The sequence below is a fragment of the Eubalaena glacialis genome, chromosome 9 (genome assembly GCF_028564815.1).
Source record: "Eubalaena glacialis isolate mEubGla1 chromosome 9, mEubGla1.1.hap2.+ XY, whole genome shotgun sequence".
Lineage (NCBI taxonomy): Eukaryota > Metazoa > Chordata > Mammalia > Artiodactyla > Balaenidae > Eubalaena > Eubalaena glacialis.
Genome location: NC_083724.1, coordinates 35,497,926 through 35,550,248, shown reverse-complemented (window position 1 = coordinate 35,550,248; position 52,323 = coordinate 35,497,926). Strand labels below are relative to the sequence as shown.

At 43.5% G+C, this 52,323-nt stretch overlaps 1 protein-coding gene across 1 annotated transcript; it reads left to right on the top strand.

The window, feature by feature from the left end:
• Positions 1-16,674: 16,674 nt before the first annotated feature.
• Positions 16,675-51,862, top strand: LOC133097300 (stimulated by retinoic acid gene 6 protein-like). Its single transcript, XM_061199191.1, has 18 exons — positions 16,675-16,880; positions 17,493-17,568; positions 19,346-19,446; positions 22,144-22,274; positions 25,807-25,927; positions 27,518-27,563; positions 29,990-30,118; positions 34,282-34,352; positions 35,759-35,870; positions 38,231-38,384; positions 43,645-43,720; positions 46,462-46,543; positions 46,862-46,910; positions 47,372-47,489; positions 48,581-48,700; positions 49,942-50,105; positions 50,834-50,980; positions 51,714-51,862. Exons 1-18 carry the CDS (start codon positions 16,675-16,677, stop codon positions 51,860-51,862), a joined length of 2,052 nt encoding a protein of 683 aa, XP_061055174.1.
• Positions 51,863-52,323: the final 461 nt, after the last annotated feature.

Here is a 52,323-nt window from a genome sequence, read left to right as displayed (position 1 = left end):
CGGTTCTGCCACATGGGTGGGGTTCAGTTTTGAACTTGTCTCCAGCCACTTCTCCCAGCAAATTGTCTTGTTTCCAAGGAGAATCTTGAAGCCAGTGGTGCTAGTTTCCTAGTTTATTGCCTTGAGGCAGAGTCCTGCTTTATTGCCTGTAATAATTCTTACAGCTAGCCGAAGAGGCCTCAGCTTCTGGGCAGAGCTCCAGTAGCTCAAGGAGCCAGTGCCCACAGCCAGTGAGGGCTAAAAGAGACAGCAAGAGTCTTGGAGAGAGGAACTAGGAGGGCAGTTCCTGCTTTTGCATGAAAAAGCATGGGAAGGGCGGTAGAGCAGAAGAATAGCCAGTAGTGTTCCCAAACAAGGAAGGAGGCCACCCACTTGCTGTCATTTCTCTGGTAAATATTTGACTGGATGTTTGCCTTTCGCCGAGGTTTTATTTTTGGGTTCTGTGAAGGGAACTGGGCAGAACGTCAGAACATCAGAAGCAGTCATCACCAAGAGGCAAGAGAAGCCCAAAGAACAATCCAGAGAAGCAGATTGCTCACCAACGCTGCAGGCAGTGCTTTTCTACCAAGATGCTTTCCTCAAACGCAAGGTGAGTTATCAGGGTCAGGCTTGAGACAAGTCATGCTGGACAACTGTATGTTCCTGGCAACTGTATTCTTCTTCTTCTTTTTTTTTTGGCCATGCCCTGACCAGGGATTGAACCTGGACCCCTGCCAGTGAGAGCACCGAGTCCTAACCACTGTACCGCCAGGGAGTTCCCCCTTTTTTTTAATTAAAATTTTAATTGATGTATAGTTGAGGTACAGTATTAGTTACAGGTGTACAATGATTCACAATTTTTAAGTGAACACCCTCCAAATCCATCCATGTTGTGGCAAATGGCAAAATTTCGTTCTTTTTATGGCTGAATAGTATTCCATTGTACATATGTTCCACATCTTCTTAATCCATTCATCTGTTGATGGACACTTAGGTTGCTTCCGTATCTTAGCTATTGTGAATGGTGCTGCTATGAACATTGGGGTGCATGTATCTTTTCAAATTAGTGTTTTTGTTTTTTTCAGATATATACCCAGGAGTGGAATTGCTGGGTCATATGGTAGTTCTATTTTTAGTTTTTTGTGAAACCTGGCAAATGTCTTCTTTGCTATGGTGATTCATGGAACTGGGAGGAAGGCATGGTTTACCTAATTTGTAGGCAGCTGGCACAGAGGAAGGAACGATGGGTCAGTGAATAGATTTCTGTTCGTCTTCAGTTTAGAGCCACAGAGTGGAGTGGGAAGAGCGCAGATATGGTGTTAGAGGACCTGGGCTTGAGTCCTGGCTCTGTAGTTTCTAGCAGATCTTAAAGCCTTGGTTTCCTCATCTATTAATCAGGTGTAATAACCCCTGTCCTACCTAACCCACAGCTTTGTGAAGATCATCTGAGAAAAGAATGTGAAAGGACTTTGAGAGCTGTACAGTCCCATCTAGAAGCGTTCTCACTCAAACATATAAACTTAAACACTTCATTTTAAATGATCCCAGAACTAAAAAGGCTACTCAAAAATAGAACAAAAATTAGAGCCATCACTTTCTGGTGTCATAGTGTTCTCTGTTTAGATTGTCAAGGGATGTTATTGTGGGGAAGGAAAAATAATTTTCCCTCTACCCTTCTAGGTTCTTGACTGAGACACCCCTGTAATAAAAAGATTAACAGGAGAAAAACAAACAAATTTAATAACGTGTATGACTCCTGTATACATGGGAGATACCCAGGAAAATAGAGTAACTCCCCCAAATGGCTGAAGCTGTCACCCTAAATACCATCTTCAGCTAAAGACAAAAGAAAATGTTGGAGTTGAGGAGTTAGTTATAGGAGGTTATCAGGAAAAGCACAGTAAACAAGGGTAAGGTCATTATGCAGATTTAAATAATTGTTTTCTACATTGATAAGAGTTTCTAGAGATAAGGTCATCTTACCTTGTCTACCTTATCTACCATTCCTGGTACAGTGAGGAAGACACCCTTACAAACAAGAGATTTCCCCCATACATGTAAATGTCTCCTATAAAAACTGCATTTTCAGCGCTTCCCCTATGTCTGCAGTTTCTTAAAAATAACCATCTTAAAATAATCCTTATGCTGAAGAGGCATATCTTGGGGTGACAAATTCTGCCCCCCTTATCCCACTTTTGAAACTTCAAACAAGTTTCACAGTCCAGAAGCTGAGTTGACAAATTGCTCCGTATCTCATTGAACCTGTCTCAGTAGTGAGAATAGATCAGTTTAGTTAAACAGTTGTGTCTCATTTCAGGAGGTGGTCTTGCAGGTGTGCTCCCAGAGTTAGGCCTAGATAGTGCCAGTGGTCAGGTATTTATTAAGAGGCATTTCTATGGAAACAGAAGAAAACCGAAGCTTAATGGTTGGAGAAGACTCTAAACCACTTTCTGAGCCCAGGAGGCAGCCAGTCAAGAAGATTTTCTATATGTTAGGGTTGAAACATCTTTTGCAGTTTGAGTGTCTCTGATGATGTCATCAGGTGTTCAGTTACACTTTCTGAGTGGCCCACAAAGCAACAGGCACAAACGATGTCTAAACATGAGCTGTTATGGTGATTTCTCTGAAGTTTATATCAAGCCATTCACATTCAGTTTGCAGGGTTTCAGGGAAAAGGGCAGCTTTTGTTTTTAGTGATTCCAAGTCAAAAAGGTGGGAGAAAATTGGAAACATTAGTTTGGAGATATGTAGCCAGATATTTGAGGAAACTAGAATTCAGGATCCAGTCCAGTTTACGGGTAGAAAACAAAACCTCAGAGACAATTAACAGAACTAGAATCTTATCTACAAGTGTGTATTATAGTTTCTACTGAAACATAATTTTTCTAAAATCACCCTTATTTCTATGAAAGATAGCCAAATGAAGACTAATTTGTTCACAAAATAGGTCTAGTTTCAATAAACTTGACCCGATTATTTGTACAAGCGCAGCAAGAATAGCAATTGACCATGTAGGGTCTTTTAAATATTCTTTGCTGGCTTTTCATAAAGAATTTCAGATTGAACTTTTAAAAGCATCTAGAGGTCAGGAAGCCAAGCCAAAGACTTTCCATCAGACTTTGCCTTAATGCTTATAGATTTGGGTTGATTCCTCTCTTCTTGAGGTCCCCCAAGTATCCTGTACCTGCCTGGAAGGGACTTTCCTTACTAACCTGGTAAGACTGTCAGGAACCCTGAAAGCAAGGTACCAGGCTCTTTTTCCAAGGGGATTTATTGACTCTATAAACTCAGCCTTAATTATTTAAAACTGTCTTGTCATATCTGATTCTATGAATCTTCTCAAATCTGACATTCCAATCAAAGCTTTGATAATATAACAAATGTTTCCAATTGTGTCCTGTTACAAGAAGAATAGAGTCTTATTAACTTAGGCAAATAAATATTTTGTCATAAAGAACATTCACTAAGTTTCCAAATTCTGGAGGGATCAGGTAGGGAGAAAAAGTAATTGTTTCATCCTTATTCACGAAGGTACACTTTATCAAATTGCTCTAAGTCATAGGTAGCTTAAGAGAAAAAGTTTCCTTAATATTAAAGAACTTAATCTGGAAAAACAAAACATTAAAGAACCAACAATGTTTCAGACAATAAGTCATAAAAATTATAATCATCCTCATCAGTTCGTTCAGTCTGTTATTAATTCTTGTTCTGCTTGAATCCAGTTTTTTCATCAGTTCTGGAGATTCTTACTCAGTTCAGTTTTATGATCTTAAAGTTATCAGAAATCTGTGCTTGCCAGAGTCCTTTCCATGAATCTCCTTGAAGATGAAGCACACTTGCAAACACCTCTGCAAAAGCATCAGAGTAAAACAGTAACTTCTGTAAATGACAAAGACTTAAAAATGGCCATGGTTAAAGATCTGATTAGAGTTCATTACAATGCGATTGACAAATAAATTTGGTTATCTCTGTAACAGACAACATTCTAGTTATTATTAAGGTAATTACTAGAATTATGACTGATTAACATTATACCAGACATTTCAGAATTTTAGGAATTTCATACAATTTCTGGAATGCTTATATACCTATACAAATACAACATAAAGAAGGCTTAGTATTACGTCTTATTTGACAATGCTTCCCATGTAATTTAACATATCAGTAAGCCTCTATCTCTCTGTTTTTAAGGAGAAAAAATCTTTTGAGTTGTTCCAGGGGCCCTCTGGAAAATCCCAATATTACTTCCATGTCAAAAAGACTTTAGTTAGAGTTTGATTTGGCGAAGTTTGTCAAAAATATCAAAGTTTGGACACTTGACTAAATAAGGATCACACTATGAAACAATACATAGTTGTCTATTTAACCAAAGCGACAATAAAAGATTTTAAAGGCAAATAGAGATTGTTACACAGTTGTGAGCAAAACTTATCTCTTTTAATATTGAGATGATTCAGTTCTCTTAAATAATCAAAGACCTGATTAAGACAACATGAAGCACAGGAAATTATTTTGATAAAACACCGAATCTTTGCTTTCTAGGCAGATAACTTAAGAGGTAAAGAAAAACCTTTCACAACTTCTTATCAGGAGAAGACCAATAGTCCAATAGAACTTTGTCCTTTTAACAGATGAAAGAAAATCAAGTTCCAGTTTTATATAAGTACACTATTGATATTAAGGCTTATTTTAAATACCCTTATAATAACAATTCAATTTTAGCCAGCTTGATTACACAACGTAAAATTCTCTTTCTCTCCCCCTTCAACTTTCTATATACATTTAGTTTATCCTTTATTTTCCATCTTCCCATTCTGAAATAACCAGCTTTACTTTAGGACAAAATCACTTTCATTTCCTTCAACAGAAATGCATCTCCATACATCATATCTTTTCTTAGGTAAAAATATATCTTACTTTTCTTACATACAGAGTTGTTTCCCATATTATTTCTGGTAGCTTTAATTACATATATTAATTAGAATTCTTAACCCTTAGCAACCTTAACTTCTAGTGAAAAATAAGAAGTGAGCAATTGTGAACTGTTACACCAGAATTCCGTAGACTGGCAAATTTATGAATACATTTCATAATTTTGAAGCATACACCTTTTCATAGTACAATCTTTCAATGTGGCACAAAATACATTTACTAATAAACCCAAATATCTTTAGTTTCTTTGTAATAAGATAAGAGTCAGTAAACCTATGTTCAGTAGTTAATGTTTCACTGTTTCATCTTATTTGGAAATGATCTAGATATTCAGTGAGATTCCATTATTTAACTTAGCTTAGCAAAACTTTAAGGTTTCAAGTTACCAAAAAGATTTTAGTAGCTATTTTTAATTAGAATACCATACACATATTTATTGCTGGAAAGTTCACCTAAAAACTCTTATCCCACTTACATCTATCTACATCACTTCCTCCCAACAATTATGTTTAGACTATTCACAAAAACCTAACGAGACATTAGACAAAGTCAGGCATCATCCCAAGCTATTTTCCTTGCTGACCAATTTTGCAACAGAGATAATGTTATCTATGTATTTATGAGAGTTTTAGAATACCCAATCCTTACAAACACGTGTCCTTCAACCCAAATAAATAGAGCTCTTTATACATTAATTTCGACAATACCATCTGGAGGTAGAGAACTATCACATCTCTACAACATACATGTATAAACATACATAAACATACAGACAGATGCAAACAAGACCTTATAACTATTGTTCTAAAATTTTAGCCATGAGACACATACAATAATACAAAACTCACTAGCTTATGAAAGAACAGTTGGATTCAAACTTTGTTTTGGCAGTTGTCACCTGCTCAGATGGCTAAAGCTTTTTACTAACATTTGTGGGAGGACATTTAAGAGTTTTCATTAGTCCGATTTCCACATAGTTCCTTCTCTTCTGCTTCTGATGAGAAACTTCTCCCTAAAGTTTGCTTTTCAAAGAATGGTTCTTAGGTCCCAGAGAAGATGAATGTAGAAAATCTACATCAAGAAGGCACAGAGAAAGTACTCAAGTTTTCTCCAAGGAGTTTTGGGGTATATTTGCCTATTATTAGAGGTCTAGAGTAATTACTATTTAAAATTGTCCTTCTTTTTCTTAAGTGCAGTACAACTCTGTTTCTGAAATCCCAATATCTACAAGCATTTTAAGATGAAAAGGGGAGATTTGGGGATTAATAAGGCTAGGTGGACTTTGAATTGTTTCTAGAGCCACATTTCTGGTTTTGTAGAGATTTGCAAGACAAAGACAATTGTTTTCTGTTTCAGAGAATTGGGCTGTAACCTGAATATCAAGAGACTGACCCACCCATCCAACTAAACTTGCTGCTTTGTATAAGGGTGATTTCCTACTAAGATGGAGATCAAAAGATTTCTACATTAGAGAGCTTCAGGGTTTAATAGACTGAAAAAGTCTAAGGTGTTTTAAACAAAGGCCTTATTTCTGAGTGCATATTCAACCTTGGACCAATTCACCTTAGGGGGGAAAGCCTCTACAATTGCTCTATCAGCCTCTGAATATCAGCCTCTATTGAACCATTTCTGAGTCACTTGTAGGAGGGCCTGGGAGAAATTCTGGCTGTCTGATTCCTCTGTGAGGGGGTTTTTTCCCCAGGGGCCCGCCTGGCTTGTCTGATAACTACGGTATAATCATGGGTGAGAAGAATACCCCTTAACAGCCAATCTAGGTCCCTGTGAGTGGGGCTGTGAATGGTCACTGATCTTTCCAACTCCTCTCTTAGTTTGGTAGGATCTTCTGAAAGTAGAGGTAAAAGGGCTTTGTAATTGAGAAGATCTGCATTTACTTCACCTCTCTAAAGCTTTATCCTTGAAGTTGGAATAATAGTCCATGCTGCATAGGTTGTGAAAAGACTGAGATAATAACTGTAAAGACCATACATAGCCCAATGTCCAGCATGTGATAAACCTTCAATGAACGATAGCTATTATTATTGTTATTTTATTAAGTGAGAAGAAATGAAAATGAATTTTGCTTTATTGGACAGTTAAGAATGGTAGGGAGCAGAAAATGGGCTTTTGCCTTCTTCAGTCACCAGTTTTTTGCATGGTAACTCTGTCTGAAGTTGTCAGATAGGCGTGAAAACACTCCCATACACTCCCTCCGAAAGGAGGGTACCTACCAGGTGCAGACCATTCCTCTCAGTACAGTAAGCTCAAAATGAATGGGCAAGGTCAAGGCAAAGGAAAATAAACAGAGATCTGGACACACAGAGGAGAAAACAGAGAGGCCCTGGGAGAAGATGGAATAAAGACAGGCCAGACACAAAAGGTCAATCAATATCTCACCTTAAAATTAGCACCCGTGGGGACTTCCCTGGCGGTCCAGTGGTTAAGACTCCACCCTTCCAATGCAGGGGGCGCGGGTTGGATCCCTGGTCTGGGAACTAAGATCCCACATGCCGAGCGGTGCAAAAAAAAAAAAAAAAATTAGCACCTGTGTTTGAGTCCCACTGTGGACAAGTGACAGGCTCCCTCTGACCTGGGCTCTCCGAGGATCCAGTGAGACCTTGGGGATGAGAGTGCTTTATAAACTGTAAAGCACTGGTATTTCCCTCAGTGCCCTGCTCAGAACAGGGGAAGGTCTCGCAGCCCCTGTGCCCTGGGGGAGAGCTCTGTTCCCAACTTGACTGAGCTGATTCTGTCTCTCTGAGTCAGTTAACCAGGTGGTGGTGGAGCCAAGGCACCCAGCCAGGGTCTCCAGCTCTTTGGTACTGTGGCTCCTGTGTCTCTCCGTAACGCCAGTGTCTGCCCCCCCTCCCCCGGGAGGGGCCCCAGGGTCTGCTGGGGGCCAGGCTGCTGCTTGGAATCCTCCACTCCCACCTCGTGGAATAACGTCTGTGGGAGGGAGTTGTAGGGAAGGTGGAAGCAGGCCTGAGAACCAGCAAGCATGGTGCTTCCCAGTTAACAAAGTACCATTCATACCCATTCTCTAATGATCTAGGGAAGTAGATCACACCCATTCTACAGATGAAGCAACCAAGACTTCAGGAGGAGAAATGATTCACCCCAGGTCGCAAGGTCTCTGACTCCAAATCCCAGGCTTTTCCTCTGGGCAGATCTGAGGACCCACATAGGCATGAAAACCCACCTAAACACACTGTCTGGTGGAGGTTACCAACCAGAGCCGAGAATTCCTACCTCTAAAGCAAGGTCCAAATGGATGGGAGTAGTCAAGGCAAAGAAGCAGAAAACAGATTTGGACACACAGAGAAGACAGAGGCCCTGGGAAAAAAATGGAATCAAAAAAGGGTATCAATGTGTGTTTCATTATAGAACTTCCCCTGATTCTCAGAGAGTCACTGAAAGTGACAGACAGGGACAAACCAATAGGCAATAAGAGAGAGAAGCACAGAAAGACACATGGAACTTTCTGGGAAGGCTGTCAGAGGCAAGCCTGAGGGGGATGGAGGAGCTGGGAAGAAAACAGAAGGGACCGTCAGAAAGGTGGCAGCGTATGTGGGTTTTGTGATAGTCGTGGACTTTATTTTATTTTAAACTTTTTATTATGGATGTGTACATATTTATACAAGAGAAGAGAGAATAATATAAAGAACCCCCTATTCCCATCACCCAGCTCCAACAATTGTCAACACATGGGCAGTCCCCTGGACACCCCTGCCCACTCCCCTCCTCAGACAGCCTGTCATTTCCTCATGGATTTCATCTTGAGAGGGAGTTTGCTTTCCCCCACACCATTCTTAAAGCTGTGCGTGCACCAATGACCTGCACACACATCCACTCTCAAATCTTCACAAGCCCCCGCAATTCTCATGTCTTTGTGCCGAAAGAACTCACGCTGCCCTGGCCGTAGGAACAGGAAAATTCATTGAGGTGTCATGGAGGGTGACAGCTGGCAATTACTTACGTGGTCATCCACACTGCCAGGGTTCAAGTCCTGGCTCCACTGCTCACTGGCTGGGTGAGCTTGGACGAGTTTCTTCATCTTCTGGAGCCTCAGTTTTCTCATCTGTGAAATGGGATGATGATAGTACCTCTCACAGGCCTGTTGTGAAGCTGAAATTAGTTAATAAAAGCATAACCCTTAAGGTATAGCTTGGTGCACAGTAGGCCCTTGAGAAACATTAGCTTTCCATCCATCCATTTAGGAAATGTTAGTGGGCACCTGCTGTTGCCACATGTTGGGCCAGGAGCTGTGCACATGAGAAGAATGAGGAAGGCCCCTGCCCCCTAGGATCTCCCCATCCAGTGGGGGACACAGACGCATGAAAAGACTTTTCCACACAGTGGGCTGGCTGCTGTGACTGTGGGCTGAGTCCCAAGCAGTCCAACCTTCTCAGTTTACAAGTGACCAAACTGACACCACGGGCCCCCCTAAGCCTAAGGAGCCACAGCACTTAGCAGCAGAGCTGGGTGGCCTCAAAATGGTTTTTCCTGGCCAGGCACCTTTATGTGAGAGCCTCAGAGGAAGCTGGTGGCTCTGGAGGACAGCGGGGCCAATCTGGGCAAGGGTGCTCTGGGGCCCCCTGCCTGCAGTGTGGAACAGGACACTGGTCACAGGGCCAGGTATGTGCAGCGCTCTGGCTACTGGTTAACCAGGTGAAGGACTTCAGTCCACTGTGTGGTCAGGGGCCCAGGGCAGGAGGGGCCCAGGGCAGGGGAGTCCCGGACACCCCCTCACCTAGCAGGAGGCCAGGGATGCCAGGCCAGCTGCCCATGACGTGCACTGGATTGGGGCTGGGGAGGCGCTCAGTCTGGAGAGGGCTGACCCCAGATGCTCCAGGGACAGAGGAGCAGATGGGGTCTGGCATCTGAGGAGGTAGAAACAGCCAGTGAGAGTCCCCTTTCAACCCAATGAAAGAAAATCCTTTTCTTTGGTCCAAAAGCAGGGAATGGATGGGAAAGATCAATACTGACTGAGCACTGGACTCTCATTGTATCTAATCCTCACGGCAGCCTGTAAGGGAGTATTAGATCCATTTTCAGGATGAGAAGAGGAAGGCCCAGAGAGGGGCAGGGCCCCTCTACGGGCACACAGCTAATGATTGGTGGAGTGGGGCTCACTCCCAGGTCCAGCACTTTTCCCTCTGGCCCCCCTTACTCGGTGAGATGGAAGGGGCAACTTGGAGGATTCCCACCACTGGAGGTGCCCAGATGAGGCTTCGTGGCTGCCCATGTGTGGAGGGCTGGAGGCAAGTCCTGGGGGCATTCAAACCGCCCATGGCCTTGGGTTCCAGAGCCTTTGAGTGACCAGGCAGGAGTCTGTGAGTCCGTGGCCAGGGGTGGACCGGAGTGTCTCACATCACGGGTGTGGACAGGGTGCAGCTCAGCCGTGTGCTTGCCCAGCACGCAGAGTACACAGATGTTTCCCTCTCTCCCGCCCACCTTCCTCCCCTTCCTTCTCCCCTCTTCACTCATTCATTCAGCACGTGCTTGGATTTGTTATGTACCTTGTCCCTAGTCAGAAGCTGGGGGTGGGGTGGAGTGGGGGATGGTAGGAGTTCAAAGTGGAATGAAGCATGTTTCTTGCTTATGAAAAGCCCAGTCTGAACATGAGAGATTAAGCATGAAAAATGCACCTGTAGCAGGAAGCAGAAGTGATGAGCACCAGAGAGCACCGCAGGCTAAGTCTGGGGGAGGGTGGAGTGTCCTTTCCAGGTGACTCCGGCCTTAGGGGGATGAGCAAAGAGGCTGGTGCAACAGTTCCAGACAAGTGATAGGGCCTGAGCTAAAGAGTTTCCAAATGACCTTACCTGCTGTCTATCCATCAGAACAAGGCCTGGTGTTCGGGAACCCTGCAGTGCGAAGACCAATACTTGCTGAAGGTGTCAGGCGTCAGAGGCCTTCAGGGGTGCACAGCCCCTACCCTAGCAGTCACCTCATAGTCAAGTCTTTTTTTTCCAAGCAGCTGGTTGACACCCATTAGTGGGTTGTAAAATTAATTTCGTGTTTACGGCCAGCATTTTACAAAATGGAATGGAAAAGAACAAAATGAATAGAATTGAATTGAATTAAAGTTACCAGAGATCATATTAATGGTATTGTTTTATGAAAATTTGTTTTGCATACATGTATCTGAACTGGGTCATGGCTATAATGTATATTTGACTTGTAGTCAAAAAACTTAAAAACACTGATCTGGTCCAATCTCCTCATTTTGCAGAGCTTTGGGAGAAGAGGGTAGGGTGGGGCACTGGCCCCCTCCTGTGTTCTCTCTACTAAACTTGTCTTTCCCCTAAAGCATAGTTTATATTGACCTAGGTCTCCAAACTCAGCCATCCTCATTATTCCTGACCACTCCCAGAACTAGTGTCCCATCTGCCCAGTGGTGTGCCAGGAAATGTGTAGTAACTGGCTCCCTGAAAAAGGTATGCATATACGTACATAAGTTTAATATAAATTGTACTGTTAGAATAGATTATCACACAAAATTTACAGATAATAAAATATACAATGATCTTTCTTGCAGATTGCACAGAGCCAATTAGATCTCAAAGAATGCTTTCATTGATTTTTGCCAAATTCTTGTGTCTGTAGCCAACCTGCCATTGACCCGTGAGGATATTTTTGACATGAATGTTGGTTGATATTTTTATTGACATTAATGAGTAACACAAATGTGAAACAATGGAGACAAGGTATAAGTCAGAACTTCACTCATTTGTCAATGTCAGTTGCCAGAAACTATTTTTTGGATGAATGGGATAAGAGTTTTAAATTCTAGAAGAATATTTCCTCTTTTTTTTTTTTTTTTTTGCTATTCACAATGTAATGGCTACAAACATATGTTTAAATTTAATCTGCCTTGTTAACATTTTCTCTGTCACTTTCTAGACAGTCTGCAGAACAGTAAATCAAAGCCTGATTTGTAGTGTTCACCCATTTCCCTGGTATAAATATTCCCAGCATGGCTAATTTCAAGCTAACAACATGATGTTGCTGACATGGAGATGTGAAGAGAGGCACGGTAGTGGCACAGACCATAACATAGAGTTTTCATGGTGCAGATATAACAGATGTAAATAACCTCTAGAGAATAAATCATAGCAAAACGTAGCAAAATAATTAGGAAGTGATGGGTTTTGAGGCTTTACTACCTTCCTTTTAAATAACTTATTTAATTATACATTTATATAATTTAATTTTTACCAATGGTGGTGTTTAACAACCGGCTTGCAAAATTCCTGATAATGTGATAGTCCCAAGCTGGTACAAGCCAGCCTGAGCACACTGTTAAATCTACCTCCGACCCCAAGGCAGGACTGTGGGGAGGCTGTGTGTTAGAGGATTGATGGGATTCACAAAGGCGGGCCAGGGCTGGCCCAGAATCAGACACCCCAGCACACAGGCTACTGCATTGCTGGAGGCATCACATGGAGGGGCACGTGTGCACATACACACACACACACACACACACACACTGCACACACCTCTTCCTCCTTCCCAACCCTTCTCTGCACTCAGAAGTGGGAACCAGGTCAGGGTCCCGCTCACTGAGCCCCTTGAGCTGGACCTGAAGTAGTCCTGGGCTTCGTGACGTTTTCTGCTCACTGGCCCTCTCTGGGCCTCAGCTTCCTGAGGGAAGTTCCCATGGAATTTAACAGACATGCCCTTATCCTGTCTGTGCCAGGTGCTGGGCTGGACTTGGGATCAGAGATGAGTCAGCCATAGCCTGGAAGGTCAGCGAATGCTAGGAGCTCCAAGGGGCCACGTGAGCCAGCAGCGGAGGCTGGGAGGATGGTGACATGCAGGGGTGCCTGGCTCCCAGCCTCACCTCCTCCTGGGCAGGTTAGGTAACCTCTCGTGGCTTCAGTTCCTCATTATGAAAAGGAGGTAATACAATCTACCTCACAAGATTCCTGTAAAGATTAAATAAGGTAATATAAAATAGCAGGATTCCTAGGACATAGTGACACACAATAAAGTGACATTAATCAATAAAAGCTATTATCATATGTTTAACTTACGACTATAATTTATTTATTTTATTTATTTATTTTTGGCTGAGTTGGGTCTTTGTTGCTGTGCGCGGGCTTTCTCTAGTTGTGGTGAGCAGGGGCTACTCTTCATTGCGGTGCGCGGGTTTCTCATTGCGGTGGCTTCTCTTGTTGCGGAGCACAGGCTCTGGCACGCGGGCTTCAGGAGTTGTGGCTCACGGGCTCTGGAGCGCATGCTCAGTAGTTGTGGCGCACGGGCGTAGTTGCTCCGCGGCATGTGGGATCTTCCCGGACCAGAGCTCAAACCCGTGTCCCCTGCGTTGGCAGGCAGATTCTTAACCACTGCGCCACCAGGGAAGCCCTAACTTGTGACTATAGAGTGATAATGTTAGGACCAAAGGAATCAGGACTGCGGGAGCACAGAGACACCCCACCAAGGCCATGAGGCAGTCAGCGTGGGGATATTGGAGAAAGGAGTTGGGAACGCAGACGACCCTTGCTCTAGATGCACCAGCTGTGTGTCCTTGCTTGTTTCGCCCTCATAGCTTTTTATTTTCAATATTTTTTAAATAATGAAATATTTGTAATTTATACCCTATCACAGAACAAATCTTGCATGTTTTCACTTTATGCTGATTCCTGGGTAACTTCCCTTCAGAATGGTGTTTTATTGCTTTGGCATAAAATCCAGTCTTTTCCCTGATTACAAAAGCAAGCCATTCATTCATTCGACACGTGTTTATTGCTGTCTACTTTGTGTCAAACACTGTTCTGAGCAGCTATCAAGTAATACATCTGTGTACTACCCTTGGGAAATTCAAGAAAATCATTAAAAAAAAGTAGAATGAATGCAAATCTTACAACCCAGAGATGACCACTCTTCACAACTTGGGATCATATTGTTTTATAATTTTTTTTTTCACTTAACAGTGTATCATAAACACAGTTCCAAGCTATCATCAGTGGAAATCGGATTTTCTACATTTGGGGGTGCTGTTTTGCTGCTGCCCTGCAAAAGCTGTTCACCCCTCGACAGATCTGCCCCTCCACCCCTGGACCCACTAGGAAGCAGTATGAGTCTCAGAGACCAAGAAGGGGGTCTCAGTGGCCTTCTAACTTGGATTGACTCCAGTGCCTGCTTCATCTACTCACTGCTGGAGTGAAAGCATAGCTATGGACCCCTTATTTAGAGAGCTACACTCTCTACTCTCCCTGAGCTCACCTGTTTCTAGCTGCTGCCAGACTAACTCTCAGCTCTGCCCTCCAAGCAAAAGACCGGCTCAGCAGTGAATCTGTGTAGACAGAGTCACCCTGATGAAAGAGTTCTGTGGGTCTGTGTATCCTAACATTAGAAATTGCCTTTCTTTATTAAATGAATTCCGTTTCCTTTATTGATTAAATGAAGAAATCAAGTTTAGTCCGATCCCATTTTTGCTTGAAACTACAGGTTATAAACACACGTAATTATGGAAGGAGAAAGGGCTTTTAGTTACTACTTTATACATTTGTAAGTATTTTGAATGTTTTACGATGAACCTATATTACATTTAAAATGTTATACACACATATGAGGGAGGGAGGGAGGCAGGAAGAGTGAGAATCTTAGCATTCTAGTACCTGAATTCAGGCACCTCTCTGATTATTTCCGTAGTGTATATTTTTTAGAAGTAGAATTCCTAGAAATGGAATTGCTGTATTTAAAGGTTCTTGGTATATATTGCAAAGTTAATCCTCAGAATGGTTATACCTCCTTACACTTCTGATTACCAGCAAATGAATACCAACTTGTCTTAACCTTCACTAATGCTGGGTAGCAGCAGTCCCCAACCTTTTTTGGCACCAGGGACCGGTTTCATGGAAGACAGTTTTTCCACGGAAGCGGTGGGGAGCGGCAGATGAAGCTTTGCCCGCTTGCCCGCTGCTCACCTCCTGCTGTGCGGCCCGGGTTTGTAACAGGCTGTGGACCAGCACTGGTCCATGCCCAGGGCTTGGGAACCCCTGCTGGGTGGTATTGTTAATAATTCCCACTTTAATAGATAAGACAGCATTTCATCTTAATTTCTCCTTTCATTACTAGTTGAAATTTTAAGAATTTATTGAATATTTGTATTTCTTCTTTGTTGGTGGCTTAATATTCTTTGGACAGTTTTGTTCTTGTGGTGTTTCAATTGTAGTCTTTATTTCATTTTTTTCTCTTCCTGTATTTGCTGGAGTGATTGAATTTTCATTCCTTCATATACACTTCTTAATACATTGATTTACTTTCTATTTATATCCTTCTAGTAGCTAACTGTGGATTTTTAACATACTTACTTAGAATTATATTTTACTTATGAAGCCCAGAAAGAGAAAGCAGGTTTCTACATCATCTTTCTAAACATGACAAGAAATTGGTCATCATTTCACTTCCCTTTGTATCTGCACCTGTTCCTACCCACCTCTCCCTTCTTCCATGTGGGGTATCATCTGGTATTTCAACTCCAAATTGGCATTTCAAACATTTTATTTCACAATAATTACCAAGATATTTAACAATACATTTTCCTAATTTCTCTGTTATTCCTCTTAAATTCTTCCCCTTCCTCCTAGATTTACTTGAGAATTTCCTCCAATATTTCTTTCAATGAAGGTCTTTTTGAGTCTTTGTGTTTCTAAAAATGTTTGTATATATGTGTATATATTTAAAGTCCTGTGCTCAGGAACAATGGGAAGTTTTGCTAATTACTTTCTGTGGCTTTTTGCACCCTTCTACTTCCTCCTAGGTTCATTCTTCTTGTAGAGAATTTCCTCTACTCCTTATCTCAGAGAGGTTCTGTATTAACTTCATTTCCTTAGGAGTAAGCTCCTCTATCTGTTGAATTTTTGGCTCCCTTTGGTGGTGTAATCTTTCCTCATGTTTGATGTTTCTGGGTTGGGTGCTTGTCTTTGTGCTGGAGCTTCCACTGGGATATTTGTTTGGGGGTGGGTGGCAGCTGCTGCCACAGCTAGTACTAAGGCGTGCTTTCAGTGCAGCGGGATGGAGGTAAGATGTACCACTCGATGGGGTACCTCAGCAGCTGATCTACATCCAAAGCACCCGGTCCTTCCCAGGTGCCACCTGTGATCTGGAGCACTGCCTTTCTCTCTGTGACCCATGTATACTACTCCCAGAGAGGTTAACCCCATTGTCCCTGGTCGGTCAGCAGGGTGGGAGGACTCTTGGGTCTCTGTGAGACCCCAACTCATCATTCTGTGGTCTGTCGGCAGCCCCCGCCTGCATCAGCCTCTTGCATATGAGTGTAGAGCACTTTTCTGTGGTCACAGCCTGTAGCCATGCTGGCTGATGCTTTTTCTCTTTGATCTAGTCCTAACTGCTCTCCATCATTCAGCATCTTCTAGTAGTTTCTGTGTCCCTGATAGATTCCCTTCTTGTTTTCAAATATGGCTATTTTTTTTCTTTCTTAAAAAAAAAATCTTTTCTGCTATTTTGAGGGTTTTTGTAGAACGAGGAGACTGATGTATGTGCTCAGTTTACTTTCCTAAAAACAGAATTCTAAATTTTATAGTTCTGTCACATTTCTGACAGCATGAGTCACCCTCATCTCCCCCCACCACTTCTAGGTTGTCTCATTCCTATGTTTAGACATCACCGTGGAGTACTGGAATTTTAAAAAATTTCAGGGAAGTATGCCATGCTCATGGATTCCCAGAGGAATGCTCTTCCCTGAGACTTCTGGGAAAAGTGGGAGCTGACCGGGAAGGAAGCCCGAGGGATGGCCAGATGGATGCTGCAGGAGTGATGCACAGAGTGAGCAAGGATCTGGAGGGTGAGCGTGTGCTGAGGTGGTGCAGTGCAAGTCAGAGCAGAGATAGCAAAGTGTGGCGGGAGCCCAGAAGGGAGCAGGTCCCTTTCAAAGAGAGGCCAGGAAACTGCTGTCATGTGTTTCAGACACGAGATCCTAGCAGCCTTGTCCTGCAGACTCTGAGGTCTGGAGAGGACAGAGTCCACAGTCTGTCATCCAGCTGACCGCTGTCCTGCCCCAATAGCCCAGCAGTGAATCAGAGTGAGCAGATGCTTCTTGACCTCTGGCTATGAAAAACCATGTCCAAAGGCTGGTTTCCCGTGAAGTTACTGAAGCTTAAGTCTCAGGGGCCCTCACTTGCACAGGACCCTACCAAGGCTCTAGGAGGGTGGGAGGCACCTTGGTTAAGTGTTTACATGGTGATATGTTTTCCTTAAAATATGAAAAGATAAGATATTTTTGTAGTTTTATTTGAAAAGGACATCCAAATAATATAAGCTTTGGCGCCAAGGAACCTGAATCTGTCCATGACTATGTCATCAAGAAAAGGAGTTAGATCCAGTTAGTAGGGCTGTTGTATAGATAATTAAGCTGGATAAAGAGATATGAAAGAAGATAATCCACTTAGGGAAGACACATCACAGGTGAGTGGCACTGACTCAGAAACTGAAGTTAAAAAAGATCAGATGATCTCAGTGGGCTACAAGCCAGATTCCTGACAGTGATGCTCAGGCTGAAGGGTCAATGACTGCAGCAGTGACTGATGATGTGAATGTGTGTTTCGGTTGTTTTTCAGGACCAGGCAGCTAAATGGCACTTGTGCCAGCTCGGTGGACATGGAGCTCTTCCTCCATTACTCCCTCATCCCGTCAGTAAGTGAAGGCAGGGGAGGATGGAGGAGGGAAGAGAAGGGGAGCTGGGCTGCTCCCATACACAGTCTCCCAAAGGGATCTGAATAGGTCGGCAGAGACTTGCTCTCTTACATTATGCACTAAAAACATAGGCAGAAGAAGGCTTTGAAGGTCCCAAGAGTCAGGGGCGCTGACTTTTACGGAAGTCAAAAAAGGCTTTTCTGAGGAAGCAGTGCTGGAGCTGAGGTCTGTTGGAAGACGTAATGAAGAACATTTCAGGCAGAGGGGAGAGCACGTGCAAAGGCTCCGTGGCGGGCGGGAGCATGGAGAGTGTGAGGAGCTGAGAAGGCTGGCGTGGCTGGAGTGGGGAATTGAGGTGGAGGTGTCTGGGGAGGTGGGCAGGGCCAGGCCGTGTATGAAGGAGTTTTGTCTTTGTTCTAAATACAATGGGAAGTAGTGGAGTGTTTCTGGCCCGAGGATGGTGTGATCAGATTTATGTGTTGAAATGATCACTCTGTTTGCAAGTGGGGATCAGGTTGGAGGCAGGTAAGAGAGGAGGCAGGTAAGAGAGGAGGCAGGAAGACCAGTTAGGAGATGGTTGCAGGGGCCCAGGTGAGGTGATTTTACATCATCCTAGATGATGGTGGTCACCTCCAGATGTTCAAGGGGTAAAAGCAGTAGAACCTGGTAATGGGTTGGATAGAGAGATGAGGGAGAGGGAGAGGTTGAGGATGATTCTTGGGTTTGTAATTTGCACAGCTGGATGGATGGTGGTATCTGCCATTCACTTGTTAAGGAAAATTAGCGGGGATCCAAGTTTGGTGTGGATGAAGGAACAGGGCAGGGAGGAAAATCATGAGTTCCATTTAAGACATACTGAATTTGAGAAGCGTTCAACACATCAAAAAGAAATGCCAACTATGTAGCTGAACATATGATTCTGGACCAAGGCTGGGCTGGAGATTCAAGTTTGTGAGTCTTGTGTGTATTTGGTGGTCATTGAAAGTGTGGACATGGATGGGATCACCGAGGAAGAGAGGATGGGGCTGTAAGAGGAGTGGTCCTTGGACTGAACCATGAGGAGCTCCACATCTGGTGGTTGGGTAAAGAATGATCCAGCAAAGGAGACTGAGAATTACTGGAAGAAAACCAGAAAAGTGTGGCTGATAGAAGCATAGGGAAGAGAGTATTTCTAAGAGGAGGAAGAGGTCAACACTGAATGCTGCTGTGAGGTCAAGCAGATTGGGGCTTAATGTTTACATTTGGATTGAGCAACAAGGTGGTAATTAGTGACTTTGGCCAGAACTGCTTCCGTGGAGTATGGGAGTAGAAGCCATTTTAGGGGGTCAAAGAGCAAGTGAGAGGTGAGGAAATAGAGACAGCAAGTGTAGATAATTCTCAGGAATTTTCTAGTAAAAGGAGAAAAGGGGCATCAAGTATAGGAGAATATGACTGAATCCACAGGAATAAAAAAAGCAAAGAAGGATTTGCAACCTGAAAGTTATTACCCATTTTTTACAGATGAGGACCCTGAGGTTCAGAGAAGTTAAGTCTCCCTCCCAGCCAGTGTGTGGGAGAGACTGTATTTGAACCCATGTCTGTTCAGAGCAACACAAAGGAAAGCTCAGTACAAAACATTCTGGAAGCTCAACGGTGCATGCAGCCAGCTCTCCAAGTCTGGAGTTTGAGTCCTAGACATTCTGAGTGCTTTGCTCACCCACACACTCTCCTTCAGCGAGGGCACCGAGGGGCTGAGGATGAACGTTCTCTCTGACAAACTCATCTTCTCTTTCTATAGCTTTTCATCATTTTGGTCTTGTCCCTTCTCCAAAGACGAGAGCACCATAGACAGAGAGATGATGCTTCTTACCTCCTGGGGAACCGCTTCAGAATGATCATGTGAGTTGAGCCAAGGTCCATCACTACAGCTTGGGGTACTCTGTGTTTGGGACCAACACCATTTGTAAGACTAGGCTAACCACCAGTTACCTCCCCACCCACCTCTACCCCACCGTGGACAGCCCTGCCCCTCCCTGCCCCAATCCACTCAAGGCCCAGAGAGTTCAGAATTGGCTTCCAAGCTATTGCGCCCTCAGCACCCAGGGCTGCCCAGAAGTGCTTAAAACAACTCGAGGAGGCTCAGCTCACTATGGGAAAGGCCTTCCCACACTCAGCACCATGGCTACCCCAAGAAGCAGGGGGGAGAGAGTTCCCTGGCACTGGTGGCAGCAAGCCTACTTGTTGGGATGGAGGCATGAGACATGCCCCAGGAGAGCCCACTGGACCGGCGAGCTTTCAGGGCCTTTCCGACTCTGCCATTCTGAATCTCTGCTCCCCTTATCACATTTTTCCTTGAGTTCTAATTGTTCATCTCTCTGCCTCATCACCCTCTAATTAATAATAATGATGATGATGATGATGCAATTAGCATTTATTGCATACTGTCTCTGGCCCAGGCACTGAGCCATCTGCTTTGCCTACACTACTAGAATGGACCCCAGCATGGTGGAGGTTGTTATCCTCATGTAATGGATGAGCTAGCTCAGGCTCAGAGAAGTTGATTCACTTGCCCAAGGCCACAGAACTACCAAGTGACAAGAGCTTTAACCCAGGTCTGGTCGCTTTTGGCTCTGATTCTCCCAGTGTCATAACCTGAGAAGACTCAAGGATGTGAACACACTCAGGTCTCAGCCTTGGGCTCTGGAGAAGGGAGAGGAAGCCAGGATGTCAGGATGGAGTCTAAGGGTGATCTGACCTTTGCAGTGAGAGAAATCCAACAACAATGTCCATATACCATATACCAGCCCAGAGTAGCAAACATTCTGGATACCACCCATTAGAGGAGTCAGCCCCTCCCAAACTGCCAGGTCTAAGCCACATTGGCTGAGGCACAGAGAGAGACTGAGGCTGGTGGATAAAGAAGATCTTCAGACTTTGCCCTGGGCATTTGGCATGTAGGGCCTGGTGCAGGACTTTTTAAGTAAGACCGCTATATGGATCATGTTAAACTGCTTTGAATTCAATTAATAATGGCACAGTTTTGTTGCTCTCTGGCCACTTTCTTATGAAAAGCCCTGCTTTCCTGAGTAGTTTTAGCTCACCGTCTTCACCCATTAATAACCCTTCGCATGTGCATGACACTCCACAGTTTATAAAGCAGGTCTTCATTTGCCATCCACAGTGTCTCTGTGATATGAGCAGAGCAGGGGTGTCATCTCTGTTTTAAAGATAGGGAGACTGAGTCCCACATAGCGCTTAAGTACTACAGGTGGGATTGATTAGAATTCAAAGCAGTTCAACAAAGTGCGTGTCCACGAACGTGCAGTGAGCAGCTACTCTTCTCAAGGTCCTGTGCTAGGTCCCACTCCAGAGGAGTTTATGGTTCACTAAACAAGTGATAAGAAAAGCATGGACATGAACTTAGCGCTGAGGGGACCCAAGCAAGGCAGCAAGTAGGTGTGCCTGATTGGGAGTGGGTTGTCAGGGAGGTTTCTGAGAGGGGTGCTCCCTGAGTTGTGCCTTGAAGATGAAGATGAGCCAGCCAAATGGAACAGGAAGGTGGGGTCCAGATCCTGACTCCCAAGTCCCCACCTGCAGTACCCTTCCCTTCCTGCCACCTTGAGTTTTCATTAAGCCCGCTTCAAATGGCACTCCAGTGGGGAAAGCCTTTTCTCTTTGTCTCAAATGCAATTGCTTTCTCTCATGTAGACAAAGCTCTTTTGGTTAGAGGAAACAGATATCCACTCAAGCTTGTTTGCATAAAAGGGAAAGAAAGGACTTTTTATAAAGTTACAGAGATCTCACAGAAACTGGCAAGGTTGGCCTCGTGGGAACTAGAGCTCTTGAGATGGGCGTCTCTGGGAGACGGATTCTATTTTTGCCTCTTTGTGTCACTGGGGTCGCTTCAGCACCATTTTACCATTTTCCTCTCTGCCATCTGACTTTATCATCTGACTTAAGGATCTCTGCTTCCCCCAAACGTCGGCAAGACTCAATTTGGCATGACTTTCCGGAACAGAATTTTAACAGCTGACTGGCTCCTGTCCTCAGAATCACAAATCCAAAATACAAGGCCAGGCACGGTGATTGGCCCATACAAAGTCAGGTGACCATCTGACCACCCATAGTCCAATCAGCTGTGGCCAGGAGGTGTGATCACATGCCACCAGCATAGCCAGTGATACCCAAACCTTCCCAGGGATATTGGAAAGGAGGACTCTTGTAGACCATGCAGGTTCAGGGCAGGTTCCCCCAACCTGTCTGGCACATACTCTTTGTTTTGGTTTCTCAAGTCATACTGCTTGTGTCTCTCATAGATGAAATTCATCCCATTTTGCTTGTTGTCATGACTGCTGGTGTCCTTGCTTATGTTCCCCAGACTTGGAGCTTCTCCAGGGAAAGGATTTTGTCTTCCTCACTTTGGTACCCTGAATCTATGCCTAGCCCCCAAATTGGTACAGAGGGCCTCAGGATATGTCAGTTGAAATAAATAGTTTACTACTCAATAATCCCTCCCCAGAGTGGGATTGATACTTTGGAAATGAACTGTAGGAAGGAGCCAGTTCTGGCCTCACAAGTTGTTTCTCTTACTCACAGACCTCTGGACTTCGTGGGCACTTTTCGTAACCGATGGTCATATGGAGTAGCCTTTGGGGCTACAGCCAATAAGGTCATGTTCTTATTCTCAGAAGGCTACCAGCCCCTGCAAGTCCCACAATGGGCCCAAGGTACGTGCGCTGCCTCATACCTGCTGGGAGTTTTGCCGTGGAAATTCTTGCTCTTGGAGACTGCATGGCAGGGGTTCTCTGGGATCAGGGGATAAACTTTGTTGAACTGTCAATGTTCTTCTTAGCTTGTTACCTGCCCAAGGTCAATGCCAAGCCCACAAAGTCTCAAGCTTTTTTGTGGGGGTTTTCTCCCAGTTAGATTCAAAGGTTTTTTAGACATAGTAGAACAAAGTCTCAGAAAATAGGTTCACTGTCACCAACCCTAGAAATCTCTCCTGAGTCATAGCCATGACTGCCTTCTTGATATCAGTAAGCCCTCAGATGCTTCCTCAGGGAACAATGTTTACTTCTCTGGCCATTGTTCTGAGGCCTCTTTGTTCCCCGTGCCCTGTGCTCTCCCTGCAGGTTCAACCATCCCTAATCCAGTGACTCCCAAACATCTCCTGTCCAGGTTGGTTCTCTCTCCTGGGTTCCAAGCCTATATGAGCAAATGCCTACAACATCTCCTTAGTTTTTAGGAGTTTTTAATGCAAATTAAAACCAAAATGATGCATCTCTTAGAAGTGTACAAGTTAAGCTTTGGCAAATGTTTACATCTATGGAATCATCACCACAATCATAATAATGAACCCCAGAAGTTAACTTTTTCCCCTTTGTACTCTCTCCTTCCCACCCCATCCAGTCACCACCCCCATCCCCAGGCAATTATGCAAATGGAATCATACAGAATGCAATCGGGGTTTTTTTGGGGGGGAGGGGGTCTGTTTTCTTTCACACAACATAGTTGTTTTGAGATTCATACATGTTTAGCATGTATCAGAAATCATTCCTTTTTCATTTCTGAATAGTGTTCCACCGTATGGAGAGACCACAGTTTGTTTATCCATTCACCTGTTGATAGACATTTGATTTATTTTCAGTTTTTGGCTGTTACAAATAAAGCTGCTGTAAGCATTATAAGTCTTTGTATGTTTCCATTTTTCTTGGGTAAATACCTTTGAATGGAATGTCTGGATTATTAAGATCATGTAGTAGATTATACTTTTAAAGAAACTGTCAGACTGTTTTCCAAAATGATGGTTCTGTCTGATTGTAGATTACCACCTTCAGTGTATGAGAGTTCAAGTTTCTCTATGTCCTTGACAACACATGGTCAGTCTTTTTAATTTTAGCCATTCTAAGAGGCATGTTGTGGTATCTCACTGTGGTTTCAGTTTGCAGTTTTGTAATGAGTGTTGTTGTTGAGCATATTTTCATGTGCTTATCTGCTATCACTGTACCTTCTTTGGTAAAGCGTTTGTTCAAATTATTTGCCTATTTTAAAACACTGGGGATTTTTTGTTTTCTTCTTATTGAGTTTTGAGAGTTCTTTATATACTCTGTATATAAGTCCTTTATCAGATGTATAAATTGCAAATACTTTTCCCCAGTCTGTTGCTTGTATTTTTATTCTACCAACAGTTTCTTTTGAAGCGCTGACATTTTAAATTTTGATGAAATCTAATTTTTTCATATTTTCTTTTATGGATCATGCGTATGATGTCATATAAGAAATCTTTGCCTAAGCTAAGTCACTTAGATTTTCTTCTTTGTGTTTTCTAGAAGTTTTATAGTCTCACAGTGTTTGCATTTAGGTCTATGGTACATTTTGAGTTAATTTTTTTGAATATAGTGTGAGGTGTGGATTGAATTCCTCTTTTTTTTTTTTTTTTTGCCTTTGGCTATCCATTTGTTCCAGCACTGTTGTTGTTACAAAAACCTGTCCTTTGCCCACTACATCGCCTTTGCATCTTTGTTGAAAATCAGTCGGCTACACATGTGTATGGGTCTATTTCTGGACTGTCCGTTGTGTTCCATTGATCTGCAATATGTGAAGGTTCCAATTTCTCCACATCCTAGTCAACGCTTGTTATTTTCATTTAAAAAAAAAATTATAGCCATCTTAGTAGGCGTGAAGTAGTATCTGATTGTTGTCTTGATTTGCGTTTCCTTGAAGACTAATTGATGTTGAGCATCTGGCTGGACCAGAATATTGTTTCTTGCTTCATGGCTCAAGGGTTCCTCTTCTGTTTTTACAGAATGATTATATATATGTACCCTCATTACAACCTCATATTTTCTGAGTTGGCTTCTTCCTTCCACTTTTGTCTGGACCCACTACTACCCAGTTCCTAATGTTCTTACCTTCTCATTTTGGATTCTCACTGCCAGCAGTTTCTCTTTCACTTGGGGCTTGTGCTGGGAGGGGACTTGGATATTTAGTATAATGAGCTCATGGACCCTGATGGCTCCAGCATCCTCAGACCTACTAACACCTTACTAAGGTTTGCTGATTCTCACCTATGAATCAAGGCCTTCAGCTCTGTGCCCAGTTTCAGCTTCAATTTCCTGTGAATATCTGCTGGCAATTTTGGGTTCTTCTGTTCTTGGGATTTCAAAGATCCTATTGTCTTCCCTCTGCTTCCTCTTAATCAGATGTCGATATCAAATGGGTCCTGTCACTTAGATTTGTTGTAGATGTTTGTTTTTGGTTTTGCTATCTTCACTGCTCTGTCTGCTTTCATGGTTGGGGGAATTCCTATAAATTTAAAAATTATGCTGTTGCAGCTTCTAACCTCACAGCAATTATTCCTTTTATATGGTCCTTACCTGCCAGTCCTCCACTATTCACATTTACACGAATACTGACCACCTCAACCAACCATCTCCCATCCTTTGAGTGAGAAATGTCCTTCCTTCCCTCCTTCTCTCCATCCTACAAACTCCCACTGATATTTCATGGCCTTGCTAAATGTCACCACCTCCAGGATGCCTTCTCTGATACCCAGACCCCAGGTGAGGTCCATGACTTCCTCTTTTTGTCCTCACAGCAGGTTGAATATGCCTCTATTAGCGTACATATCACATCGTTTACTTTCCTCCCAGTCTTCCCTATTGGACTGTAAGCATCTCAAAGCAAGAACTTTGCTCATTCCCCCTATGTCCTTGGTGTCTGACCCACGACCCAGCTCAAAGTAGACACTCAGGAAAGGTCACCTTGCCCAATTACATTTTACTGGATCCTGTTAGACCATCTCAGAGCTAGTCAGTGGCAGCATTAATATTATTATTGCCTTATGGATGAAGTGCACAATAATTTACAAGAGGTTTTAGAACACAGTACATCACTGCTGTCTGTGTTGCTATGGTACACTTTATGGTGCTTTACTCTCAGTCATTTTTGTTTGTTCATTTATGTGGTATGTTTCTGCCCATCATACTGTGAGCTAATCAAGGGCAGGGACCAAGTCTTCTTCATCTCAATAGTTAGCCCAGTGCCTGGCATGGAAGAGGTACCAGGAAGGGCCTGTTGCATGAATGCATGAAAGACATCCCTGCATTCCTCCTTGTACTAATCTGGGGCTTGTCCACTCATCTCCTTAAGTCCTGAGGTCTGTGACTGCAAGTCACATGAAACCCCATAGCTGCCCTGGGTCTCCCCTGAGCCCGTGAGAAGAGGAACTCACGTCATCTCTGGCCCTGTCTCTCCCAGCCTTTGTGCTTCTGATCGGAGGCATCGAAGTCGGCCTGTCCCACTTCCCCTTCTTTGCTTGCCTCTCGTCGGAGTTCCGGCTGGTCAGCTCCATCCTGGGCTTCAGCTACTCTCTGATCTGGTAAGATGGACTCTGCCTGCCTGGCCTCCTGCAGTTCCTTTGGCCATGGCTGGACTCTGGACAAGGGGCTGGAGGTGACCTGAGAGCTCTCTTTGGAGGGCACCTTGCCCAGAACCGAGGCCCAGGGCGGGTGGGCGGAGTGACTGGTCCAAGGCCCACCGCAGCCCCTCCTTGGAAACTGCACTTGAGGCTTCAGAAGGCCAGGCCTGCATTCTGTCTGCTCCACAGGAGGCCGCTCATGATTAAAATATTCCCAGAAGTCAGGGTTGTAGAAAAATTCGTTTCTATCAACTGCCATCAGTCCCATGGTTAGAAGCAGGAGTCCCATTTGGATGCTGCTTCTCCTTGCTGTCGCTGCTTCCCTGGGAGCCCAGGAGAAAGTGCAGGTGCCCCAGCTGGGCGTTCAGTGCTGTCACAGTCTGGCCTCTCCCATCTCTCCATGCCTGACAGTCTCTAGCACATACCTCCAGTCATGCAAGACTCCTATATTCCTTTCTCCGTCCACTTATTCATTCAGCAGACATCCCACTGTGAACCAGGGAAAACACTGGAGGACAGGACAGACCCTCATGGAACATGTGTTCTGGCCTCTTTGTCTACATATTGCTATTCCCTGTGTGGATCATCTTCCCCCACTTGGCCCAGTGATAGATACATGCTTATCCTTTGTGGATCATAGCCCTCAGATGTGGGACCTTTCTGACCCTCCTCTTGAGCTCTGTGCCCTCAGCGCTGACACCAGACTGGCACAGAGCTGGCCCTGGGGAATATTTTCTGGCTGAATAATCCCATGAACACTTCTACTCACCAGCCCTGAAACTCATTTCATTGCCTGCATCCCCCTTACTGGGCCGGCTTCCCCACTACAGCATTTTCTGTGGGGCAGGGGTCCCAGGCCCATTGTGTGAACCAGTGCAGAGGGCTCACAAGCAAATGATACCCCAATGGCTACAATTCCAGAGTTTGTAAGTGGCTTGCTTTTTAAAAATTAGAAGAGAGGGTATTCAGGATTAGACGTGGAATAATATCATCTTAACAGCCGCTGCCAGACTTTTGAGCAGGAGAGGAAAGGGTGGTCAGAACCACTTAGCAGCTTGGGCACCTTGGGCACCTTGGGAGTATGACCAGGAATGTGTGTCCAGCCGGGAGAAAACGTTGAGGCTTATTCCTCAGGGCAGTGTTTACAGACAGGGCATGTCCCATCAGAAAGAGCCTCGGTTCCAGAGTCAGGACACCTGGGTCTTGGTCCTGGCTCTGGGTGTGACTCTGGAGAAATCCCTTCCCCTCTCTGGGCTTCAGTCTCCCCACCTGAGTGATGAGGGGAGAAAGTAGGAGACCTCTCAGAGTCTTCCTGCTCTGCCGTTGTGGATCCCAAGATTATGTCCTCAGTGAGGATGTGTTAAATGAAATCAGTGTGCATGTACCTAGGCACAAGCTGTATGCCTGATCTGGGTGGGATGTACTGGGAACCAGTCCTCCCAAGAAGGATTCAGAGGGGAGGTAACTCCAGGCAGGTGGTATCTGAGCTGTTTTCACAGGGACTGTGCTGGGAAGGACCCCAGGACCCCAACCCTGGTTTCTGTCCTGCAGGTTTGCTGTCACCATCCTTCACATCACACAGTGTCCCCATGGGCAGGTGAGTCCCCGCTGAGCTGTGTTTAGAGTATTCAGTCCTATCACCATGGCCAACTCGCTGTGTGACCTGGGACAAGCCTTTGCCACTCTGGGCCTCAGCTTCCTCATGTGGGCAAATGGGGAGTTGGAGCCATTCATGATGCTTCCATCTGTAGAGCATCTTGTGTTCATCAGGTGTCATTCACAGGAGATGTTCTCTCAGTTGATGCTCATAGCGGCCCCTCAAGGGAGGGGAGCTCTTAGCAAACCTGTTTACAGGTGAGGAAACTGAGGCACAAGTATATTATGTAACTCTTGAGAAGCAGCAGATTTGGGAGTTGAGACGAGGTCTGGCTGACTCTCAAGCTCATTTCTTTCCATTCCTTCATGTAGCCTCAGTTTCTCTGTCTATAAAATGGGAGACTCGAACTAGATGAATCCCTTATCACTTTGCCATGCATCGTCTTTCTCAGAATTAGAGGAAGCTGGTTCATCTGTTTAGCCCTGTACCCCAGGAAAAGGAGCAAGATGAAAGAGCGGTGTCACACTGCACCTAGAAGGGTTACCAGGTGTGTGAGGGGAGTACGAAGAAGTCACCTGGGCCAGGAGCCAGGAGCCTTGCCAAAGCCTTTCCTGGGCTTCAGTAACTATGGAGGATTAAAGGGTGTGATAAAGAGAGTCTGGGGGGAGCTGGACTAGAAAATGAGGCTGGTAGTCTGGGCCTTCCCTCTGCCTCGCTGCACTGGGATTGAGGGCATTCTGGCAAAACTCTGCCCCAAAAGAAGCCCTCCTTCCCACTGCTCACAGTACCTGAGGTTCAGGATCACAGGTATTTTCTTTGGAGTCTTGGAGAGCTTTCAGTCTTCCAGAGGTTCTTTGGAAATTTGAAATATTCATGGTTAATTGGCAGGGTCTCACTTCTATGCTCAGAATCACTAACACCAAGAACTGCTACGTGCCAGCCGTTGTTCTAGGCTCAGTTCCAATCACTAACCGGAGAATCCTCAGGACACTTTGCAGACAGTGTGTTAGTGCCATTCCCAGTTCACTGGTAGGAAAGCAAGGTTCAGGGGCTAACATGACTTACTAATTAAAAATCATGGGACTGAAATCCAGACTAAGGAATTAATGAAGATTTGTTCTCATGTTTTCAAATGTATTTATGAAAACTTTATTTATAAAAATGAGACATTAAAAAGGGTCTCAAATGTCAAATATTAGGGGAAAGTTTAGATAAAGTTTGGTTCATCTAAATAATGCACTATTATGCAGCATTAAAAATAACGTTCAGGGCTTCCCTGGTGGTGCAGTGGTTGAGAACCTGCCTGCCAATGCAGGGGACACGGGTTCGAGCCCTGGTCTGGGAAGATCCCACATGCCGCGGAGCAGCTAGGCCCGTGAGCCACAACTACTGAGCCTGCGCGTCTGGAGCTTGTGCTCCGCAACAAGAGAGGCCGCGACAGTGAGAGGCCCGCGCGCCGCGATGAAGAGTGGCCCCCGCTCGCCGCAACTAGAGAGAGCCCACGCACAGAAACGAAGCCCCAACACAGCCAAAAATAAATTTAAAAATAATAATAATAATAATAATGTTCACAAATAATTTGTAACCATGTGGAGAAGTGATTATGCTATATACAGACCTATATATTTGGTACTATCTCTACTTATAATAGATATAGCTATATTGGTATAGATAAAGGTGAAAGACACTGAAATACTGACGGTGGTTATGTCTCACATATAAGCATATGTTGGAGAGGAGGATGAAGACATGGGCCCGTACGTCTCAGAATGTGTCCGTCTCCCACCCTAACATCACTACATCAAAACTGATTTCTCCTTAGGGAGAAATACTCTGGAAACATAAAAAAATTGAAACTAGCCAGTAAATTGTGAAAGATACATAACAATATGATTTGTCTTAAAACAGTGAAAAAAATTTTTTATCAAAATGAAGCTAAAAATAGAAAAACTATGAGCACCATCTTGAGAGACCTGTTACTCTTGGGAGCTTGTGCTCCCTCCTTCCTCCTTCCCCCCTCCCTCCCTCCTTCCTTCCTTCCTTCCTTTTCTTCTTCTCCTTCTCCCTCTCCCCCACCCCCTCCCCTTCCTCTTCTCTCTCCCCACCCCTTTCACCCTCCTCTCTCTTGTGAGTATTTTCCAAAAGTAATATTTAATACCTAATGAGAAAAAAGCCATGAAAGGCCTTTGTATAAAATTAAATGGGGGTGCTAAGACCCAAGTCCAGGGCTGCTGGACTCCAAGTCCACTGCTTGTTCTGATGATGTGGGGCTGGGGGAGCAGGGATTGGCTGCTGACCTCCAAGCTCTGAGAGAGTGGGCCCTGGTGGGAGCAGGCTGGGGCAGGCAGGTTCCTGTGCACAGCCTCACCAGTGGCCTAGCCCTTCCCCACCTAGAGCCCACACCCCATGGTCTGCTTCTGTTGCAGTTTGTGGGGAAGTATGAGACGGTCATGTTCTACTGGCCCTCACTGCTCTGCCTGGCCTTCGTTCTGGGCCGCTTCCTGTACATGTTTGTCAAGTCTCTGAGGGTCCACCTGGGCTGGGAGCTTCAGATGGTGAGTACTAAGTAAAAACACCATGTGTGTCCTGACAGGTCAAGTTTTCCCAACAGCCTTGTGAGGTAGGTACTATTATTACTTCTCCCATTCTGTATTAGGAAACTTGGACCCAGAGATGTCAGTTGCATTGCTCAAGGTCACATAGCTAGTCTATAGCAGAGCCAGAACTGGAGCCCAGAGAATTTGGTTGTTGAGGATCTCTCTTACCCATTGTGCTTCTTTTTCTAGTTCCTCAAAGTAAAGAGTTAGGTTGTTTGCATGAGGTCTTTCTTTTTTTCTTAATATAGGCATTTACTGCTATACACTGCCCTCTTAGAACTGCTTTTGCTGCATCCCGTAAGTTTCTGTATGTTGTATTTCTATTTTCATTTGCTTCAAGATATTTTTGATTTCCCTTTTGATTTTTTCTTTGATCCATAGGTTGTTCAGGAGTGTATTGTTTGTGAATTTTCCAATTTTCCTCCTGTTATCAACGTCTAGCTTTTTGTGGTCAGAAATTATGTCTGATATGATTTCAGTCTCTTATGTTTAAGACTTGTTTTGTGGCCAAACATATGCTCCATCCTGGAAAATGTTCTTGAGAAGAATATGTATTCTGCTGCTGTTATATGGAATGTTCTATAAATGTCTGTTTGGTCCATTTGGTCTATAGTGTTGTTCTAGTCAGCTGGTTCCTTATTGATTTTCTGACTGGATTATCTATCCATTGTTGAAAGTGTGGTGTTCAAGTCCTCTACTATTATCATGTTGCTGTTTATTTCTTCCTTCAGTTCTGTTAATATTTATTTTATATATTTAGGTGCTCTGATATTAGGTATGTATATATTTTTACAATTTTTATATCATTTTGATGAACTGACCTCTTTATCATTATATAATGACCTTCTTTTTTTTTTTTTTTTTAAAAACCCAGCTTGCTGGGTCTCTTATTTATTAATTTTTATTTATTTATGGCTGTGTTGGGTCTTCGTTTCTGTGCAAGGGCTTTCTCTAGTTGTGGCAAGCGGGGGCCACTCTTCATCGTGGTGCACGGGCCTCTCACTATCGCGGCCTCTTTTGTTGCGGAGCACAGGCTCCAGACGCTCAGGCTCAGTAGTTGTGGCTCACGGGCCTAGTTGCTCCGCGGCATGTGGGATCCTCCCAGACCAGGGCATGAACCCGTGTCCCCTGCATCAGCAGGCAGATTCTCAACCACTGCGCTGCCAGGGAAGCCCCTATAATGACCTTCTTTGTCTCTTGTGATAGTTTTTGACTTAAAGTCCACTTTGTCTCATAAGTATCACCCCCCGCCCCTGCTCTATTTTGGTTACCATTTTTATGAAATATCTTTTTCCATCCTTTTGCTTTCAGCCCATGTGTGTCCTTAGGCTAAAGTGAGTCTCTTGCAGATAATCTATATGTGGAATTTTTTTTTAAATTCACTTAGCCACTCAGTGTCTTTTGATTGGAGAATTTAATCTATTTACATTTAAAGTGATTATTGATAGATAACGACTTAAAATTGCCATTTTGTTAATTGTTTTGTTTCGTAATTCCTTCTTCCTTTCTTCCTTTGTGATGTGATGATTTTTTTGTAGAGGTACGCTTTGATTCCTTTATCTTTTGTGTGTAGAATACAGGTGCTTTTCTTTGTGTTTACAATGAGGCTTAAATAAAACATTTTATAGTTATAATAGTCTATTTTAAGTTGATAACAGTTAAACTTCAATTGCATAGAAGAACTCTATACTTTCACTTCTCCTCCCCAACATTTTATGTGATTTATGTCACAGTTTACTACTTTTTATATTGTTCAACCATTAACAAATTATTGTAGCTATGGTTATTTTTAATACTTTTGTCTTTTAACTTTTATACTAGAATTAAAAGTGATTTATGCAACACCGTTACAGTATTAGAGTATTCTGAATTTGACTACATATTTACCATTATTAGTGATTTTTATACTTCCATATGTTTTTGTGTTGCTAATTAGCACCATTTTATTTCAACTTGAAGAACTCACTTTAACATTTTTTGTAGGCAGGTCTAGTGGTAATAAATTCCCTCAGTTTTTGTTTGCCTGGAAAAGGACAGTTTTGGCAAGAGTCGTATTCTTGATTGGCAGGTTTTTTCTTTCTGCATTTTGAGTATATCATCCCACTTTCTCCTGGCCTGCAAGGATTCTGCCGAGAAATCCCTTGATACCTTTAAACAGGTTCCCTTGTACGTGTACTTTCAAAATTCTTTCTTTGTCATTGACTTTTGACATTTTGATTATAATGTGTCTTGGTGAAGACCTCTATATATTCAATCTATTTGGGGCTTTATGGATCTGCATGTTCATTTTCCTCCCCAGATTAGGGAAACTTTCTGCCATTATTTCTCCCCCCCCAAATTATTTATTTATTTATTTTTTGGCTGCACCAGATCTTAGTTGCAGCATGTGAGATCTTTGTTGCAGCCTGTGGGGTCTTTAGTTGTGGCGTGCAGGATCTTTTAGTTGCAGCATGCAGAATCTTTAGTTGTGGCATGTGAACTCTTAGTTGCGGCATGTGGGATCTAGTTCCCTGACCAGGGATGGAACCCAGGCCCCTTGCATTGGGAGCGTGGAGTCTTAGCCACTGGACCACCAGGGAAGTCCTCATTATTTCTTTTTTTTAAAAAATATTTATTTATTTTATTACTTATTTTCCTTATTTATTTTTTTTGGCTGCGTCAGGTCTTAGTTGCAGCACACAGGATCTTTGTTGAGGCATGCAGGATCTTTTCATTATGGCGTGTGGTTTGCTTGGGTTTCTCTCTAGTTGCGGTGTGCAGGCGTCTCTCTAGTTGTGACGTGCAGGTTTTCTCTCTCTAGTTGTGGTGTGCAGGCTCCAGGACACGTGGACTCAGTAGTTGTGGAACGTGGGCTCCAGAGCATGTGGGCTCTGTAGTTTGCGGCATGTAGGCTCTCTCATTGAGGCGTGCAAGCTCAATAGTTGTGGCACGCGGGCTTAGTTGCGCCATGGCATGTGGGATCTTAGTTCCCTGACCAGGGGTCGAACCTGCATTCCCTCCATTGGAATGTGGATTCTTTACCACTGGACTACCGGGGAAGTCCCCCCATTATTTCTTTATATAGCTTTCTGCCCTTTTCTCTTTCTCTGTTCCTTCTAGGACTCCAGAAGGACTCCCCCACCCCATTGACCCCCTGCCCCATTTCCCTGCTCTTAGCTTTCCCCAGACTATTCTGCCATGCTGATCCCCTCAGTGTTCTGGGTGGTGTGAGACAGGAATGGATCTCTTGGGCAGTGTCCCCCAAGACTGGGGAAGCTGGGCTCGCACTTCACTTTTGTTTTCCCTCATGGGAGAAATTACAAGCTAAGAGGGCCTTCTTTCTATGCCCTGAGCTATACTACTTTGGAGGAGGAGTGATGCTGGTAAAGTGAAACTGTTCTTCTTGTTCTCTTTAATGCATCTATTCTTGGAGGTTTTGCTTAACTAGAGTGCTGTAACCTCCAAGGTAGATACTTGGGCCCCCACAAAGGTACTCTCACCTGTGGGTGGTTGTCAAAATTGGTGTATCTGAGGACATATGGGAACTGGAACCTCCTGTTCCTCCAGCTTGCTGATGTCACTTACGAGTCAGAATTATAACCAGGTCTTTTTTACTCTGCGCAACATCTGCAATATGTAAGATTTCATCTCACAGTGTGTAAAATTTACATATTCAATATATTGGCAAAACAGATGACTATTGTGGAAAGCTCATTACACTTGGAGAAAACATTTCAAAACATACTATTAAAGTTCATTTCAAAATAAGAAATGAGCAAGAGAAATTCCTATTCATAAAAAATAAAAACACTGGGATTTTGGGTGTTTCATTTCTGAAACAGTATTTTGAACTATGATGAGAAATCACCAAATCTCAAAGGGAAAAATCGACTTCACAAAACAAAGGCTGGTGTAAAGCAGTAAGCAGAAGAGTCAAGGAAGGTCAGGCCTCTGGCATTTCATGAAAGAAGTGCTTGGTAAACAGGAGACGGGATCCTACAGTCTCTTCAATAAATGACGGGTGTCTGGGAATGGCAAGTTTTACCGAAAATCCTGGCCTCTATGGAGATAGCCCCTCAAAGAGACCAAAGCCCTAACAAGACTTTGTGAGCCAAAACATCAACCTCTCTCTTTTCTCACAGGAAGAAAAGCCTTTCCTGGAAGTTCACCAGGCAGAGCACGTCAAACAGCTCCTGAGGAAGTGCCCCCTGCAGTAAGCCCAGTTATATTTGTTCACGCCCCTCGGTGTTTGCACCAATATTGATGAGCCCTGACAGTGTCAGAGACCTGGAGATGACTGGAAGAGCACTGTTTTAGGACGCTTGTTTGCTAATAACAGAAACTCAACTCAAATGGGATTAAAGAGAAACAGGAAAGTTATGGCCTTACATAATTAAAAAGCCTAGAGGTCATCAGTTTCAGACACAGATGGATCCAGGGGTTTGATTGATATAATCAGAACTAGGTCTCTTTCCCTCATCTCTCAGCTCTGCTTTTACCTATGTTAAACCCTTAGTTAGGTAGGCTTCCTACCCGTGGTGGCCCCCAGAATCTCTAAGCTTATACCCTCCTGTCTTAAGCTCATAGAGAAGAGAATGTTTTCTTTCAAATAATTCAAACAAAATTCCCATGAATGTGTTTCATTGGATCAAGTTGGACCACATGGCATCCCAGAACCAATTACTGTGAGTAAGTGATTGGAGTAAACTGATTGTTAAACCAGGGTCACATGTTCACCATGGGAACTAGGAAGTGGTTCAGCCTCACTTAACCACCAGGACTGATGATGGGGAAGAGTAGATTCCCAGAGAAAAACTGAGATGTTGTTACCAATAAAAGAGGACATAGCTCTTGGCCAGGCAAGAACACCTGGTCTTCAGTGATCATTCAAGTCACCCTACCCCTGCCACTGCCACTGTGCACAAGGGGATATTCCCAGAGAAGGGATATGTCTAATCCAAGGTCATACAGTGGCAAAACTAGTTCTTTGGTTAGAGTTACATTTGGCTACATATAGCAGAAAATGCAAAATAATCATGGCACAAATAAGAGAAAGATTTATTTCTTTCTCATGTAAAAGAATTCTGGAGGCAGGTAGTCCATACTAACCCTGGACTGCCCACCATGCAGTTTACCCACTGTCTGTCTTTCTGTTCCAGTAATGTAGTGGTTTCCATCATGAAGGCTGTCTGTGGCCCAAGATAGATGCTGGGGCTCCAGCCTGGGCCAGCCACCATGTCTGCCCTTCAGATGGCAGGCAGGAGAAAAGAATGAAGGCAAAGGGGATCCTCCCAGCTGTGTCAGTTCCACCTGACCAGCCTCCCCAAAGTCCCACACCACATCTCTGGTCACGTCTAATTGGCTTGTTTAGTCTTGGTCACTCTTAGCTGTAAGAGAGGTCGGGAACGATAGCCTTTTATTTGGTAGATTGCTGTACTGAATAAAACTGAGTCTTTGTTCTTAAGAATAAGGGGAGAATGAAAACTGTGGAATCTACCAGTGCTCTTTCTCTTCACTATACTCTAAGGTGAAGAAGAGGAGATGATATTATTTTCAGAAGAATCAGACATTTGTTTACCAGCCACAACCTGTCTTCTCTTGATGTTTATTCATTCACAGAGAGAGAGAAAAGTCTTGGTTCCAGAACAGGATATATGAGTGGGACCCCTACTTTCAGTTCCCAAGCAGGATGATTGGAACCACTGTGTTGGCTTTCATCTGCCTGTACCTTGTAAGTAGATCTAAGCAAATCCTTTATTATTTTATAAATGGGGTGGGTCTAGGATAGGGGTTGTTCTTTAAAAGCTGAGTCAAAATTGAGTATCTGTAAATCAAAGAAGTACAATTCTTTGACCCCACCATTTTGACTCCAAGGACACTTTTACTCATGTGGTGAACATTACTAATAAATATAATCGAGTTATTTACGGAGACTTCCAGTTGCCAATTCCACATGTAAAGAACTTGCAAGATGCCACTCCATCTTAACAACAAATACAAATCTGAACAAATTGAAGAATCAACAACTCTTCTTAGATCCCTAAGAGCAGTGAGGTCATGGAGCAAACCTTTACCCCTAAAATTGAAGAGACACGATCATCACAGAATGGAGCAGAAACCCCATGGCAACCAGTGCCAAGGTAGGAAAATCTGAACTGTAATTGATGCCATCAATCAATTGGATATTTTGGAAATCCAAAGACTACTTCATCAACAACAGTAGAATACACATTCTTCTCAAGAGTAAATGGAAAATTCAACAAGATAGACTATATCCTGGACCATAAAACATGTCTTAATAAATTTAAAAGAATAGAAATTATACAATGTCTGCTCTCAGATCAAAGTGGAATTAAACTAAAAATCTATAACAGAAAGATAACGGAAAATCTGCAAGTAGTAGGTATTAAAACAACGCACTTCTAAGTAACATATGAGCCAAAGAAAAAAATCAAGGGAAATTAAAAATATTTTGAACAGATGAAAATGAAAACACAACTTATCAAAATTTGTGGGAGGCAGCAAAAGCAGTGCTTAGAGGGAAATTTATAGCATTGAATGTATATATTAGATGTGAAGAAAGATCTTAAATCAATCGTCTAAGCTTTCACCTTAGGAAATGAACAAACAAAAAAGAGCAAATTAAAATGCAAAGTAAGCAGAAGAATAGATGTAATAAAAACTAGAGCAGAAACCTATGAAATTGAAAACAGGAAGTCAATAAAGTACAGAATCAAAGCATTTCACGTGGTCATTGTTATCTGAGGTAAAATGTCTGAGTCAAAAGCAGGGTCAAATGGCAGGATAAAAATGGCCAAATTGTCTTCTGCTCATTTTAAGTGTACTAGGATGATACCTATATAAACTAATCCTGTGATTAAGATTTAAGTGAATGTATTAGGTTATGATGAAGTACCACATAAACCCACAAATTTCACTGACAACACTGAATATATTTTTGCCCACCTAACAGTGTTGAGTGAGTGTTCAGGTTTGGGAGGTAGCAGTCTTCCACGTGTTTGTTCCATAACTAGTTTCTCCATCGTGTGCCTTCATCACCCCTGAGCACCCTCACCACCTGCATCCAGTCAGCAGAAGGAGAAAGCAGGCAGCGAAATGCATGTGAGAGGTTTTCAAAGGCCATATGGACCCAGCACACATTCCTTCCACTCTTTTTCCATTGACAAGAACCTTGTTATGTGCCCACATCTAACTCAAGGGAGGCTGGCAAATGTAGTCCAGCCTGCGCCCAAAAAAGGGGAGAAGAGATTTTAATGGACAACTAGCTAGAGTTCTCTGCAGCAGTGGGTAAATCACTCGGTGTTATTGTGTTTATTAAATCATGATTGGTTGTCTACTCTATGCCAAACACTATACTAAGACCTGGAAGAGAGAAGAGAGCTGATTCAGCAGAGTCTTGGCCTGAGAGTAGCCCATGGTCTAAGACAAGAAGATAAGATATGGTATGAAGTACTGCCGTCTAACTAGAGAAAAAGAAAAGGTAAAAGTGCTTTGGAAATTTAGTGAATTACTCTGGATTGAGAACCTGCCTGAAAATAGCAGCATTTGAGCTACACATTCAGTTCGGTTGATGAAGTAAAATGGCGTCAGGGACTCTAGAAGCAATGGCATGCTGATGGGGGCATGAAGGCAGGATGACAGGATGATAGGAGGGGAGCAAGCATGACATGCATACAGGAAACAGCACCTCCTCCAATTTGGTCATTGCCAAGATACAAGAAGGGGAACAGTGAGAAGTGTCTGGAATTGTCCCCAGGGTCACCCCTTATTCAAAGTTCACTCTGTTTTAATTATTTCACTCTGATTTAATTAATGTTTGAAGAGTTCTTTGAGCCCTTGTGGGGCCTACTCTTATATGCTGTTGTGTGAAGAACAGAGTTTGGGGTGACTTCTGTCTCCAAAGAAGTCACAATCCCATTCATCTCAGTAGAGCAAGTGTCCAGAGTCTATTGCAGATGAGTTTTGAGCTTCAAAGAGTTTTGACCTCAAAACCAAAGAGAGACCCATATGTTATTCATATACTGAGCTGGACTCAGGTGAGACCTTGAAACATTTGCTCTGTGTCCCCAGTTCATTGTCATTGAGTTCTGCATGTTCGTGTATGTGAGAGATGAGCTGGATGTGTTTGAAGGCGAATTGGAGAGCTACGTCGCCTCCATGAACCAGACAGGGATGCTGACCCCAGTCCTCCTGAAGGTGAAAGAGCTGATTAACGTCACCAAAGGTAAAACCATCCTCCACCTTTGTTCCTGCTGCCTGTGTAGGAAACAGAGAGGGACTTGTGACTTGTGGCAGGTGCACACCTATAGTGATTATTGCTGCTGGTCTTGATATTACCTGTGTTACAATTGCTCTATGCCTCCCTGGGTTGACTCGAAGGAAAAAGGGGTCAGGACACAGGCCATTTTGTTAGAACCTATTTGGGGCTGAATTGAACATGCCCTGATAATTTTCTAATCTCACGTAGCCTATTTTGTTTGATGCCAGTGGAAACAACTAAAATCATCATATTTTTTTCACTTTGGAAAAGATAAAACAGTGGGCCGTGACTTCATTATTATATGAAAAGTTTACTTATATCATTCAAATTTAATTTCTGCTTAGTTCAGGTTGCTATAACAAATTACCATAGACTGTGTGGTATAAAAACAAACATTTATTTCTCACAGTTCTGGAGACTGGGAAGTTGAAGGTGCTAGCAGACCTGGTGTCTGGGGAGGGTCTGTTTCCTGACTTGCAGATGGCCACCCTCTCTTTGTGTCCTCACATACTGGATGGAGAACAGGGAGAGGAAGCAAACTCTCATGTATCTTCTTATAGGGCACTAATTCCATCTTGAGGGCTCCACCCTCATGGTCTAATCACCTCCCAAAGGCTCCATTTCCAAATACCATCACACTGGGGATTAGGGTTTCAACACATGAATTTTGTGGGGGGTGGGAGACACACACATTCTGTCCATAACAGTCACTTTACCTTAAAATAGTAGGTTTCTTTGAACATGACATACTCTAATTATATGTCCATTGCCCATGAAGGAAGGAAAGTTCTTCACTATTCCTTGTTGAGAAAGGACCTGGACAAGATGTCAGGATAAACTCTGTCATTGGACAAGTCAGGTCCCTTCTCGTGGCCTCAGTTTCCTCATCTTTAAAATGGGACTGGGGTGAGGATACCACATGGTTTCCAAAAGCCTTTGTAGCTCTGACATTTAATGGCTGTAAATTACCGTATGTTCCTTAAGCCATGAAACAGGTGATGCAAATAATATTTTCACTTAAGACTCACAAGCTAGTAGAATATCAAAACCAGAGGGGAATAGATCTACTGTGAATTATTTGAGGAAAATTCTCTTACACATACATGACATAGAAGGTTACACTAAGGTGGGTACTGCTTCTTCCATATTACCATACTTTTTTTGTTGCCCTTGAACAATTTATTCATCTTTAATGTTCTGCCTGATGAGTCCCTTCCTATACACTCAGCGAGCATATTCTAATGTTTGATTTAATAATACTTGTTTTAAGTCATACTTCTGAAAATTCACATTTCTACCCCTGTTTTGGGCAACTTTTTAATGCTAACCTCAGTTACTTGGTCTGGGTGAATTGTAGTGAGTATATCACCATATTCACTCATGTTTTATCTCCTCTTTGATATATTTCTCACGTTTAGACACTTTAAGAATCAGTATATAACATTTTCACTCTGTCTCAATCTCTTCCAGCTTTAAACAGCTACCCTCTTTCCAAGAGAGACTCTTAGGCTGAACATGCTTCACCTTTGGGATGATAAAGGCATTAAATTAAAGGTGTACAGTCATGTTCTTACTGCTGGCTGGAAAAAGTCTGCACTCACTCTTCTTGTGGCCAGACTCCTTCCATCCTGTCCTTCCAAGGATGTGTCCCCTGCATCCCCTGGGGTGAGATTTATGGTGATTTACCCGCATCCTTTGTGTTGGTGGAGGTTTGGGATAGAGCAGTTGCCTAGTCCTGGTGATGCTGATAAAGACACATCTGAAACTTGAAAGGAATGGAAATCGCTTTCTTTTTCCTTCTTTTTAAAAACAGCTTTATGAAGATATAACTCATATACCATACAATTCACTCATTTAAAGTGTACAATTCAATGGTTTTTAGTATTTTGAAATTTATGCACCCATCACCACAGTCAAATTTAGAACATTTTCATCACCCTAAAAGAAATCATGACCACTTTCAGTCACTCCCCATTTCTCAACTCTCCCAGGCCACTATTTTCTGGCTCTATAGATTTGCCTATTCTGGACATCTTATATAAATAGAATCATACAATACGTGGTCTTTTTTGATTGGCTTCTTTCACATAGCAAGATATTTATAAGGTTCATCTATATCATAGCATGTGTCTCAGCTTCATTCTTTTTTATTGCTGAATTTTATTCTGTTGTATGAATATACAATATTGTATTTATATATTTGTTGATGCAAATTTGGGTTGTTTCAACTTTTGGTTATTATGAATAATACTGCTGTGAACATTCATCTACAAGTTTTTCATATATTTTTATATATCTTGGGTATATACTTAGGAGTGGAATTCTGGATCATGTAGTAATTATGTTTAAGCTTTTGGGGGAATTACCAGACCATTTTCAAAAGCAGCTTCATCACCATGTATTCCCATCACCAATGTATGAGGGGTCCAGCTTCTATATCTTCAGCAACATTTGTTCATATCTGTATTTTTTTATTATAGCCATTTAGTAAGTATGAAGTGGTATCGCATTGTATTTTTTTTAAATTGAAGTATAATTGATTTATAATGTTTCAGGTATACAGCAAAGTGATTCGGAGAGATATATATATATATATATATATATATATATATATATACACACATATATATTATTTTTGATTCTTTTCTATTATAGGTTATTACAAGATATTGACTATGGTTCCCTGTGCTATACTGTAGGCCCTTGTTTTTTTTTAATCTATTTTAAATATAGTAGTGTGTATCTGTTAATCCCAAATTCATAATTTATCCCTCTTCCTCCCCCCCGCCTTTGGTAACCATAAGTTTGTTTTCTATGTCTATGATTCTGTTCCTGTTTTGTAAATAAGTTCATTTGTATCATTTTTTTAGATTCCACATATAAGTGATATCATATTATATTTGTTTTTCTCTGACTTACTTCACTTAGTATGATAATCTCTAGGTCCATCCATGTTGCTGCAAATGGCATTATTTCATTATTTTTTATGGCTAAGTAATATTCCATTGTATGTATATACCACATCTTCTTTATCCATTCATCTGTCATTGGACACTTAGGTTGCTTCCATGTCTTGGCTATTGTAAATAGTGCTGCTATGAACATTGGGGGTGTGTTGCGGTTTTGATTTTCATTTCCCTGATGGCTAATGATGTTAAGCATCTTTTCATGTACTTATTGACCACTTGTACATCTTCTTTGAGTAATGGCTACTGAGATTCTTTGCCCATTTTAAAATTGGGTTATTTGTCTATTATTGAGCTGTAAGAGTTCTTTGTATATTCTATATACACATCCCTTACAAGAGATATAATTTACAAATAATTTCTTCCATTCTGTGGGTTGCTTTTTCACTTTTTTGATGGTGTCCTTTGAAACACAAATGCTTTTAATTCTAATGCGGTCTAATATATCTTTTTTTCTTTTATCACTTGTGCATGTCTAAGAAACCATTGTCTAACCCAAGGTCACAAAGATTTACTCTCATATTTTCTTCTGAGACTTTTATCATTTTAGCTGTTACATTGAGTGTATGATCCATTTTGATTTAATTTTTGTATACGGTGTGAGGTTAGGTTCTAACTTCATTGTTTTACATGTGAATATCAGTTTCCCCTGCACTATTTGTTAATAGGCATATTCCTTCCCCATTGAATCGTCTTGTCATCCTTGTTGAAAATACATTGACAATGGGGGTTTAATTCTGGATTCTCAATTTATTCCATTGGTCTATTTGTCTATCTTTATGGCAATATCACACTGTCTTATTACTGTAGCTCAAGAAATGTGAGTCCTGCAATTTTGTTCTTCTTTTTCAAGGTTGTATAGCCTATTCTGGGTCACTTCATTTTTATATGAACTTTAGGATTAGCTTGTCAATTTATACAAAAATGACATTGGAATTTTGACAGGGATTGGTTTGAATTTATAGATCAATTTAGGGAATATTGCCATGTTCACAAAGAACAACCAATACATAAAAGTGATATGTTTTTCCATTAATTTAAGTCTTCTTTAATTTCTTTCAACAAGCTTTTGTAGTTTTAAGTGTACAAGTTGTATACTTCTTTTACTAAATTTATTCTTAAGTATTTTATTATTTGTGATACTATTGCAAATGCAGTTGTTTCTTACTTCATTTTCATATTATTTGTTGGTAGTGTATAGCAATACAATAGACTTTTATATATTGGTCTTGTGTCTTACAACCTTGCTGAACTCATTTATTAATCCATTTTACTTTGTTTGTTTATTTATTCCTTGGGATTTTCTATACGTAGGAACATGTTGTTGGTGAATAGAGATAGTTTATTTCTTCCCTTGCAGTCTGGATGCATTTTCTTGCCTAACTGCCCTGGCTAGACCCTCCAGTACAATGTTGGATAGAATTGGCAAGAGCAGACATTGATTTTCTTATTCTTGAACTGATGGGGAAAGCAGTCTGTTTTTCACCAATTAAGTATGATGTTAGCTGTGGGTTTTTTGCAGATGCTTTTTATCCAATTGAGGAAATTCCCTTCTATTTCTAGTTTATGAAGTGATTTGAATTATAAAGAGGTGTTGGATTCTTTCGAATGCCTTTTCTGTACCTATTGAGAATCGGCTTATACAGAAGCTTTTACTTCCTTCCCTCTGTCTCCATCCCTCTCTCACAAGCACACAGAATCATTCTGAAAGCAAATTAGGTACGAAATATTAAAAACATACTGAAAGATGGATGAATGAATAGTCAAGACCCTGATTCCAGTTACCGTTGCACAAAGTGACTGTTTATTGGGGGTGGATAACCACCCCCCAAAAAGCGGAGATTGGAAGTTCAAGAATTAATGATGTTTTACTAGGCTGGAGGCTACCTACAATATGTATGCTCCATAATTTTCTTTTTCTATTACTCACTGTAGATTGAAAATATTAATACCAAAGGAAAAGATTATAAATACGCAGGAAATAAAGGATATCGAGGGTGTATGGCTAAAATGAAACAGAAAATAAGCAAAACGTTATTTGCACAAGAGGTGTGTTAAAGGAAGTACAGTATATTTTGCCCAAACCTTTCTGTTGTGAGTTTCTGCATTTTAGTTCCCTGACCAGGGATTGAACCCAGACCCTCAGCAGTGAAAGTGCGGAGTCCTAACCACTGGACCACCAGGGAATTCCCTCTGCATTTTAAAAATAGTTTCTGGTTCATCTTCTGAGGCCTCTCGTATCACCTTTTCTGTTTCAGGAGTCTGGGTGGTGACCATCTTGCCTGCCTCCCTCACGTGTGTGAGCTACCTGTTTCACATCTTGGCTTGTTACAGGTAAGAGGGTTCTAGGAGTCATTTGTGTGTCTTCAGCCAGGAAAGCATCTGACAGACTTTTCTCAGAATCCCCAAGCAGTGCCAGCAGTGTCCAAATTGGGAACAGCAGTATATATAGGGTCTAGGGACAACCATACCTATTGGTAGTAAAAGACAAAAACAAACAAACAAAAAACTATTGATTTGAGCTCCCACTATAAGCTTGACATTGTGATTAGAGTCTTCTTTTGGTTTTCAGCAAAACCCTAAGCGGTACTTTCATCTCCATGTTCACTGCTGAGCAGGCGAGACTCAACAAAATAACTTTAGCCAGGCTATTAGCAGCTGATCTTGTCTTCTGGCCCCTTCTGACCTTGTCATTTCTTGTACACTTCTGCAGTGCTACTAGGTGTTAGACCCGCCCTGCTCTCCAGGACTAATCACACTGGGCTCCCAGCAGGTGAATCTGGCTCAAGGGGACCTCACAGGAGGTTGGGACAAGGGAACCAGGGGCATCAGTCTCAAGAACAGCAGCACAGGAGGAGGGGATGGCCTTCAGTATGTAGCTGGCATTTGCATGCAGACGGAAGTTGAATTTAGGTATCTATTGCTCCCTTTTCTCTCCATTTCTCTGCCTTTGTCTCTGCCTCTCGCTATGCCTCTCTCTCTCTCTCTCTCTCTCTCTCTCTCTCTCTCTCTCTGTCTCAGTCTCAGTCTCTAGTTCACAGTCACCCACTCACTCACAGGAAGCCCAGGGCCAATTCCCGCCCCTGCAGAGCATCCTGCTTTTACATCCTCCCCATCTGGCTACCCAAAGGTTGGGTCTCCTGCAGATGACATCTAAGTGAAGACTCTCCTGGCACAAAGAGCCCCAGCGCTCCATCCCAGCCCTGCCTTGCTCCCTGTCTCTGCTTTCTTTTCCCTGGGCTCTGTGGGTGGACTGGACACTGCTGCTTACCCTTTCCCTGCCTGATGTAGGGATATGTCTGCTCCTTCCTTCATTAGCCTACAAGTGGCTGGGAGATATTCACTGAGGCATTTGACCACAACCAGGAACAACCACAATGCAGAGCTGGCTGCATGGATGTGGGTGGAGGGTAGCTGAGGGCACAGGGACAAGAAGGCACCTGTGGTGGGGAGGCCTCCTTCCCGTCCAGGCTGGCCCTTCCCTCCCACACCTGTCACCCAGGAGTGATAAGCCCCGCCCTGCCTCCTTTACAGGACCATGGGGCAGAGGAAATAATGGATGAGAAATCACCCTTTGGACAGCACTAGCACTGTGCCAGTATTGTTATTTTTCTTATAATTACGACAACCTACCTACAGGCTTGTGTTTTTAAAAAAAAGTTACAAAAATATTTAGTGGAAAGTAAGTCTTCTTCCCATCAGGCCCCAAATTGTTGCCCAAGAGCTAAGCACTGTTATTCATTTTCTGTGCATCCTCCCAGAAATTTTCTCTGCAAATATATCTGTGCATGTTTGTATTCCTGGTTGCACACCCTACTCTGGTACTGCCAAACAGAAACACAATGAAAGCCACAGATACAATTTTGCATTTTCTAATAGACACTATTTAAAAAAGTTAAAGGAGAGGTGAAAATAATTTAATAATATATGTTATTTAACCCAGCATAACTCAAATATCATCATTTCATTATGTAATAAATATGCAAACTATTAATGAGATACTTACATTCTTTATTTCATACTAAGTCTTCCCAATTCAGTGGTGATGAAATTGCAAAATAACCTGGAAATTGCTGGAATGGGATGTTAAGAAAAAGGAGGATACAGATGTGAATGTGGACTGTGAACAAAACTATGCCAACCTAATCTTTAGGCAAAGGGCCAGCCTGAGGCGGGCACATGGGAAAGCACACAGTGATTTCTTTGGGTGCTGGGATTGTGAGGAATTGTGGCTTCTTTTTCATTTCATTTTATGTTGTTTTAAGTGGGGGGGCTATCGTTAAAAATTTTTTACCTGTTTTGAAATAATATTATATAGGTAATGTATATTCACTGTAGAGAAAATAAGAAAATAGAGCAAGCTAAAGAAAATAAAAGCCACACACACAGTCTCAACTATCACATTCAGTCACCATTGAGATTAGGTAGCTATACGCTATTTTTACAAAATATATTAAGAGTTTTAAATCATCAGGGAAATGCAAATCAAAACCACAATGAGATGTCACCTCACATCTTTCAGAATGGCTATTACCAAAAAGACAAGAGATAAGTTATGACCTTGAGGACATTATGCTAAGTGAAATAAGTCAGATGGAGAAAGACAAATACCATATGATTTCACTCCTATATGGACTCTAAACAAAACAAAACTAAAACTAAACTCATAGAACAGATTGGTGGTTACCAGAGGCGGGGGGTGAAATGGGTGAATGGCATCAAAAAGCACAAACTTTCAGTTATAAAATAAATAAGTCATAGGGATGTAATGTACAGCATGGCGACTATAGTTAAAAAGTAGTGAATATTTGAAAGTTTCTAAGAGAGTAGATTAAAAGTTCTCATCACAAGAAAAAAATTTTTGTAAAAAAATTTTTGTAACTGTGTGCAGTGACAGATATTAACAAGACTTACTGTGATCATTTCACAGTATATACAAATATCGAATTATTATATTGTACACCTGAAATAATATCATGTTATATGTCAATTATATCTCAATTTTCAAAAAAAGTATTAAAAAATGATTTTTAAGCCCTGGTCATGAGCATTACTAACTCCCACTTTTTCTTTAGAAAGCAAATGAAGAGGTTGTGGGCAGGAGATAAACACTTTCTCCCTTTGAAGTTCCATAATCCTTCCTCGTCAGAGAGTGTGGTAAGTCTACAGAGGCCTCTTTCTGCTCCGAGGCCAAAACCTGCTCTCCTGCACCTCAGACGGGGGTAGGAGGAGAGGAAGAGCTCTGGGCTGGGGGTCCAGAGTCCTCAATTCTAGTATGTTCTGCTGCTGGGTGACTCGGGACAGCCACTGTCCCCATCCAGCCCTCAGTTTCCTCATCTGTAAAATGAGGACAATCATGACACCTGCCTTGGTGGGTTGGTGGGTGACCCTCAAATGAGACAAGGATGCTGGATACGTGTTAGAGGTAATCAACATGTCTCCCCTCTCAGACCTTTTTTTCTTTCTAAATCTCAGGTGGCCATTGCAAGGTACTCTGGCTGGCAGATAGCTTATATTCTGTGGGGTAAGTGCCCTCACATGACCCATTCAATTCAATACACATTCCCTGGGCACCTGCAGAGTGCCTGGCTATGGGTAGGGAGGAGAGACGTAGGGCAGAAGTGGTCCCAGCTCTTCCTTGAGGGACCTTCCGGAAGGAGTGAGAAGCACACATTCGTGTAGGTCATCGTCACCACCTGTCCTGTGCCCACGGGGTGTATATGCTAAGGGCAGTGGTGACCCAGAGGAGGAAGTGACTGTCCACACCCAGGACAGGGCAAGAAGCCTTTCTAGTGGAGTTGATGTTTGAACTGCACCTGGCAGGGTGAGCAGAAGGTCAGCGGTCATGCCAGGCAGAAGAAACAGCGCAAGTAAGAGTGCCAGGACCTTCGGTTGGGAGGAGGCTAGAGGGGAGACTGCAGGGAGGGACCTGTGTGACTGGATCCTGAAGGGCCTTGAGTGACCACCGGCTCCCTTGGCCCACAGGCTACCTCATCATCCACGTGATGCAGAGCCTGTGTGGCCTAGTGATCATGTACAGCCTGGTGCTACCTGTCATCCACAATCAGGCCCTGGAGATGCTCCGAGGACTGGGCATCGGGATGTAAGTGCTGGGTGGGCTTCCTGTCACTGCCCAAGGCCTGGGAGCTGGTGGGCCCTCACAGCTGCTGTTTGAAATACCCCTTCCCTGCTGGGCTCTCACCAATCCCTGGACCCATGCTCTCAGCTCTGACCCAAGGATGGGCTAAAATAGCAACTCATTGTGATGGGAACCTCACAGTTTACAAAATGTTTCCACTCTCACTGTTCAATGGGGTCCTCACAATTGTGTCTGTGGGAGATATATATGTGTCCATTTTATAGGTGGGAAGATTGAGGTTCAGGGAGGTGAAGTGAGAGAAAGTACAGTATAGTGGAAGGAGAGAGTAAATCTGAGCTTGGGTTTTAGATCAGATGTGTGGCTTGTAAGTGCCTCTCTGAGCCTCAGTTTACCTATATGGAAAGTAAAAGTGAATGCTGACATTATTGAGAATTCACTACGCATCTTTTCTCTTAAGAACTCTTTGAGGTTGGGACTTACATTAGCTCCCTTTTTTCAGATGAGGAAACAGAGGCACAGAGAGGCTGGGCAGTTTGTCCCAGGGGAGGAGGCAGGACTGGGAGCTGGGCAATCTGAAACCAAAGCCTCTTTAAACCACCACCCCACATTGCCACTCAGAGAATGCAAACACAGGGCGTGGTGCCCTCTGGGGACCTCCCTGCTCTGAGCTCCTTTGTTCTAAACTCACCTAGAGCCTCCTGTGAGTCTGGGGCAGAACCTGCCCTGTCCACTCTCCTGTGGCCTTCATGAGCTCTTCTAAAAACCCCATCCTTTCTTTGATTCCTATGCTGTTAAACCACTCAGCCCAGCTGCCACCCCTCAACAAAAAGACATAATTAAATCCTGGAGTTCTGGTCTGGAGCCAGAAGACCTGATGATGCAGCTTTGAGAAAGTCATCTGCCCTTTGTGAGCCTCAGTTTTCTCATCTGCACAGTGGGCAGGAGAATGCTCTGTAGGCATAAAGGGCAGAGCTCAAGCTACTGTTGGTCTGGCAGGCAGTCAGCATCTCTCTTCTTTCTATCAAGGGGAATTCAAGATGGGCTTGGGAAGAGTGGGCAAGGCCACCTCAGGTTGGTCTCACCCTGTGTTTCAGCCTCACCATATCCATCGTCCTGGGCCTCATGGTCCTGCAGGTATGGATCGCCGCCAGCTTCTTCCTGCAACCAAAGATGGGAACAGCTGACAAGCAGAAGCCCTTGGCTCTCAACAACAGGTGAGGGCAGAGAAGGGAGCGGGGCATTGTAGGGCTTTGGCCTCAGCAGTCTCGTTCCTTCCTCTTCACCCTTGGCAGGTTCCTGGGTGGACTCTATACTCTCTGAGAGGGTGAGGGGCAGTGGTTCAGAACTGGGGCCTAACTGCCTGTGGCCAAATCTAGGCTCTGCCCCTTATGAGCTTTGTGACCTTGTGTGACCTTACAAAACAGTTATGAACCTCCACTTCCTCATTTTACAAATAATTGTGCATACATCAGAGAGGTGTTCTGAGGCTGAAATGTATTAAAATATGAACTTAGAACAATAGTGCCTGTCCCATGGGTAATCCTTTCTAGTTCATTCATTCAAAGCTGTTCACTCATGGAGGAAACAACACGGGCACTGAGGATAAAGAGATACTCCACACAATCTGCCTGTGATGTGCTCGCGGTGATCTGGAGCTGACAGACACAGACATATAGGGACAGTAGAGTCCAGAGGGTGTGAAAGCATTACAAGAGAAACATGAGTAACGAAGAAGGAGAGGCGGTGGGGTGGAGGAGAGGCGGGGGTTCTCTTTCAGCTGCAGGCGGGACGTTTGAGCTGAGGTCGGTGGGACGGTAAGATTTCTACAGGCAGAGATGAGGAGATGGCATGGCTGCAGCCCCCGCTGCACCAATGCAGGCAGGAAGCCATGAAAGGGCAGGATGCGTTGGGAGAAGAGTGAGAATCCAATATTGTGACCATGCAGTGGCCTTAGATGGTGAGGGACAGGAAGGAGGTACAAAGTGGTAATGCCAGAAAAGCCCCTCTCAGAGAGGACCCCAGAATTCATATGCAGTGTTTGGGCTTCATCCCATAGGCAACAGGAGACCGACCACGTGATCAGGTGGTCATTTGAGAAATTTCATCTGGAGGACTTGGAGCATTTCTAGCTGGGGGCAGGTCACTGTTGCAGTGGACAGTGGGAAAGCCACACCCTCTGCCATAACCACAAACCCAGCTGTAGCCACATGAGGTTTACAGTCCCCACTCACATTCAGCCTGCCCTGGGCTCAGCACCATCTACACTGTTTCTGAGCCAGTCCTCACATCAGCTGCAAAGTGGGGACAGTCAGCTCCTGCTAACAGCACAAGGTCACACAGATAGGAGATGGGAGACGTAGGCTTTGACCACAGGTCTGGGGGGCCCCTGAGCCCACCTGCGTAGCCACCTTCTCATACTGAAAGGTGCTGCCCCTCCGCCTGCTTTTGTTTGCAGGAGAGCATTCCACAACTTCAACTATTTTCTGTTCTTCTACAACGTGCTGCTGGGCCTGGGCGCCTGCCTCTCCAGGCTTCTCATCAGCTGCATCCTGGGCACGTGGCTGATCGCCCGCATCGACAGGACCATTCTGCAGAGTGGCTGTGAGAGAGCAGACATGGGTACGTGGCCATGCATCTGGGGAGCGTTGGTCTTGTACTTTTGCAGAAGCTGCCTGGAAGTCGGGTACCAGAGGCCTGAGTTCATACTCTTCACTTATGCTTAGAGTTTATCTTCCCATGGAGGCTATAAAGCTGAATAGAAAAACAAAACAAAACAAAACTATTCAGCCCAATGGTCAGAAGGGAATTCAGGCTATCAAATACTTGCATGTTTGACAGACCTTTGAGGTAGAATGAAGGGCAGTAAGAGGTAGCGGAATTCTATCTGAACAGTTAGAAGGTAATTTGTGAATGTATGGCTCTGAAAATTTTGAGAAAACACATCTCAGAATTACTGGTGTTGTTAGTTGCAAGCTTAGTTAAGAAAATGGTTCGTTCAGTTTAAATGCTCCAAAATCAAAGCTTTTTCTGTGGAGAAGAAACAGTTTTTGTCCTATTTCTGGCCCATGTCTGTTCATTCACTCATTCATTCATTTAATGGCTGCTGGCTTCTTCATATAAGACACAGAGGCTCCTAGCTGCTATGAGCTTCATATTCCCATAAAATGAACAGATTAGGGTGTGATCTCTAAGAATCTTTCCAGCTCTTTATACCTCACTTTCTAGATTCTCAGCAAAGACACAGGCACCATTTGGGAACAAAGTGATGCTGCAGTTACATCATAAAAAGCACAAGCTGGGCCATCCTGGGACGTACTGCACAGCCTGACTTGCCTTCTGGATTTCAGGGTTCAGTGCGTGGATTGGCATGCTCTATGTGGATCATTATCACACCAACCCTGTGCTCGTCAGCTTTTGTCACATCCTGATCACAGGCCACAGAGAGAGGAGGCTGCAGCAGGCCATCAAATACTGGTACCTAAATCAGTCAGCAGGTAAGTCTCCTGTTTGAAACTACACTGGGGTCAGACACCAGGAAACACGTACCTTCAGGCTTCCCTGGGATCCCTGAGATGTCCCAGGTTCCTCCTTCCCTGCTCCTCTTCCTCCACACTCCCTGCCCTGGGAGCCCTTCTACCCAGGGGATCAGGAGGCTTTGCTCCCAGTCAGCCTGGCTACAGGACCCCTGAGGCCTTGTGTCCTTGTCCTGCTAACTGGGCTCCTCCCTTGTTTCCAGAAACGAGCTCTAGTTCTGCTAGCTGAGTCCTTCATTCAACCATTTGTTTGAGATGCTACCCATAGCCCAGGCTGCAAGCCAGATGCCCTCCAAGATGGTGTGCAGTTTTGCTTAATTTGCCCCATTCCTTACCACCAGCTCTCCCAGCCACCGACTCCTATCCCTTCAAGGCTCTATACTGTCTACTCCCACCCCTGCCACCCCTATTATTCTGCTCTGCCTTCCACTGGGAAGCCCTCCAGTTAGCCATGTTCTGTCATGGACACTCAGCACTGACCTGGACTGTTTACATTGCTATTCCCAATGCTGCAGATACCCAGATCTGTGGGACAAACTCACATCCCTCCAGCCACCCTCATGTCCCCAGGAGTCCTGGTCCAGCTCCTTCTTCCATACCTCACACCTTCTGGGCAGCTTTCGCTACAGCCTCTGAGAAGGACAGAGACAAGCTGCCCCCTCCTCCCAGTCTACTGGTTCTGGTTCTGTCCTAGGTCCCCGCACCTCAGTGAGGTCCAGGACAAGGTGGCTCCTGCTGCAGACCCTGATCAACAACCCCGGACTGGTCACGCTCAGAAAATCAAGATCAGGTCATGGCTCCCAGGACTTTACCCAGATTCTGTTGACGTGCTCGGAGAGCTGACGTTGACCTCCCACATTGCGACAAGGCCGTTCCAGGACATCTGCCCCTGAGAAGGCCCAGGCTACCCAGCAGCTGTCCCCTGCAGTGTGATGGGATGCACAGGCGCTGTCCACACAGATGGCATACAGACCGGCCATTCATGGGATGGCACTTGGGCTGAACAATGAAGTCTCAGGTCTAATTCATTCCCTTGGTAAAAAGATCAAGAACTAAAGAGAATTTCTGTTGAACAAACTTTGCCCAATAATGATTTCCACTATCCATGGTTAGGAGGCAGCCTTGGGGAGATCCATGTTGAGACACACTTAATTTAGCCACAGGGCAGAACTTTGTGTCACTGAAAAAGGTGGTAAAAATCTTTATATCTCAGGAGAGTTTAACCTTTTGACACAGTTTTTCTCTGGGAAAGTATGGCCTTAATCCAACAGGGTCCTCGTTGTTTCCTCCTTTCCAGGTCTTAT

Bases quoted from the DNA above. Each gene is read 5' to 3' on its own strand.
- LOC133097300 (XM_061199191.1), top strand. From the start codon at position 16,675: ATGGATGCTGCAGGAGTGATGCACAGAGTGAGCAAGGATCTGGAGGGT. The intron at 43,721-46,461 runs GTAAGAGGGTTC...CTTTTTCTTTAG, and splicing joins CACATCTTGGCTTGTTACAG to AAAGCAAATGAAGAGGTTGT. The intron at 46,911-47,371 runs GTAAGTGCCCTC...CTTGGCCCACAG, and splicing joins GATAGCTTATATTCTGTGGG to GCTACCTCATCATCCACGTG.